The sequence below is a fragment of the Haemorhous mexicanus genome, chromosome Z, assembly GCF_027477595.1.
Source record: "Haemorhous mexicanus isolate bHaeMex1 chromosome Z, bHaeMex1.pri, whole genome shotgun sequence".
NCBI lineage: Eukaryota > Metazoa > Chordata > Aves > Passeriformes > Fringillidae > Haemorhous > Haemorhous mexicanus.
The window spans coordinates 35,170,034-35,242,122 of NC_082381.1; the positions used below are offsets into that span (position 1 = coordinate 35,170,034).

General features: G+C 39.3%; 1 long non-coding RNA gene across 1 annotated transcript; it reads left to right on the top strand.

Moving 5' to 3' along the window:
* Positions 1–4,802: 4,802 nt before the first annotated feature.
* Positions 4,803–14,561, top strand: LOC132341884 (uncharacterized). The gene is made up of 2 exons (XR_009490343.1): positions 4,803–4,958; positions 14,307–14,561. It is a non-coding gene; the product is annotated as an uncharacterized LOC132341884 (long non-coding RNA).
* Positions 14,562–72,089: the final 57,528 nt, after the last annotated feature.

The following is a 72,089-nucleotide window of genomic DNA, read 5'->3' on the forward strand; positions in this document are numbered from 1 at the left end:
CCAGCATATCTATCTTTCTGGCCTGAATTTTCCCAGTTTCCAAAGCAAGTTTAGGTTTCATCTACACATTCATTTACTTTGTGTGTTACTGAGAAGTTCAGTCCAAAACTGGTTGAAGCTCTCATATGGGCTTTGTTCCATAGCTTGCTGAAGCAAGTAATAGATCAGAATAAAACAGATTTAAGCCAAGATACTGAAAAATGAATAAAGGATATGGTTATTAATATTGCAGAAAGATTAGGTAATTTTATAACTTTGTAATACAAGAACCTGCCAATTCTATCTCTCTTTTCTGTAATTAAGTTACCAGAACATTTTTATCTCTCTGCTCTTCCCCTTCTTCTAAAAGATTTAGTCTAAATGCCTTCAAAATACTGTATATGTTGACATAAATAGCAGTAGAAATACTTAATGGATAATTAATGTTAGTTTGCTTCATTTAACAGCTAGAGCTTTCTGTCTTAACAAAGTGCTAAGATTACAAAATTGCAAGTTATCAAACTGTTGAAGAGGAAGAACAATCCTGTTTTACATCTTCATTAACAAGCTCTGATCTGATCCTTGGGTAGTTCATTTGACATAGTTAACATCAACAAGCTTCCAATTATTTAAGTTTTGTGTTAATTTTTTTTCATATTTAATTATTAAAAAACATTGCTGGATTCAACAGAAGAAAGAAAAAAATCCATGTGTGGAGCCTTGACAGTGAAATACCAAATAATCTTTCTCATTTTGAAACACGGCTGTGTTTCAAAAGTAAAGTCTTTACTTAAGAAAGTACTCTATTGAGAAAATACTGACTGATCATTTCCTTTTGCAAAAACTGCTCCACACAGCAAGGCTGTCAAAACCAAAGCCAAGCAAATGGAACAAAAATAGCTTTGAGAAAGTAATTTAAACCTGTCTTGATTGTATTAGTTTCAAGACTTTACCACTGAGCTTTCATAGCTTCATAAATTCCTGAACAGACCCCAGAAGAGGACAAGAACAATGTATTTCATTAAACTCCAAACTAGTTTTCTCCTGGAGAGGTGCAAGAGTGTGCCCACATGAATGTCACAGAATGGTGAAGATGTTAACATCAGACATGAAAGCATGTAATATTAAAAAGAAAACCTAGGTTCTTGCAAGTATATAGTCTTGGGTTTGTTTAAAAAAAAAAAACCAAAAAATCTTTGCTGTTTCCCTTCTCCCTCACCTGCATGTTTTACTTTTCATAGCATGGCTATTTTTACACACAGTTATGACAGGTGGCTGGAGTTTCAACCTCTGAAATCATGTGATCATCTCTGCTTCTACTGAAACACTCAGGTTACATTTTAAATAGGTATTTCTTCAGCCCAAAAGCCTGGCACTGTGCTCTATGCAGTCTTCCAGGTCTGAGAATTAATATAATTTTGTAGTGAGCTTAGTTCCAATAAACTGTTGCCATTAAACCATCTGCATGGTGATCACAGATCCTGTGAACCATTGTGGGTACAGCACAGAGAGAATCCTACTCAAACAGTGCTTTTAGTGAAGTATTTAGTCCCTTACTCTTCAAAACGGTTACATTTTCTTTAAATACTGTAAAGAAATAGGTAGAAGCTGTAAGTTAGTGCCTTTCCCTATTTTTGTAGTGCCCTGCACTTTTCCTAAGGGAAGCAAGCAGCCAAGTCTGCTACAGGAGGACCAGAGTCCATCTTCTGGGCTACTGGCAGGATTGCTGCCCACTGCATGCTGCACATAAAAATTACAGACCTTTTCCTGGCTGGTTTGTCACTACCATTTTTACCACCAGGCTGAAGTTGATATGGGGCAGAGCAGTCCATGGTGTGCAAGAGGGATTATACTGCGTGCCCTCCCAGAGTGTGTATGGAACAGATGCCCAGAATGAATTGTGAGAGATTAGGCAAGAGTATATGGGAAACTCTTCTGCAGCTGTACCAGTGGGGCCCTGCCTGTGTCCTGGCTGTGGCATGGATGGCCAGCAGCTATGGGGCACTGCTGGACTGGGGCCAGTGACCCCTTCTCAAGGGTCACCTGGAGATCCAGAGGAAGGTTGTGGATTTGCGCAGACAAGCAGATGAGGTTTAGATGCGTCTTCTTTCTGCTTGACCGGATGACAGACCATAATGCCACAAAGAGAAATCAGTAAATGCCAAGGAACATGAATTTCTATTTGGAGTGCCATGAAATGGAAGGAAAGTGGGATAAGAAAGGGGAAGTTGGAAATAGGATGCCCATTTAAATGTAAAACTTACAGCTGAAATTAATATACTGCTCAAAGTGAGTTATGGGATTGCTGCAGGTGGTAGAGATATATGTATTAATTTGTGCTGTAGGAATAGAGGAAGCTCTCTGTTAGGGTGTATTTCAATGCAGACAAATATAAATTTGCTGCTATAAAGGCAAAATATTTCTAAATGTCAGTGAGGAAAAAAATAAAAAAGTACTTAGAAGGTCAAAACTGACTATCTAAATAGTCTGTGCCAAAGAATGTCTGGTCTCAAGCACTCACAGTACCATTCAGTTAAAAACTCTGTTGCTTTACAGCAGAAGATATTTGCTTCAACTTCAGTGTGTTTGGCCATCCATTGGGATGAGACGTGGGTTTTAGGGATGTGGCCCTTCCAGTGACCTTGGAAGGAGTCATGTGAACGAAGCTTGTGGCCTCAAACAGCTCTTGCTGAGGAGCACCTGAAATGAAATACTACCATAACAAGAGCCAGCTGTTCCAAGCTGTGACTCAAGAAACCCATCCAAAGACCAGGAACGCCCAGTAGCAGGTATGTTAAGGGTAGCAGGAAGTCCTGTCGAGCAGCAAGGGGTGGCAGCTGTACCCATTGACTCAAAACCCCGTACCCAAAAATCTCCCACCACCCAAACCACAACACGAACCCAACCAAACCAAACCAGAAGAAAAAAAACGAAACCAACGAAACCCCCAAGCATCAAACACCGTCCAAAACACAAACAAGCAAACCAAACTAAAGAAATGAACGGACCCCAAAGCAGCCGCCCCGCCGCGCTGTGGCGCGGCGCTGCCGGCAGAGGGCAGCACTACCTCGAGCCGGCGCCGCCGGGCCCGCGGAGCTCCGCGGCCGCGGGGAGAGCACGGAGCCGGGAACAACTCCGGGCTGGGAACGCGGAGCGCTCCCGGGGCTGTCTGTCACCGCGAAACAGGCTCCCCCACTTCCCAGGGATGCAGCCGGGGCACCCCAGGGGCTGCGTCCGCAGAGCAGCTGCAGGGTGCCAGCGAGCGGCAGCAGAGGCGCTGGCTTGCCAAGTTTCACCTGTGTGCTCACTGGTTGCCTTGGCCGGATGCCCGGCGAGATTCCCAGCCCCATAGGAAGCACTGGGAGTCCTGCAGCCCCTCCAAAACCTGAGAAATAGAGGAGGAATGCTTTGCCAGCAGGTTCCCAGAGCGGAAGAGAGCAAAGGCCAAGTCGATTGCCAAAGAGCTGCCGAGTCTTTCCTTACCCGGGTTCCCCATGCAGAAGTGGGACAGGTGACTCTGTGATCTGTGTCGCTGGCAGAGCTGGGCATGTCGTGGTCTGGCCATTTGTTGGCAGATGTGAGACAGAAGATGCAGGATTACCACCTGTGCACTGTGTCTGCTTTTGTTGCACTGGTGCTAAGAGAACTGCTTCAAAGTGCAAGAACAAGTTGTAGGATGCATGCACTAGGTATGCATTAGGTACTAGGCAGGATATATACATTAGGCATACGTCTTTCAGTGGTAAAAATCTGCTGTGCCCTACTAGTTGATATAAATAGGAGATTTCAAAGGCTAGCCAACTGGCAAAAAACCTAAGACAGACATAGTGAAATAAAACTGAGGAAAAAGCATATGTGTTCACTTGGCAGCACTGAGGATCAGGCCTATGTACACAAAAGGATGTTTCTATCTGCACTTGGTAAATGCATCTACCAAACATGCTTCAGACTTGCAGTTCTCATCTCTTTAGAAATGCCAGAAGCACTCAGCTTCACAGGAACAACTAAAATGGAATTCTGCACTGGGCACTAGGTCTATTTTCTTGACTGCTGGATGAGGGGGTTGCTTGTGTGAGTACAAGTGCCAACCAAAATGATTACACACCTTTTCACTTCCTGAAAGAGTGCTGGGTTCCAGGCATGCTTTTGAAACACCATTTTTTTTCCACTCAGGATTAAATTTGAATAGATGCCAACTACCTTCTCTTCTACATCCTTCCCACACTTGTGGTTGAGTGGCAGTGTCCTGTTCACTGTGCCTAGGCAACACCTACACGATGCTTTTGCTCCCCTGGCCCTGTACAGGGGAGCAATATGGTCTGTGGGCAGCAGGTTGCCCCAGGTGAGATGAAGCAGAGCCTTCCTCTGGCTGAGCTCTGGTTGTCTCAGCTGGAGGCTGTTCTTGGCATATGTTCACTACATTCCCAGAAGGACATACAACTTGTTCTAATACTGAACACTCAATTTGCAGGTACTCTGTGCCCGAGACTATAAATAATTTCAAAACCAAAGGACTTGGAGGAGATCACACTACCATTTCTTAATCTGGTGAATGAATCCATAGGCGGAAAGGAGACACAATGCCCATTTACACAAGAGGCTTCTGAGTCTAGAGGACATTTTTAAAAAATTGTTGTTGGGGGTTAGGTTTCTTTCCTTTTGTCCTTTTTATGTATAGAAGTTTTTCCCATAAACTGCTAGGAAACTCTAACAACCGAGTACTTAAGAAAAGCAAAAGAAGTGGCCAAGCTGAGGGGAGGAGGGTATCTGGTTGCACTTTTCTTATCGGGGAGTTTCTCTCCGCCGGGCAGAGACACCGCAGAACTGGGCAGGTAAAGGAGGGGCTGGGGCAGCTGCTGGCTCTCTGTTCCCCTTTCCTTCTCTCGGCTTCGGAGGAGGACGTTCGGAGCTGCTGCTCGGGGAAGGAAATTCGCTGCTCCCGCCAGAGCCCAGCCCGGAGCTGCTTCTGCTGCCATGGGGTGAGCCTCTGCTGGTGAGAGCAGCCTCTGGACTGGGAGCTCATTAACAGCGACCTCACTAAAGGAGGGACGTGTCCCCATCTGCTCGGAGCCCGGATCCTGAGCTCGGCTCTCCCTGCCCTGCTGGAGCCGGGCTGCCGCTGCTCCACTCCCGCCGCTTCTTCAGCACTGCTCCGAGCTTTCACCGCACTGTAGGTCCCCACCCGCCTGCTGAGATGTCCTGCCATCCCAGCCTGGTGCTCCTGAGAGCCCCCTGGGGCCCCGGGATCGGTGCCATGGGGTTTGTGGAGCGAACCTTCCCTTCCTCCCCCATCCCTTCCCGTCGGGGCCGAGCCGCCATCGCCGCGCTCCCCCAGCCCGCCCCACAGCGCCCCCTGCAGGCGCGGGGGAGTCACCGCACCTGCCCCCCGCCGGGGGCAGCAGCGCCCCTGCCGGCCGGGCCCGGGACTGCAGCAGGGGGAAAGCGCCGCGGCCGAGCGGGCCGGGCCGAGTTCCGGGCTCTGTTTGGGGCCGGTGCCAGCGCTGGTGGTGTTGGTTTGCTTTATTACACACACCAGTAATGAACTGCTGTTCCTATTGTCATCTCCTTGCCTGAGAGCCTCTTAATTTCGAAATCATAATAATATATAATAATTCACAGGGAATGGTGTTACATTCTCCATCCCGAGGGAGGCTCTTGCCTTCCTTAGCAGACACCTGTCTTTCAAACCAAGACAGTTGTCTAGATGGGACTGTAGCCATCTAAAGTGGTTTCTTGTGTATACGAATATCTGGATTTCCTAATATGCAATGCAACCATTCAGCTTTGGTGGAAAAGCTGTCTACCAACAAGTATATCAGAAAGTATCTTTGACTTTTTTGCTTTCTTTTATGCAACACATAGGAGATAATTTTTTTTTTTCCATGATCAGCTCTGTAAATAATTCCTTCATAATAAAAAGCCAAATACCAGAATAATTGATGCAGAAGGGCCTCAGCCATGGTGTGAGCAGGTCGCTGATAACTATGTCCTGACATAGAGTAACCTAACATGTCCTTAACCATTCCCCACATAGGAGTTTCCACAGATATCCAGGATGGTACTGCTAGTGTCCCACTCCTGCAGCAGCATAGCTTACCTGCTTGAATTTTTTGTATGATGGAGTTCAACAAATCACCCTCTTTCCTAGGCAGAAGTTTCTCAAAGTTTTAAAGATCCTTATTACATCACTTCCTTTTTTGTCCTTTCTTTTAAAGTACAAACTCTCTGCCAAATTCTTTAATCTGGCTCTAAAAGTCATGCTTTCTAGCTTGCTGATTGCTTCCTCCACCCTCACCATGCTTCTAGCTCCTCTCAAGTGGGTCCTGTATTTATGGAAAGAGAGGTCTGAAACTGAACACAGAGCCAGGGAGAGCAGGCAAGTGCTTCACATCTCATATTTGCAAGCCTGCCATGTAGAGTCTGAATTACATATATCTGTTTTCTCACACTCTTAATAGCTTCTTGCCTGTAAGTTTCAGCAGATATATATTTTTTCTCAAAGAGGAAAAAAAAATTCAAGAAGAATGCTGCTTCTCTAGGGCAGTCCAGAAATCTTTTAACTAATTAAACATATGAAAGTTATAAAACTATTGTATTTGAGGGTGTCAGCCAGAAGACTGTTCATCTGGCATTACTAAGCTAGTTTCACAACATCTAGAGCTTGATATCTGCTGGTTTTATTAACTGTGCTCGAAGATGGCCCTGGGAGAGGAATGGATTGTTTTGGCACGTTCAGCTACTGCAGTGTCCCTGAGTATTTCCTGGCTCATATTTCCAAGGCATCCAGCATACTGATTCTCTGTTTCTTGTGTATTTTATCTTCTGTTTGCGTCTTTGTGCTTTTTTTTTCATGGCTTGTTACCTCAGTCTCATTTAGTAGCATCAGGAGCTTATTCTATGTTTAGCCCAAAAATTGTAATAATTTTCTCCTCTCTGACACATGGACACTGATTTCTCTGAATTATCAGTGCCCAGCTTAAGGGCACAGTGCCATGCTTATGCCATCAGTGCTGTGTCATAATTAAGTGAAGAAGGGATCTGTTTCAGGCCAAGGCTTCTAAGTCAAATTTTCTGTAAATGCGGTGATGTGATTGTGTATTACAGTTTTAAGCAGCAAAGCTGATTTAAGATGCTTCTGACCACACTGCCACCAGCTGCCTGACTGCTTTTTTCACACCCCCAGCAGACATTTTTTAGAAGAGCAGTGACTGGTACTGCATGGGTGAGCATGGGCAGCATGCCATGGTGAAGGGTGAGCATCTTTGGCAATTAAACCACATTATGAAAATGTAACATGCAATAATGAGCTAGATACTCTGTAACCAAGTATGAGAAGAGGCATGCAGTGATTTTTTCTTTTTATTTTTTTTTTCCTTGAATGATTTATTGTAATTCAGATCTCTTCTGGTTTTCTTTGGTGATAAACAGCGCTATCATGTTTGTGGAGTTCTCTCCATCATTATGCTGTTGTTTAACTAGATATGCAGTTTTCTGATAGTCACACTAGGAAGCCTTGTGGGAGCCTGAACACTAGTGATCAGCGCTGACTTCCAGAGCAGAGCCCCCTCTAAAGTCTGGAAGCCTTATTTCATTAAAAATAGGTATTTCTATACTGCCCTATATTGCTCAATTTATATATTGACTGGGAATAATTTTATTACGAAAACTGATTTGATAGATGCGTTGAAAGTTTCCTCTGGCAGTGATTTTTAGGAGTGTGTTGCTTACTCTTTTGATCTGCTGATGCCGGCCCATCAAACAGTGGAGGGCTTGGTTACAGTTTTGTGCCTGCCTCTGAGTCAGGGTGCAGCCAAGGATTGCCTCCACAGATGGCTGAGTAGTTATTTTGTGTTGGGAAGTACAACTAAAATAATCCTGATAGGGTGGCAAGAGAGTAAACCAGCCTCTGCAGGCTTCTCCATAAGGAATCCTGCCTATCCATGGAAATACTGGTAAACTGAGCCAGTTGGTTCCTGGGAGCAGCAGTAGTGGAGTGGCTGCGTGAGTCCTGGCTGGTCAAGTGTGGCTGCAGAAGGCCACCCTGTCAGGAAGCACAAGGCAGTGACAGTCATGTAGAAGGGCTCTAGGGAGCCTGGCAGTGACAGACAATGTCATGCAGAAGAGGTTTTTCACTTTCCATAGAGGGGAAGGTTCATTTAGTGTGCCTGTATGAGATGGAGGGGTAAACAACAGAAAAACTCAGTCAACTTGACCTCTAACATCCCAGTCTGTGACTTTGCATAGAAATATGGGGTTTGTTTTTCAGGGCAGTTTTGAGATCCACATATTTTCACATGCATGAATCACACAAATGGGACCTTGCAACCCGAAAATAGCAGGAAACAACAAAATGCTGTTCAGGTTCCAAATTTGCTTACACCTTACAGAGGTTGTACATAAATGCAGATGTTCAATATATGCTCTTGTGTGAGGGCAAGAACATATCACTTAATACATCTCATTCTGTGAGATGTGTTTTTTCTTGGATGTTCATAAAGATACCTTCATAATGGTCCTTTTAAAATAAATCTCTCTTTTAGCAGTTAGGGCTGTTTGCTATCATTTACTAACCTTTGGAAAATTCTAATTCCAGACTGATAGGCTAAGGAAACTTGAAAAAAGAAATTACATTATTTCCCTGCTTTGGGAGTTGATATTATCATATTTACTGCTCTGTGTGGTAGCTGGTAAGGGGAATAAAAATGGATATTTTTTAAAAAGTTGTTGCATTGTGGAACTTTGGTCTCTGCTTGAATTGCAATTAACAGCAATTCAGTGTTGTTTCCATAAAAAATGATTGCATGAATCTGTTGCTTTTTTTGAAGGACTAACACACAACTGATTCCAGTCAGTTTCTTAATCGGGATATTCACAGCCCAAATACAAGATGTGGTATTTCAGGTTATGCAAATACTAATTTGTAATCCCGTGATCAAGTACCTATGTGCCAGGCAGCTGCCCAGTTGTGGTCCGAAATAGATTGCTTCAGTGCTTTTCAATCACTGTATCTTAGCCACTTATTGTTTTGCTGATAAACTTAGCAAGGTTGGTACATTTTTAGTAAGGCTTTTTTAATAAATGTATGGATAAAGCAAGATGCATGGGATGGGGACACTTGATTTGCTAAGCTAAGTATTTAGTGTCCTGGGATGATTTTTCTCAGTAAAAAAACTGTTCTGGAGGCTGAAGTGCTTCTCCATCTTGCTATACTTCCAGCTTGGATAATAACTAGATAAGGTTCTCTGTCTGTCATGGTCCTAACTAATGCCTTTTTCATGAGGAGTGATGGAAAAAATTGCTGTACTTTCATGATCAGGCTTGTTCCTTTATTTCCCCACCATGGAGGGTCCTGTGATACCACTCCACAGAAGGGTTCCCCTGGGAGTAGAAGTGATATAAACCTTTCTTCCTTGTTGCTAGTAGTTGTCCATGCAGTGCTTACTCAGGCCATTGTGCAGCTCCACTAAGGATGTCCTGACTTAAGCCTGACCTACAAAGATTTCTGTAATGTTCAGAATATGCCTAAAATTCGGTACCTGCAGTCATACTGGCCAAATTCATCTGATGATGGAGTCTCCAATTCACCTGAGTTTTCACTGCTAACTGTGGAGGAAATTCTCCCATAGAAGTAGAGAGTGCTGTAGTGAGGAAGGGAAGGGCTCCCTATTGCTCTTGATGCAGTCCAGGAGTTCCAGGGAGCTCAGAGCTCAGGTCCAGCAGCAGGCCTGTCAACCAGAAGGGGTTAGTCAAGGCGTCAGACCAAAGGATCTGGTTCCCATTAGAAGAGGCAGAGTCCACTAGTGCACACAAATGAGTCACCCTCTCCCTTTGAGTTAAGACATCCTGATTTGTTTGCTTCGATTACTCTCTGAAAAATAATTTGAATACACAAAGGGTCCTCGGGGCAATGGCAGTTTTGTAAGCTGGGTATTTGTGCTATGACACTGAGAAGTAGTGTTTACTTTGATGGCTAAAATAAAAGTAATTCCATGAGATATAAAGGGCTGTGCCCACTTAAAACAAGTAGCAACTTGTGAGCTTGTCCCTGTTTTGTTGATGACTGTGCACCTCTGCATGGCAGATCTTCAGCTTGGGTGCTGGTGTTCTTTTTAGATTTGTCAGTACTCCAGGGGCTCTTTTCTAAGTGCAGAAAAAAATGAGGTTCCCCATTCTGCCTAATGTGAAATTCCATGCTCATGTCTCCTATTTCCAAATTTAGGGACTAGGCCAATCCATTATCAGCATATGTCATTTCCCTCAAACAATCTTGTCAAAATTCAACTGGCCAAGACAAGCATGTCTGTCTGAACAGCCAACCTGACCAAATTCAATACTTTTGCTCCTTAGCTTGCTTCCTGGCACAGTCTGAGTATGCGAAATTCATTATTCTGGCAGTCCATACCTTCCCTTGATGTTTTAGAACACAGGGTTGATTATTAGCTAGGGAAGGAGACCTCCTGCAACTAGGATTACAGCCATTAAATTAGCAGACAAAACCAGTCACTAGTGTTTTACCTTTCATGTCTCCCTGTATTCTTAGGTTTATATTTAAAAATTGATGGAGGGTGGAAATAGATATTTTTCAAGGCCCAGTCCTACTGTACACTTGTCCACTATGCTACAAACTAGATGAACAACATAGTGGCCTATTAGATAAACTTAAAAGAAGTTAAAAAGCAATGTTCAGCCATTCAGATCACTTGAAGAGAGAACCTCCACAGTTTGAAAGGCTGCCTATACCATGATGTTTAAATAGATGTTTAATGCATTGTAGTCAATACTGTCCATGTCTTTAAACAGAGATTGAAAACTAAATAAAAATAAAACCATCGAACCAGCTGCTGTCTACAAAGGGTGCCATTGACAAAGATGCTGGAGCATGAAGGAGAAAGTGCTGAGCAGGCGGCAAGCAATGATTGACTGTGAAAAATACATTTATTTGCAGTTACCAGAAACTGACAAAATAAACATGAAGTTTGGGCCTTAAAGACTTCAGCACAGAGTTTCAGCTTTGACTTCACTGTGACTGAGATGTTCCTCACTGTTGTCCCTCTGACCTTACTGGGTGAAATGAGACATTGCACACCATGGTCTTGGGACCTTGTTGCAGGGCTTAATTCATATTCCGGCATGTCTTTGCTGGAAATGCTGCATGACTGCGTGTAGTTTTGCTTTCATGTTATGTAACAAAGTGAGTTTGACTTGTGAAATGCCCTCTGAATGTGTCAGTAACATGCTCAGTTTTCTGGACTGTCCTGAAAGTTAGAGATAAGTCTAATATGAGGAATCACTACATAGGGAAGTATAACAGCTAGGTGTACCTGTGTATACTTATGTCTCTTACTTTCAGTCACTTTCATTTAATGGTTGGGATTTTGAAGCCTTCTGACATGCATTTTATCATAAGTGCTAATTATTTAATAGGGATTAGTTGCTACCCCAGTTTGTTTTTCTCTTCCCAATACTCTCCCTGATACACTGATTATTTTACTATTAATGCTGTCATCATTGTTAAATCTGGAGAAAGGGTAGTTTTGGTGGCAGTGGCTGTTGAGGTATTCATGATAAGAAAGGCTCTTTTGAAAGAAATGAGATGGTGTTCAAAATCAAGCTAAGACAAAGCTCAGGGTCCTGAAAGGAAAATTATCTTAGAAGAAGTCAGAAATTTAGCACTACTTCAGCCAGAAGAAAGATGCATGGAGAGGGGTGAATTCAAGAACAAACAGCCTGATAATGCTATACGATGTTAAGATCCAAGTGTTGGTTCAGAAGAGTAATATGATGTAAGCAGTATATAATCCAGAGTCATGGCCAATTAAATTTGAGAGACTCTTGCTTATTTTACTCAGTGGTTGTTACATTTTCCCTAATCCACAGCACATCCTAAGGGACAAATCCTCTTTCCCCAGCAGGGTATGTTGATTCACACTGCTTTTCTGATATTCACACTCTTCTTTACAGGAACAAGAGACAAGCCTGAGGAATTTTGCAGAAGTGCAGGTTGCAAATTCCTTAGTACAGGACTGACTGTATCCTAATATGCATTAAGATTTTGGAGAGAGACTGGCCAAGTGGGATGTATGAGAATGGTAGGGATTAAAGAGATACCACCTCCATCTGCTTCAGACAACACAGGTTGGAGGCCCAAGTTCCACCAGTCTCTTCCATCCAACAAGGGTACCAAGATGACAAGAAAATGCTTGTATTTATAGTAGACATATCTGGGCTGTGTCTGCAATTTTTTTGTAAAGGTATAACTGCATGTGTTCCAGGAGACAAGGGAGAGTATGAAAGCCATGATAATATTTTTAGAAAGGTAAGTGAAATGACCTGTGTAGTTTTAGGTCAATCTTGCATTGATTTGTGGCCAGAAGATGGAATGTTTAAAAGATTGAAGCAGAATTAATGACAGTCAATAGGGCTTGAAATAAAATAGGGTTTGTCAAATGTACTTCATTTAATTGCTTTAGATCATGGATTCAATTGATTATAAGTATACTGGTTTTCTTGGACTTCACTTTTTTGGACACATGACAGTCTGCTGTGTTGCTTCCACAGTCTTGACCATTGTCTGCTTTAGGATTTTGTGGAGATTTCAGGTATTGTCTGTAGTTTGGTAGGCTTTATTTGCAAATGTTTGAGCCTTGGTATGCAGCTGAGAGGACAGCCTTGCCTGTAAGTCACAGATGCCTTCCCTGAGAGCCCCAGCTAGCTGGGCAGCCTTTTGGAGTACAACAAATCACAGCAAATTTTTCTTTTGCAACTATTATTCATGAAATTGTGGTATATTCTTCTGTCGCCTAGTGTGGATGCAGTTACTCATACTGGTTGTTCTGGTGACTCAGGTTACACTGAATTTAGGTGCTATCACAATGAAATGGATGGTGACAATATGTGAGGTTAGGAAAGCACCATGAGAACATTTTGGAGTCTGATCAATGGCCCTAGCAAGGGAGATTTACCAGCTTGGTATCTAGATTACTTTCATGGTGTAAAAATCCTTTCTGGGGTATTGCATCTTGTCACTGTTGAGTAAGAAAATGACACAGACTCACCAGGAGGCTGGTTTGCATAGAGTGCACTTCTTTCTTTCAGATCCTCCTTTTTATACATTTTTCCAATACAGATAGACCTGGTTGGTGAATTAATCAATACATTTCACCTGACTGGCTAATTAACAAGACACCTTTCTTATAAACAATCTTTGAGAAAAGCAAGAAAACATAGAGTAGGTGAAGAGCACCTGCAGGTTTTTTATACTAGTAAGCTATCATTGTTTACCTTCAACTCCCTAAAGTCTCTCAAGCTGATTCTAGGAAAACCTACCTAGTTTTCTCGCTCTCTGACCAGGCTGTCGCATCCACAGTATCTAACTGTTTATTTTCTTATTATCTATTCATGAAAATCATAATGAGAGAGCATGAAAGTCAAAGTGAGAAAATGTATGCTTTGAATAATCCTACCAACGGTTAGGGTTAATAAAAGATCAGTATTTTATGAGGAGTATGCCATTTGGCTGGTGTCCTTCTCCAGGTTGTATGTAGATTGTCCTCAATTTTTAGGTTTCTGGCAGAAGATACTTGTTGTCCTTTCATAGCTTCTGCTATTTTTGACTTGAATCAACTTATAAATTGATCAAACCTACAGCAGTAAGCACCCACCAATAATTACAGAAGAACTCATCTTCTGAGGTGTGATTCTTGACTGAAATGCTTAAGTTCATACTAAGATATGCATTATGTTAGAACCTCAGCTGTTAAGGTTTAATTTAGCACCATTAGCTTATCTGGGGCTGCAGTCATTAACACCAGTTTGATTTTGCTCATGAGATGCCAATTCATGTCATTTCAAGGCAAGAACTTGAAATTCACTTATCTCTGGTATCTATATTGAGCATCAAATGAAAAATTTTTTAAAAGCAGGGGGAAAAAAAAATCCTAGACTTCCCTCTAACTTCAGTAAACTATTCAATTCTTGTTTCATAACATGTCTGACTAGATTTATTTGTCATGTGCCCTGGTAATTCAATGTTCTCCTAGGGTGATGTTAGGATGCTTGTATCCCCATTCGTGTGTGCTGTTTATGCTGGATATTATGGTCTGTGCCTTCAAGACCGGCTCTGAAGAATGAAAGTTTTGTTTTGGTTTCTTATCAGCCACTCCCCCAGGGCCAGCGGGACATACAGACAGTACAGTACATAGTGCTGCTTTTGCTTTTCGCCTGGCTTTTTGCTTTGCTCTTGCTGCTGCTGCTTTGATTCTGCTTGCTCTTGCTTTTTGCTTCTTCTCATTAGTTAGCTTAGCTAAACAGTCCAAATTTCTTCCTAGACTGTTTCTCCTTTCCCTTTTTTGGACCTACTTGAACCTGCTCTGGACTGGGACCTGGGAAACACCGAGAGTTTGCACCCTGTGGTCTGCAGCAGCTGCCCCAGCGCCGGAGGGACTGATAACAGAGACCAGCCCCAAGAGAGACTTTCTGAATTTGTCATCTTTTTCAGAGCGGTGAACGAGTGGTGTCATCTGGTATTGTTCATTTTGTGTGCTGGGGGGCGCCGTGCCTGTTAAATAAACAGGTTCTTTCCACTTCTCTCCAAGGAATCCTTCCAGAACCGGCTGGGGGGAGGGCCCGTGTGGGTTTGCTTTCTGGAGGGGCCCTCTTTGGGGATTCTCTCCAAAATTTGCCCTAAACCAGGACAAATGTTCAAATCCAAACATGATAAAAGGGAAATAAATAACCTTTGTTATGCTCTAATCCTCCAAAGTGTTTTTTAAAACTGATACTTTAACTATAACTAATGCTTTAGTATAGAATAGAAACAAATACCTGTGAGGACAGTCAGATGTTCTGTCAGCTCCACAAGGCCAATATTTGACACAGACAGAGGAATACAAACACACAGAAAATACAGCTATTTGAAAGAATAATCCTTTTGGAAGTGCAACTTGAAGCATCTATCTAGAGCATAAGTGCTATATTCCGGTGAGTTTCCTACAGATACTGATAGAACTGATATATTGACTACAGTTTTTAAGGCAGTAAGAAATAAGCACATGCCTAAAAGTTTTGCTGACTACAAATTTATTTGAAATCATGCCTGAATAGAAATAGCCAACCAAATCAAGGGCCTATAAGATTTTTTGCTGGTATTGCAACTATAGCAAAATATTATGTGGAAAATTGTGTGACTTATCACGACACTGTCCTCTGTTCAGCATCTCTAAATCCTTTCTTATTTTTACTCCCTATCATCTCAAACTGCAGTAACAAAGAGCAGATAGGTGAATCTATTTAATAAATTATAGTCTGAATTTTTTACCTATATTGAGTAGATATGCAAAATGCATAATCATTTCTCTAAACAAAAAGAAAATCAAAAGTAGAAAATTCTGCATAATCACATATCATAAAATTTAGTAATAGTTTCCTTTAAAGATGATAAAATTATACACTTCTAAAACCATCACACCAGTCAATCTTGCAAGTTGCATCTTCATTCATTGTACTCAGGAGAGTGTCTGATTTCATTATGATAATTTTCTAACTCGGAACATATTTTGTATCTGAGCACTTTTTGTGAATAGTTATAATCTCTACTTATTCAGATCAGTGTCTGTGTTTACGGAGAGAAAAGGACACCAGAAACAGCAGAGCTTTGTCATTCAGTACCCCACAGAGTGATTGCACAAGGCTTCTGTCCTCTTTTCTCCTGAAAACACACTTGCCTGTTTGTCATGGCTAGCAGTCATGGTCTTTCAGCCAGTGAGTTAAATGCTTAGTTCAGAGGCATGCTTTATTTCTTCAAAGCTGTGAAAAGAGCTTGCAGTTATCAATGCTCTACATGTGTATCACAGTCAGGTTCCTGATGGACAGCCAAGATGAAAAAATGCCACTGGGAAGAGCTCTGCTGAACCCAGAAGTCTTTGGATTGAATCTTCAGTGAGGGGAATGGCAAGAAAAGAGAAATGGCATACTAGTTTTAACTTTGAGTGAAGAAAGCAGGTTACTAGGTCATGCTAGTCAGCTATCTGATGGGAATTGCTCTTTCATGCTTTCTGGAGTTTCACACAGCTTTTTATCTAGGGTGTATGCACAATTCATGAGCAGCTGAAACAAATAAACACAAAATTTAACACATAATATAAAAAAGACATCCAAATATAAAAGACCATAACACAGTAATAAGTGAAAATAATAGATTAATACTATCATAGCAGAGGCTGTCATTCACTGCTATTATTCATGGCTGTATTTATGAATATTAATAAACTCAAATGGCAGCATCTGTAAGCCAGACTATCTTTTAGAAAGAGATTTCTGTCATCAAAGACTAAATCAATTTTCAGATATTGTAGGGTGGAATCACTGAGACAATAACCAGTGAACCCTCTTCAGGCTTCCTGAATTTTTACCTGGTGATGGTGAAACGTGTATTGATTTGTCAGGTCTTGGCTTATAAAAGTGGTATTAGAGGAGGAAGGAGAAAAATAACAGGCTGTGAAAAAATGAGCTTTCAAAAAACATTCCATTACAGCAGAGGGAGAGAGGGAGGAAGGAGGGGATGCGACAGGGCTGTGGGTTTTGAGATATCCCCGTGTAGATTGTTGCCAAGGTCAGAGTACTCTGGGAGATTTGCCAGCCAAAAAAATTGCTCCACTCTCCTCTGGAGAGGCCGTTGTCAGTGTGTGTCTGTGTGGAACAGTTCGGGCAAGGAGGAGTCTGCCTTAGATTGTGCCTAAACCAGAGACGTTACAAATTTTAGCAGAGTTGTGGGAAATAAAACAGACAGCCCAGTTCTGCAGTCATATCAGGCTTTGAATTTTGACAGATCCAAAACCAGCCCAACTCCATCCCATTGTCTGCTTTAGATTAGTATTGGTGGTTAGAGGCCCATTTAACTTAAAATTTGATGGGCTTCAAATAGGAATGGAACAGAACCCTATCTCTCATTTCAGAGTGTGCCTTTATAGCTGGAGAAAAAGAAAAGACCAGAACTGTAACCTAAAAATGAACATTTCAATCTTTGCAACTGTAAGCCAGCCACTTCAATGAGAGAATCAGTCATCTCCAGGCAAAATTTCCAAGATCCTAGAACCTCTGCTTCTTTTCCTAAACAACTGCTCCATTACAACTGTTATCTATTAGAAGAGATATCTCCAGGGATCTCCCAGTCAAAAATGAGGGTACAGAGCAAAGCAGTGATTGAACAGGAATGGTGTGCTGTGAGCTGAAAACCCCAGGTGATGAACAGTGCCTGATGTCTCTGCCAGCCCAGGACAGGTGGCAGGTGCCTGTTCCTGCCGCAGTTGTCTGAATTTACTTCATGGACTTTGTATACAGCTTTTGATTTTTATCTCACTGTCCTGGTTGTGGCCAGAACAGTCTTAATTTTTGCCGTAGCCACGAGAAGGAACGGCCAGGACCTGGAGGTTATTCTTTACCACCTCACATCATTTTCAGAGGGAGGGGAAAGGGAGTGTGTTTTGAGGAGAAGGGATTCCTGCCAGGAGAGTGAGGTAGGCAGGCTCCAAATTGAGAATTTTGTATGTGAATCACTCTCTCTTTTGTTTAATGCTTTTGTTACTAATATTGTTGCTGTTACAATTTGTGTTGTAATCTCATTGCTGTTTCCAGTAAGTTGTTCTTATCTCAACCTGTGATCTTCACCTTTTGTGCCTCCATTTCTCCTCCCCAGTCACCTGCGGAGGAAGGAGAAGGGAGAGGGGGAGCAAGTGGGTGTCAGCATGGTTTTACTGGGATCATGAAATTGGAGAACACCATTCCTAAACCACAACACTTCTCAACAAGCTGAATGTGTTGGGAATATGCCTAGTAAAAGACGTGAAAGTTTGAGAGTCTACTTTGCAAACTACTATACTCAAACTGTCATTGATTCTTCCGAAGTGAATTAGTTTTTTAGGTATTTTTCTTCTTCACAAATGAATGATAAATTTGTTGTTATCATTCACATTGTTTCTCCCAAGAAAAGGACACTAAAACAGTATATAAACATTAACATATAAAATGCATATCCTACTGTGAAACATAAGCCAACCAGAGAAACATTTCAGGCCTGTCCCTTGGTCTGGATAAAAAGGTCCTATCCCTTCTAAACACAAGTAATCCCCTTCACCTGACAAAAAGGATGCCAGTTTAATACTAAATATTTGCTACTTAAAGTGTTTTTTGGCATAAAACCCTGCTTTATTGCCATTTAAAAATATGCTACTTTAGGAAATGGACTAAAGCAAAAATGTCACATTTTGGACGGTTTTACAAGGGTTTATTTTTGTAACTCTGTTCTGCTGATGCTTTCTTGATTCATGCTGTTACTTAGATATGAATGCAGCAGTGCTGAGGCAGTACAGGACAAAGGATCACCAAAGACTAGAAGTATTTCAGCATCATTTTCATGCTGTGAAATGAGATAGTGCTTGCATGAAAGACTGGGCAAAAAGCATTTTCTGAATATTTCTTTCATGTTTTAAGAGATACATGCTCTTAAATATTTTCTTAAGGATATTTTCTCAGCTTTTTGGTATTCGCTTTTGAAATATTATGTATTTTCTTAAGCCTCTCAAAGCTTTAGGCAGAGAAACACAAGAGGGCACTTGAGTCCATTTATTTATTCAAGCTGGTATCAAGGAGAATCCACTCCACTACTCTAATCCCTTGAAGAGATAAACCAACAAAAACGTATTTTTAGCACTCACCTTTCTTGCCCAACAGAACAAAATTTGTAAAACCACTAGAGGTGGTGAACTAGAAAAGAGAGAGAATTGAAGAAAATGTGGTTTTTGCTTTGGGAATGTGTCGCACGTCCTGGCTGGATGGTGACAGTGTTGGGGGGCGGGGGTGGGTGGGCAACAGTCCCCCTTTTCCAGGGCTCCACAGAATCCAACCTACCAGTGGAAGCACAACGCGGGACAAAAAAACAGCAGCAGCACGGGCCTGGGGTGGCACTGGGTTCCTTTATTTGATGTTAAACTCCCTGAGTCCCGGGGTCCCAGGCAATGAGCTGGTGGCAAACAACAGCTCATAAAAGGGGGGCAGTTCTCAAAAGAGGATACAATGTTCAACTAATCAAGAGCACTGGGGGTGGAACACAAGGGCAAGGGGTACAAGGGAGGAAAACTGCTTGGGACAGGAGGGGTTAACAACTGGATATGGGAGGAAAGGGTTTGAAACTTGGCACAAAAGTAGCTAAGTAGCAAAGAGATAAACCCTCACCTGGCTCAACTGAATAAAAAAGGCAGGTCTGTGTCACTCTAAAATCAGGGGGAGAAAAAACCCCAAAAGGACAAATCAAACAATAACCTGCAAAATGCAAACACACTGCAACAGGAATGGAGTTTGCCTCCTGCTGAACAACTGGTGGTCACCCCTATTTAAACTGAAATACTGGGATTAAGCACAGGTGTAGCCAACTTATAAAAAACATCTTAAAGAAGGTTTTAGAAAACGATGCTGCTGATTAGGTGGCTTGCTTCCCTTTAGGTCTAAATCAGGCTGTGAGTATTAACGTTCTGGAAATGTAAGCACATGAAATACGAGGAATTTTTTTTTTTTCTTAGACCTTTTTAATGAAATTTTTCTTAGGAACACAGTTGAAGCAAAAGGTCCAGTAACAGTTATTCTGCAGTGGAAGTTGTTCTTAACTTCTGAGATGGACCGTCATTATAAAAATGGGTTTATTCCAGTGAGGCTATATTCAGCTGCAGGATGTCTGCTACAGTCATCAGTTGATGCATTAAAAAAAAAAAAAAAAAAAAAAAAAGAAAAGCCCTGGAAGAGGGTGCAAGGATAATGGCAATAACCTATTTTCTCAAGGACCAAAAGTTTCATTATTCTGCTTGTAATGAGGTACTGCCAACAGCACCACACGACCAGAAGATACCTTTAATGCACCAGAAAGCTTTATTATCTTTGCTGGTTTTCAGTGCAGTGGATTTCACATGTATTTTAGTTTTTTTCTCTTTCTCATGCCCATTTTCAGTCTTTATTGTTTTAGAGTGAAGGAGGATATTTCAGGCTCCCTGAGGTTCAACTGTCCTTCATTATGATTCTGTATGGCCAGGGACATTTTACTGGCAGCAATATTATAAGTGTCCATCCTTTCTGTGTCTTCTGTGTCTCACTACAAAAACATGCTTTTCAGGTTAGTAGCTGGGCACACTCGCCTTAAGTATTGCTGTTGTTTTAAGCTCAGCTGGAAAATAAACACCACACACCCACTCCTCAAGTTCCTCCATTTCTTCTGCACCGAGCCAGTGGAATAGGAAGGAGAATCAACATAAAACTTTTATGTTGAGAAAAGAACAGTTTAATAATTAAAATAAAATAATAGGAGATGACAGTAGTAGTAGTAATAGTAATAATAATAATGGAAAAAAACCAAATAATGCACAATGCAATTGCTCACTGCCCACTGACAGATGCCAGATGCCCCTCCTGGACCCAGACTGGACGAGTTTCTGGGTGACTCCCCCCAGTTTATGCACTGGGCAGGACGTTCTGTGGTGTGGAATATCCCTTTGGCCAGTTCAGGTCACCTGTCCAGCTATGCTCCCTCCCAGCTTGTTGGGTTTTTTGCATACCTGCTCACTGGCAGAGCACAAGACAAGGGAAAAAACAGTCCTTGATTTCAGATCAACAAATCAGTGAGTTATCATCACTATTCTCATGCTGAATCCAAAACAAGCGCTGTAAGAGCTACTGAGAGAAATTCTGTAGCTGAAACCAGGACAGGTATTCAGTTGCATAGCTACCTTCCACAATGTGTTGCATGCCTTGTTAGGCCATGCTGCTGAGGGCTTTTCACTGTTGCCAAAATCCCTGGGCTCAGGCCTCCCAGAATTAGGATGCTTTTCTGTCTGTGTAGTAGCACTTACTCCTTGTAGACATGTTACTGTTTCTCAGTTTGATTAGATTTATTGACAAGGAAGCACTGAGTGTTTGTAGAATAGTTTCACCCTTTTCTTTTGGCTCGTCAGAATTACCACACAGTCAAAGGTTATTTATAGGAGCAGAAGGGAAGGCAATTTGACAGGAGCTCAAAGGAGCTAGAGGCTCTGTTGCACAGTATGCAGTGGATTGTCTCTCATCAGTTCTCATTGGTATTGCTAGTTGCTTGGCTATGCATGAACAAATATGAAAGTGATATAACACAAGCTCTTACCAGTTTAAATTTCCTAACATTGTACTTACCCTAGTTTTTTGGACACGTGCTTGATGTATCTTGAATATGAGTCTGCTCATTGAAAAGGTTGTTTCCTTAGTTCAAGCTGTAGAGACACATAAGGGGCGTGTTTGAATGATAAAGGTTGCCACTTCAATTTCTAGTGTCAGCTGTGTTGAAGGTGCATCATATATCACAACAGCAGTACAACATGTACTGTATGTGACTGAAGAATTCCTTGAATATTAAGCAGTGCATAGTAAAGTAAAAGAAAGCTATACACCAAATAAAAAGACAAATTTTTTTGTAATCACACAGGAAATATAAATAACAGGCATACATGCAAGGTACCAAGTATTGTATTTTTCACAGATGAAAGTTTCAGAGAAACTGTCATTTTTTTTTTTCTAATAATTAGCTCTCATATGTAGTAAATCCTCTCTCGTGTATATTTTTAATCATCTGTAGAGAAGAAGCTAAATCTCCTTTCAGATCATTGGTCTGAAAAATTCTTTTTAGCCTGTGAGATTCAATCTAGTTTTATTTCCATTGTTTATAAGCGAGTGGCCAAGACAAAGTTTTAAATGAATCCTCACAAAGATGATAAATGTACACCAAGGGAATAATTTTTAAATCTGTATTATTGAAATTAATTAGAGTGCCCATGGTACATGGGGTGTTTTTTTAAGCATTCTGAACTTGGCTGAGAATTTCCTAGTGAGTTAATTAGGGCTGAGTCGCCAGAATGAGTGCAACCGAAGCATGACCCTTAGCTTTGAAAGGCAAGGGCATGTATGTTACTATGGAATATTTCTTAGTGGTCAGTTAGGTTGAAAACCAGTTAATATACCAAAAGTACTGGATATAATACAAACATATACACTGTATATCACAGACGCACAGAAAATACAGTCGTGCATATATATGTTATATATGATACAATGTTTTAGCTGTAATGTCACTGCGCTATCTTAGTGTCAGACAAGCAAAAAGCAAAAAACAAAAACCATTTTGTAAATGATGCTCTGGATGTTAACAGCTTTTGTAATGCAACACTTTTATTTGGCTCACAGATCATTTCAGTCAACTCTGCGCAGCTACTGGGGATTAAGAGAAGATGCGAATGTAGGAAAATACTGTTGTAGCAGGGTTTATTCACAGATTATATTAACAGCAGACATATGTCTGAATGTGTTCACATTTTCATGCTGGTGTTAAGAATAGCTGGTATGTATTAGTTATTAAAATGTTCTCAATTTGTCTTGCAGAATAAACCATAAAAGATTAATCTTGGTTCCATTACGAAAAGGTATATATGAAGAGTTTATGAGTAGAGGTTTAACTTGAATCACCAATAAAATATTTGCATTTAGATAAAACTGCTTTCCATTTTCCTTTGAAAAGAGGATGGGATTTTTTTTCTCCAAACTTTACTAGAAGATGACTCTTATTAATATAAAATGCTCATGCTTTGAGATCTAACAGAGTAATGGGGTATTTGCAAGTGATGAGGGCATGATGCCTGCCTTACAGTCCATGCAGACCTGTGTTTTGCTGCTCCTCTGCTGTATTATCAGCTGAACTGCTTCTGGCCTTTCCCTGTGGGCTTTTCTCCACCTCCAGGGGCTGTTACAGCTACTCTGCAGGAGAACTTGAGGCCAGCATGGCCAGCAATTGCAAAAAACTAATTTATTTCTCTGACTCCGTCACCAGTGAGCTGTGTAACCTTGAGGAAGTGTTTTTTGTCACATAGCCTCTGAGACAAAGAAAAAGCGAAGGGGGCTGCAGAGCTGCTGGCTCAAGAGATGCGATAGCACAAACCCTCGAGCAGAGCACTGTGATTTCTATCACCATGCTCCTCTGCAGCACGGACACCCCCGCTGATGGCTGCAGTCGGGGGTGGGAAGCGAGGCAGGCTCGCCTTGGCCGAGTGCAGCTTGCAGCAGTGCAGGGCGGGCAGGCAGGTCACCTGCCGTGAGCAGCTTCCCTTGCTGAGGAGTGTTCTGCAGCTGGTGCAATTAATTACGTCCAGGCTCATTGCCACAAAAGCAATAGGTTTAAAAAGGAAACCACTGATGTGTGCTAACATTCCAACAGCTTTGTCACACTGCATCTGAGAGTTGCGTTTAGTTGGCACGAGTGCCAAGGGTAACAAGCTGACAATTATTGCAAACATTTTCTTCCTTTGCCTCGCTGTAACATATGATCCCCCAAAAGCTGCAGTAGCGATGTGTAGCTGCATGCTTTTCACTTTCATTGGGGTGTCTCTGAGCAAGGATGATTGTTAAGACAATTATTGCCCTTTTTCTGTGGCCTCCCTGTGAGACCTGGGGAGCAGGGGGGCTTTCCTCTGCCTGGCCCAGCAGCCATGCTGCACTTTGGGAACCCTCTGGTGCTGACACGGCAGTCAGCAGAGGTTTTCCTCCTCTGGAGAAAAGCCAAAACCTTAGCATCTTGGCACACTCCTTTAGGATTCCCTGGAAGACTGGATTTATATAGATAAGATGACACTGCCATTAGCTTTTAGCTAACAAAATCAAAGTGCTCATAAATTATCTTCTTGGTAGCAAAGACATATGAATGAATTCATGTATCAGAGTATTTGAGCTATACTTTTTTTTAAAACCCAGAGGAGCAATCAAAACCACACTGAAATCTTTCTCTGGGTGCCAGGAAATCCAGCCAGGCTGAGGAGGGCATACCTGGCCCTGGGCCTCCCACGGGTAGAGGGCAGAGGGGACAGCAGAGCCAAGGAGAGAGTCGTGCCATGTTCTGAAGGTCTTTAATGGGGTTCTGGTCCTGTCTCCCAGACTACATTGGTGTGCTTGGGTGGGAGCAGTGAGGTTGGTGCAGAGGAAAATGAGGGGCAGAGGCTGGGGCAGTGTGGTCCTTCACACCTCAGGGGAGGAAGAGGAAAGAAAATGATAGTGCTTCCTCTGTATAGAGAGACAGCTGCTCCAGTCGTTTCCACCAAACAGCCAGGATCTGCCTGAAAAACAGAGAGCAATTTTGCTGGTTAACGACTTAGTAACTAAGTCCTTCAAATGCTGGCTTTTTCTCTAAGGAAGAATAATAAAACAAAACAATGGAAAGAAGTAAATACCTGCTCTGAGAAGGAAGTTCTACAGTCTTAAGGGAGATCACAAAAGGTGAACAAAGGTTCTTGACTGTCTTGCAGCTGTGTTAGCAACTGGGGAAACACTATGAAATCAGCAGGCACCAAGCAGTCAAATGGTCAGAGCGCTGGAATTGTACACTAGACATGAATGTTGTGCCATATTTGTACAGGGAATCAACTTTCCACAGACGTATGTGTGATGACAGCCTGTGGGTCCCAGAAGTGTAGGAAAAATTTCAAGCATTGCTCAGAAATTCTGAATAATAACATATTTTCAGTCTTTGTTTGCAGTTTCTTCCTGCTGTTTGCAGTTTCTCCCACGTAATCTTCCTGATCTCTCTCCTTTTTTCTCTGCCACTGGTGGTAGGCAGGTTATATACAGGAGAGCATTTTACAGTAAGTAAATAGTTTCTTCAGCACACTGCTGAGTCAAAGCAGGCACAGTAGTGTTCATTGAAAAGGCTGGGGACCTTTGCTGGTTATTAAATATATGTGTGTGCCACTCTGGTGCCAATGGGCTGCTGCAGTTGCTGCCCAGACAATACTCTCCCACCACCAGGTCAGCTGGGAGCCTGGAGAGCTTTGTGGGGGCTTTGTTAGTGCTGAGCAGAGCAGTGTGCGGGGAACCCTCACATTTTATTGTTGTGCTAATGGTTATTTTTTTAAAAGAACAGCTTTTGAAAATTAAAATTTGTAAATGGGGGCTTAATTTTGTCAGGACTGCTTATTACCTTCTGCATTAATCCAGTAGCAACCAATTCTGAACAATATGCCTATCAACATTTATCTGCTGAGTGGCAGGGCTAGAAATGCTCTGGGTTTTGGCAGGATAATAGCTGGGTTCTTGTGAGTAAACCAAAGGCTTTCCACCTGCTGGTAGGTGTCTTGTTCCAAAGGGCTGTTTCTCACTGACCTGCCACTGAGCCATGTGGATGGCAGTACTTAAGCACTAAAAAAACTTTAATATGAATCATCAGGATCCCATTCAGCTTGTACCACATGGACAGTGAAGATACAGCAACGCAGCTCACAAAACCTGAATGTGGAAACTCACCACGAAGACAGATATCCCTTCTCACACAGAATTCCTGCTGCATGGCTCATCTGGGGCAAATAAACTTCCAATACACTACCTAGAGCAAAAAATAAGGTGTGGGGTGGAATGGTGCCATACTGCTGCGTCACAAACTTCTGTGCATGCAGATTTCATCTCAGAAATTCAATTTTTCTGGCTAGTTCCCAAGTGATTGTCTTGGCTGATTGTCACAGCATTTCTTTTCTCTAAATAAATGTCATCCATAAGTAAGTTAGGTAAGTCCTCCAGGTCTTACAACTGTCAGGTTCTTGAGCTTGATGTTTTCTCAATCTCACTGAAGTTTAGTTTATGAAGACTATCATTAACTTCTTGTGATTCCTCTATATCACTTATGCTTTCAGGACTGTCTGTGTTGTTCTGGGTCAATTCCATAGGTATTACAGTGAGCTGCTCAGTGACAATACTGAGGGGTATTTAAACTTTCCATTCTAAAATGAGAGAGGTTCACAATAAAAAGCATCTCTGTAACCCTTTGTTTAAACACTGCTTGTTGACATTCTGAGGGACTTTTTTGTCCTCGATTTGCCTCTAGGCCCAATGGGTCATCTTATCTGACCCAAGTTCCTGGCAGCATGTGGGGGTTTTTTATGATACTACTTGCAGAGAAATAATTTCTTTTAAAAGGCTCAACAAAATTATGAAGAGACAAAATCACCTGCTTAAATGAACTATGCCAGTGAGGTTTAAAGGAAGTCTTGTGTGGCGACTGTAGTGTTCACAGTAAGAAGCACTAGGAATACTCTGTTTATGATTTGTAGCTGCATAACTGCTTCTGTTTTTCTCACCATTGAAGGTGATTCAAATACAAGGAACTTGCCTTTAATGCAACCATATACTTTTGATGATGCCCTGAAGTTGTCTTACTGTTGTGGAAAATAATAGACAGATGTACCCATTGCAGCTGATGTAAGATGTAAGATGATGCATCAGTAAAAGAAGAAAACCAACCAAAAACCCCAACCAATCAACCAACCAAAACAAACCACAAAACCCAAAAGAAGCTATTTGACTTTGGATTCATGCAAATATTCAAAAAGTTTTCAGTATAAGGATGTTAAAAAGGTCTTAATAAATACCAAACTTAATTCCTTTGGCTAAACATTAATGTAAGCAACTTGCCTATCATACAACTTTCTGAAATCAGTATTGTTAGGTTATTTTCTGTGGAGCAGCCTAAGAAGCAACAAGTGCAAGATAAAACCAGAACAAGAGAACTGCTTAAAAAGTCAGATTTGCATTGCAGGAAGCTGACTCAATGTATACTTTTAAATTTGGAAATGTAACCTAAAAGTCACAAGACAAAAGTATTGTTCAAACTGAAGGAGTTTCCTTCATGCTTCCAGCTCTGTGCACAGTACAGGAAAGAAGGATGTTTCATTTTCTCTGTTTTTCTCAAAGAAAATCAAACTAAAAGGGGGCAATTCCAACCCTCTACAATCAGCAAGTACTCACATTTGGAGAAAAATGGGGAGCTTATATGATTTACAATCTGCATGCCACTCAGTCATTAGCAACTGCAGAAGATGTTGGGGTATTTATTAATGTCTTCTATTATAGTCATGCCCATTTTATCTGTCTTTCTGTATTTTAAGAACTACTGTGTGATAAAAGCTGATTATCTGTTAGCTCAAAATACGGTTAGATGTGTCATGATATGTGAAGTCCATTAGTAATTTACCACAGTATGAGAAAGAAATGAGGATTGTATATGTGGAAATGAGAGAACATGAAGTTTAAGAAGATGAAGCAAGGGTTTCAGCAGAGCAGTTACTTCAGGATGATGATTTGTAGCAGTTTGGGTGTGTTTTCTCTGTTTCATTTGCCTTGAGTGCAAAAAGGATAAAAAAACCTATTTTTAAAAACCAGTACTGTAGGTATTATTGGTGAAATGCCTTGGCACTGTTTCAGAAACTGTAGAATAAATGCATATATGAAGGCCATTTATTGTAATGAACATCACTGTAATCAAAGTTCATTCTCAAATTAAAATCTGAAAGGATAAATACCAGTTAGTCTTTAAAGGAATACAAACCTACATATGTTGCAAATGGTGTCAATTCTGTGGGTATTTGTAGAAAATAGTTTGAAACTGCAGTAATAGTGATGAGAATGTTTGCATGTCAGTAATAAATTGTGCTGAATGACCTTCCAATAAAAGATTGCTTTACTAAGAACTTAGTCTGCTTAGGTTTCATATAGAATACTGTATATTTTGTGTATCCACCAGTAGTATTCACAACATAATCACAGACTGCAACTGTCAAGAAATGATTTGGGAGATTCTTCTGTGAACCAAGGAAGAATGGAACAGAAGGCATGACACTTCTGGCTCTGCCAGGCCAGCCTTTACAGAGTATGCTTTGCCTTTGCCAAAACTTCACTGTAGCCCATGGTCCTCATGTCAAGAGCAGAGGTCAGGCCTGAAGACTAGTCTCACCTGACCATAGGTCAGGGCACATAGATTTTAAAACACAAATAGGAGCTGCAAGTTGAAGCATAGCATTTCAAGTCATGTTCTGCCAGTGCAGCTGTGTGCTCAAACATGTTTCCTTAGTTACAATTTCCCTTTGAGAATAAAATTTCAGCTGAATTGCTCTGATTCAGATAAATGACACTTGTGCTGGTCCCACAACAGGTGCTGAGTAGTGGGAAGAATGATTTGGCAGATTTAAGAGAAGCCCAGCCTGTGACTTCAGATCGCTGAGACCTTGACCTTTCTCATCAGTTGGTTGAACATTTGCATGATTCCAGGGTTAGAAAGTTTGCTTATCTCTCAGAGGTTTTGCACTGGAGAGCTATCATTTGCTTGAGTGATCTCCTTGGTCTGAGCTCTGTGTTCGTAACATGCTCGTCACAAACAGACACTTGCTGTTTTCCTGGAAAGAATAAACCTCTGCAAACAGAACATAATCCATCTGCCCATAACTCTTCAGCTATCCACTTCAGTAACTACTTTTTCCAGTCTCTGTGTTTGAGTATAACAAGTACTGGATATCCTGTACAGCCTGTCTGCCTCCTGACCCTACAGACCCTGGGCAGCTCTGTCCCATAGTATTACTATATAAATATGCAGACTTTTGAGAAAGTCTGATGATCTGTTCTCTTGTTACAGTCTGCCTGAAAGCTATTCTTTCAGGACTACTTGGGGGTCAGGAAGACTGGCTGATTCATCTATAGTTGTAATTTTCTATTTTTACAGGGCTAGTGCACAGAAGGCGCTGGAAAATTCCAGTTGTCTGTCTCCTGAGCAAAGTCAAAGCCTGACTGGATGTCGCAGACAGCAACCATAATGCAAGCCTAACATACACAGTCCACTGTGAGTCAACTGTGTGCACATCACTGCCTCCAATCAAAATGCTTACGCTCAATAAGTCTAATGATGATAGACTCAAGGCAGCTCATATAATATCTGGAAGTTGCCATTAGTTGCTTTCTTGTCACAAGCTGAGCTGATAGCATCCATTTTAGAAAATATTATCACCAAAGTCTGTATACCTCATTGAAAGCTCAAGCTATTATACAAAGAGCCATGCCCTGCTCTGTCTTTTGGCAATGATGAACAAATCTCACTCTCCAGCTGCATAGTCTTTTGGCAAATTGAGATCTTCTTCTAATTCATCTAAATATTCAGACCTCAGAATAGCACAAAGACAGCACTTCTGAGGATAACTAATGATATCTCACAAAATTCAAATTCTGGCCATCTACCAGCATGCATTTTGCTAAATCAAAGAGCAGTGTTCCTTTGTGAGCTGATCTGATACTAAAATTGAATGCAATTAGAGGCATGCTGAATAGTTTACCAGAAATCAAGACCTCCCTTGACTCTGTAAATATTTCAGACTCATTCTAATAGAGGAAAAATAAAAACTTCTGTTGCCCTGTCCAAACTTACCGTCAACATCACAAATTAAAGTGGGATAAATAGTGTGTGAACTTATGTCCTGTCATACCCTGTGATACAGATTCTTCCTTACTTAATGATAAAAACAAGGAAGTTTTTCTATTTATCACTATGGGGTAAACTATTGGAAACTATCTAGTGCCTGTCACAGTAAAGGATATGTTAAACAACTGCTAAACAGCCATTTATTGGGTGCCTGTACACTGTATTTCTTTCTTTTGGAAATGGAAAAGAATGTATATTGCAGACACATAGCCTGATGGCACTAACACACCATAAACTAGGGGTTCCCAACTTTATTTTCCCTTGGGTAACACATTCAGGAGTCATTCATGGAGCCTGCCATTCACTGAACCTCCAGCCTGGGTGTGTGCCAAGCCTTCATGCACTCTGTATGAAGTGATGCATATACTGCAGTCTGAAAACTCATTTCATTTCCTGCATGTCCTGGTAAGCTTTCTTCATCCCAAAACAAGCAAATAGATAAAAAAATGTCAGGTGGGAGAATTATGCACTATAGAGCATAGTGGTTATTACTAATCAGCTCAGTGTTGATTTACAAATGTGCTCCTTATCATCAGGGGACTTTTGAAAGAAATTTTGGGTGAATTTGGGCGAATTGGAAAGTTTCAGCCAACAGCTACGTGTCGTTTCTCTACATCTGAACCTTTTCTCTCAAATCCAATTGCTTCATAATTACAGTGGCAATGACACTGCCCCATTGCTCTTCCCCTAAATATACACCTTTGAAAAAAAATTTCTTTGTTGACCATAAAAACAAGAAAATTTCCATTGGTAATTTTTGGTTGGAATCTCCTATTAACTTCCTTGGAAGTTAACGAAATTAACAAGATAACCTTAACAAGATTGGCATTTGCTAACCAGTGGCTCCCCATAAACAGCATGGCCTGAGAACCTTAGAATCACTTTTTTGTTTGAATTCTGTTTATTTTTGATAGAATAAATGTGCAAAACCCAGAGTCTCACAAGGTATTCCTAAGAAGTCAAAAATTTAGTAATTTGGTTAGGCTGTTCTCTGTATTTCTGCTCTTCACAAGTGTGCACACAGTCCTGTCTGCTTCAGCATGGGAAGAATCAAACACCCAGAGCTCCAGTGCTGCCTCCAAGATTCTGGCAGCTGTCAGCCTGATTCAGAAGTGTGTTTAGTGCTCTCGCAATAGCAGAGGTTCAAGGGTCTTTTCCTCATTTGTTTTCAAACTCTCTTTCCCAGCATTGTTTTTGTCTCATATATATCTGTAAGAAAAGGGAATCCAGAAAGACTTTTTGCTTATGAAATGTAAATTCAGACTCGGGTATCCATGTTTTGGCCAGGCACATGCACTCTGTGTTTCAGCTGCTAAATAATGGGTAACAGCCATGGCAAAACCCATCCCTTAAAACTGCAGAAATTTAGCAAGGCTATACTTATCCTTGGGAGTGAGGTAATGCAGGATCGAGCTCCGCTGTTGGTACTTTCTAGCATCCTCTTTACATGAATAGCTGCAAGACCTAGGAGGGAAGCATCCAGTGCATGGAAATTCTCAGTGTGGGCAAGAAGTGTGTTAAGTGTAAGCTCTATTTGCCAGTCTTTACCACTTTGTTGCTGCTCTGTTTGCCAGTCTTTACCACTTCATTGCCTGTCTGAGGTGACAACAGAGAATCTCACTAGGGTCTGAAGCTCCACATGATTCTGTATCTGGGAAAACTTTCAGCAGATTTCCTGAGCAGGTATAAAGAAACAATTTTTATTTTTTTAATTTTCCAGAAGACCTTTATCATCCTTTTCAGCCCATTTACCAAGCCAATTCAGGTTCAGTTTTCTAATTGCAATGCACAGGAAAGAATGTCCTAACAGGCTAACAGAAATTTGAGTGCTGAAACTCAGAGTAGGTAAAACACAATATTAATACCTAGGCTGAGAAACAAAGTGGCTTTCTTCACTTCTCATGTCCAGTGAGAAGTGTTCACATGTGAAGTTGTTTTCTTTGTTCAGAACATTAAAAGAGTCTGTATCCTCTGTGCCCAGTTGCCTGATTTCATAAACAATGTAGAAATTTAGGACATTAACAGCCCTCCATGCTTTTGTACAATTCCTTACTACTCATTCAAGACTAGTTGTGCTACTTCAGCTACTGGCAAGGACAGCATGGGGCATTAAACAAGCTCAGGGAACCAGTGCACATTTAAACCATCCCAGCAAGAGGGTCTATCTGGGAGCCAAACCAGCAACATGAGCCACTTTATTGGTCCAGTTAAGGGGCTGTACGGAAGAAAGGAGTTGTGAGTCACCAAAAGAAATGTTTGCCATCCTTATTTGGACAAACTTGGACTGGGATCAGCCGCTCAGCTCAGAAGCTGGCAGGGACATGCGTGCAAGCACACATGCACAGAGGAAGTGAGTGAAAAGGAAGCACTTCAAAGCAAGGCAAACCGAGGAAAACCTTTTCAACCTAACTGCTTATTAGATGCAGTAGGCATCTAGCCAAATCATTAGTGAAAGGTGAGATTAGTGCAGTGGAAGGCCTATGTCAAATCTATGTGTTTCTATAGCTTACACTTGTTCCTTACTAAGATTTTTCTAGACCCATCCTACCAGAATAGTTTTGTAAAAACACTGGGAGGGAATAACTGTCCTATAAAGCTAAATTACAGAATTATCTGATCATATGTCTGCCTGCGAATACCAACCCAATATCTGAAGTTTTGAACTCAAAATTATTATAATCGGGTAAGTGAAATGAATTGAAGGGGGAGACACTCATCAAATTAAAAAAAAAAAAAAAAAAAGCCTTAAAGGAAAAGGAAATATATACCACTTCAGTCACCCCATAGTGTCTAATTTGCTTGTTTTATTGAATTGTCACCAAGAAGGACATTAGTACTCTTACTTGTATATGTCACTGCTGTTTCAACAATTTAGATGACTCATCCTGAGGAAATAGAGTGAGAGACATCTATTTAGCTTTATATTGTGCTGTTGTAGAAGCCATTAAGGTTTTCTAATTTAAAATGCAACAACAAGTAAAACATATTTGCAACTGTCCTTGAAAGGGGTGGGGTGGGGATGGGTGGGTGACTGATCTAACTATAGAGAGCAACTCTGTCATTGAGATAATGAAAAAAGCATGGGGTTTTGAATGTGAGAAGTTCAACAAGGGGCAGAATGTACTCAATTTAACTCAGCTTCAAATGAAAAATACCCAGAGGCTTGTCTCCTAGCTGGGGAAAAGATAGAGAATTTGTCTCAGATCTCTCGGTATCTGACAGGGCAAAACACTAGAACTGCTGAATAATATTATTGGTCTAAATGAAACTTTGTCCTTAGTGATAAAGTTGCAGTTAAAATAGCAAAGTAATTTCTAATTTGCTAATATTTTTCTTAGCACTGTGTTGTAAGTGTAGAGGTTCTTCTAGACTGCCTTATGCACAGTCTATATATATGGTCCCTTAGAATTTTTTTTTTCTTTTTTCTTTTCCATTTGGTTCTGATGGTATCTGATGTCCTTGGTGGTGGGTTTCTGAAAGCATATTTCATGATTACTTTTGTCTTTTTCTCTTGCCCTTTGCAGAGCTATGAACACCTTGTAGGCAGTGGGTGGTTTGGGCAGAACAGTGAGCTGAGGATTGTGCCATTTCCCCATAACCTGCACACATTTCAAACCTCAAGTTCACTGTTGTTAATCTCAGTCTCTTCCACTTTCCGCTTTTTGGGCCATAGTCTGTGTGATCAAGACATGGACAAGTGACAGATAGTCCAACTGAGTAAGAAAGACAAACATCTTCAGCAGCTCAGGAGAGCACCAAAGCAGAAGATGCAGCTTCGACGGCTCATCAAAACCAGAGAAGTGTACTCAGGGAAAGCAGAAATCTTCTTAGATATTGCATACCAGAAGAGTATGTTTTGACTATAGTATTAGCAGATAAAAATATCTTATCAATGTACATGTGCTCAATAGCTGCCTTTTTGTACCAGTGAGGACTGGAGGGGAGCATCTTTATTTTGGAGACAGAAAATAATAAATGTTTTGAAAAGAAACTAACCCTACTTGCTAAAAGCTGCTTTTCAAGAAGAGATCTGTAAAAAGCAGGAAATTATACTATCAAAGCTGAAAAATAATTAAAAAGTAATTCTTTAGGTCCTTTGACCTAATATTCAAATGCATATCATAGCTCTGGATAAAAGAAAATAACTGCCTGAGAAGTGACACAAATCTCACAGATTTCCCACTCCATCTTAATTAGAGTAACTTCCTGCTTTCAGGAGTTTAATGTGAGCTGTTGTAATACTGATAGTAAGATTTCTCATATCTTTTCCTCTTGTTTTTCTCAATCTTGTTCTAAGCATTAGTTAAATTAATCTATGATGCAGTGATGAGATGCAGAAGAAGCCAGAAAGATTTGCATCTGGGTCATAATTTTTTCTTCTTTTTTTTTTCTCCATAAAGTGACATTTTTACCATTTTTGGTGACTGTGACAAATCTGTGGCTGTGAGTACAGACCTAGAGAAGGCTGCTTTGAGGAGTATTTGGTGACAGAAAACAGTTTGTGTGGTAGAGTAGGTCTGCATATTACCCTGTCTTGGCTCTGTCTGTTTAGGCACAGATATGTAACAGTTGTCAGTAGTAAATTACTACCTGAGGTATGTAAAACTGAAAACTAAAAATCTTACAAAACAAACTAAGATGAGAGCAACACAGTAACTGTATCACCATGCCAGATCTCTACCCAAGCCAGCTGACATAAAGAGAGAAGTGTTCGCTGTTGGGCTGTCTTCAGATCTCAATAGTAAAATCTCAATAGAAAAATAAGAAAACTCCAAAATTAAAATGTCTGGATGAAAATCCTACAAAAAATATTCAGAACTCATAGCAAATATTGCCAAAATGTGGGTGTGTGGCATCTGACCTGAAGATGTTAGAGTTCTAAAATTGAAAGTATCCAGTGTTATCTTCCAGTATAACAAGTACAATGTGGCTTGCTCAAAAGTAATCTTGTGCAAAGCAGCCATGTTTCTTTTGCTTCTTAATTATGAAATGTAAGTTATTATTCTTGGCAAGAAGAAATCTAAACAAACTTGTCATAGGTTACAAATAAAGATAAAAATTTAATGTTTGAGCCTATTTGAACATTAAAAATATTATGAGACCTCTGCAGAAATAGTAAAAATCAGGAAAAGGACAGTAGGTGTGGAAGAGGCATAAGGATTTTACCAGCCACCAAAGGTTTCAAAAATATTGCAAAACAAACATTTTTCAAAACCCAGGGCAAATATGTGCTACAAAATAAAACAGCAATTCCTGTGGAAACTTACTGCTCACAGAGATAGAAAGCATTGCTTAGAAATCAGCATTTGTTATCACTTCTTCTGGAGGGGCACATCCCTCTTATTTTAGGGAAGCTATAACCTCTTCACTGTTGTATTGTGAAAACCACACAATCTGACTGAGAGCAAATGTGACCTGCTTAGTTTCCAGACTTGGCCAGGGCCTTTTCATCTGAATAGCAGTTCTGCACATCAGTTTTCAACTGTAACATGCTTCCAGCTTGTTCAAACACTCAATCTTAGTAAAGGTACCCACAGTAAAATGTAGATTTCTGCCCCAGTTACACAGAGATGTATGATGTGGTTTGCTTTAATGAGAATTGGCCCCTTGGGTCATACATTGAAAAGTGTGTTGTCTTCTGTTTCTGTGTAAGCACTTAGCTGGTGACCTACAGGTAAACAAAAGGTTTTTGTGTCCCAGTTCAAATACTGCAGCACGAAGAAGAAAAGAAAACTCTAACTCACCGAGCTCAAGAGGAAACTGTAAACTCTCCATAAAAAAAAGCTTCTTTGAGACATCATTTTCAAGTGTTTAAATTATGTTATAAAGTGGTGAATTTCAATTGATTCCATCAGAGACCTATGAGTCTCAAAATATTAATTTCCTAGAATGAAAACTGGGTAGGGCAAAAGACCATGGCAGTATTTTAATAAAAAGAAAAGGGAACATTAGAGCTTGCCTGTGAGCACAACTGAAGGAATCTAGGAGGGAATAAGTTTTGTCAAAGCTCTGACAATGGGAAGGGTTCCATTTGGGATGTCAGGTTTTTAGTTGCCTCTGTGAGCCATATGCAAAGGGAAACAAAACCACATTAATTTCAATGCATAGGAAAATCCTTCCTTATAGACTACAATGAAATGCAATGCCACTACCAGGAACAAGACAGTATTTTTCAGATATTTAGAGGCTATGTAAGTGATAACTTATGCACCTTTATTTTACAGTCATGTGTTACTTGGATTTCTAAGTATGCATATATGTGTTTGGGGAAGAAGGATTAATATAGATGTTTAAATAGTGTTTAGATTGCCTTGTAATCACAGCAAGCCATTTTTATATATTAGAGTTCACAATGGGAATGGTTGGAAACTAAAACTTTCTAGTGCTTATGCAAAAAAAGTTTAGTAGTAAAAAGTATTAGAAAAGGAGTAGAGAACAAACCAGAAAACTAGGTTATGCTGTAAGCACTCAGTGCAGTTTATAATTAGAGTATTACATGCACGTCTATATTCCCTTCTCTCCACTCCTTGCCTCTAAAGGGCATATTAAAATTTGTTAAGATAAAAGAAAAGCAATACAGAAGGGTAGTCATGCTTCTAAAACAAAAAAGACATTATGTTTACTAAGCATGTGGTCTGGAAAATATGGTTGAGAGAGGAATGTGATAGAGAGTTTGACAGATTGTGAAAAGGATGGGAGTGCTTAAAGGGGAAGAATTTTCAGTGTCAATGAAAGATCTGTGGGTCATCAGATAAAGCTAGGAGGTAGTTAATTTAAACAAACTAAAGAAGAATATTTTGCACGAGCAGTTATCGAGCTATGGAACTTACTGTTAGTGAGGTAGTAACGTGCTAGAGGAGTTCAAAAATTATAGACTTGTTAAGTCCCAAAGGTAAAGACTATGAGAAACTGCATGAGTGTGCTACAGATCTTCCTGGGGAACAGACAGTGCCTGTGCTTTTTCCTACTCTTTGGTGACCACTATCAGGGCATATGGTCTGTTGCTGTACCATATGCTTTTTATAGAGTACTCAAATTCTAGCTGCATCTTAAGTAAGCAAGGGAAGAAAACTGTCAGAAATATTCAAGACAGTGATGTTATTTGCATTATTCCAGTACATTCATCATCACTGTTTTTTGCTCATTTGTTTGGTTTTTAAAATGAAATACTTTTTAAAATTATACTGCAATTCCACAGTTTTTGGAAATATGTACATTACCTCTAAAGCAGATGAATCACCTTAGAATCACAGAAAAGTTTGAGCTGAAAAGAACCTTTAATGATTGCCTAATCTAATCCCCCTGCCATAGGCAGGAACACCTTCCATTAGATGAGGTTATTAAAATCCCATCCAAACTGTCTTTGAACATTTGCAGTAATGGACATCCATCCAAAACTTCTGGATGTATGGACAGCTAATTAGTACAGAATATTTGTCTAACTATTTTGTACAGATTCTGAAATTTGGTTTTATTTGCAAACTAATTATGAATCACAACTTTAAGTAGTATAAACAGTAATAATTTACACACTAAAATTATTTGTGTCTTCTCTTTTTTGTTCAATGGAAAGACTCAAGTGACTAATGCTAATAAGAATTTGTTGCCCAGACACAAAGAGGCTTACCTGATCAAGCGTGGTGCTTGGAAGTTTGGCCAAAAGTTTAAAAACCTCTTGTCATTATGTATGACTATTGACACTCAAAGACAAAAGTAGGGCCTGACTTTTCAAATATTTAGACTGTTTACCAGCCTTCTCAAAATGCAATCCTCAAGGTAAAACTCAATATTGTTCAGAAGTTTAAAGACAAAAACTTAGTGAAAAGGGAATATTTACAAGTTAGCTAGGCAATGGATGCAGTATATTAACAATTTTTTCTTAATATGCTTTTGTTAATATACTTTTTTCAATATACCTTTTCTGTTTGTACACAATCAACAGTACCACTTCTTTTATCCTCTTTAGAGATGTGATGATTAAATAGCAATTTAAAAGAAAAGACCAGGGAGAAATTGATATAAACATTTGATTCTCATCAGCTGTATCTGTTTTCTCTGAAATCTATTAAATATATACCTATAATAAGTGTGTTGTGGCTCATTTATTGTGAAATGGCTTAAAGTCATGTTTGCATAAATGTTCAAAAATATTAATAACTTTCACTTTAATACATGTATCATATTAAATGTTAAAAAATGAATTAATCCACAGCTGTTGTTCCCAATTTCAAATCAAGAATTAGATACTCAAAATTTTCAGAGTAGTTTTTTTTTTGTCACCAGAACATCATTGATGGCAATCAAGAATCTTTATCTACCTACCTCTGTTACATCAATTCTGTCCTGCTGACAATAATTGATTTACTTTGGCAAAGGGGAGGCCTGGTAAGACTAGCTGCCATGATTGCTGTTCAGCTGTAACTTGTGGACAAATCCCAGCTTCTGTTGCTGACCTGAAATGCCCAGGTTGAGTTAACAAAAATCTGTGTGCTTAATACAGTAACTTTGCCCCATTCATTGCAAGTGTTGGGTCTCTTCTTTTAGGACTTATCTGAGCCTCACACTGCCCTAAAGATAAACTATATCAAAATAATTTGAAATTACATGATCAAATATCCTGATTAATTTCACCAGATATACATGGGGTGTCTCAAAAAAAAGATCAATATAAACCTACCTAGTTGAAGTATCTATCAGGTGTTTCTGTTCATAAGGCATTAGACATTATAAAATTTGTGGGATTTGGCAGTAGTGAGTATTTTAGTGTGTGCCACACTGGGAAAGCCACTACTAAATATGACTTATTTATTTTGTTGAAGTCCTTGTAAAAATACAGAATTACTACTGTGCAGTAAAAATTCTATGAAATACCTGGACAAAACCATGGCCAAATACTTTCAGTGAGCCAACAACTCCTATGACGTTTGTGCACAAGCAAGCCCCAAAGCTAAAAAAAAGCAGTGAAAATAATGAGAATTTCTGCTTATTTTTCCTACATCTCCTTTGTAACCTAAAGTTCTAATCTATTGCCCAGTATGAAAACCTTCTGTGTGTTTTATATAGACTTTTGAAGAAGCTTTTCTGTCTGTTTCTCTTGGTACCTAAATATTTTTTCTTCAACAGAGTTCACCTGCTTCAACTATTGCAACCTTTGTCTGGCTAACCTCCAGAGCTGATTTGCCTCCAGTTTCAATGACAGCAAGATTTGCTTTCTTGGGTCACTATTCAGAAAGCTTGGATTTCTGTTTTTCATATCCTAAAATATATTTGTCCTTATTAGTAGTGGTTTATTAATTATGAAGTCAGTGGCAACATTCTGACCTTAGCACATTTGCAATATGGTCAGCTCAGTAGTTCAATTTGAGGTAGAAACTTCCAAGGATGATGACTGAGCATTATTAAATTGCACTGTCAGGAACATTTTGCTCATGAAAAACAGTGCTGTAAAAGTTGTTGTCATAGGATGCTGTGTGTTATTGCCTCCTAGCTAATTCTCATGTCAATTGTGCTCTGATTGATACGTGAAGTTTAAATTTTTTAAAACATTTTTGCTGTCTAATTTCCAAAGGAACTGAAAGTGCAAGAGACCAACAGAAAGACAAAGGTAAAGAGCAAAAAGGCTGACACCACCAAGTAAATGAGAAAGATGAGATTGGTGAGGCTCAATCTGTAAACAATGGCACCTAAAAAGCTCACATTGTCTTCACAACCAAAACAAGTGCAGTTTTGATTGGAATTGGAAGAGAAGAATTCAGTAGAACAGAGAGAGTATTATTGTTTTTTTCTGCTGTTGAAGATTAGCTTCCTTTACTGAAAACCATAAATATTTAGTATTTTTCCTTTAAAGTAGCTGTGAGCTGTAGTGTGTTTTTTAAATGTCTCTAAAATAGTGGCAATGCTTCCAGTGTGTGCACAGATAGATCACATGTATTGTACACACTCTAGGTAAATACAGTTTACTTGGGCAGAGGAAACTTTCTATTTCATGTGATAAAAAGTGTGATAGGCATGCTAATAGGAGTACAGCTACAGCATGGAAAAGGAAATGGAGAAATGAAATTTGTAAAGTTCTCCAGTTTCTGTATGAATTACAGCAAAACTAGAGCTGATTTAGAGTTGAATTCTAATGTGAGGAGAAGTGGGAAGGCGGTGATTAATTTAAAGGAAGGACTGTCCAAGCTCCATTTCAAAATGTAGGTACTCTGTCTGTGACTGTCAAGCATCCCTTTGTATTGCTGATACTTAATTGTGCACTTCAATATTAGATGTACAGTGAAACTGTATACTAATTTTAATACTTTGCAAAGGAGGGCTGCAAAGGATAATATTTTGTTAGAAGAATAATTCTAGTGCTGCCTTGGAGTGGCTGTCTAGAAGAGAGGCTAGATAAGGTTAAGAGAATAAAGTCAGTATTTATTAAAGACCTTTAATAGATATACCTTGGAGAGTCAAAAGCCTCTGAGAGGGGCTAGCCCCAAGATGTGGACGGTGATCATGAGTTTTTCAGACAGATTTAAGTTTGGTCTATCTGCATGTCAGAGGTCAAGTGTCCAATTGCACCTTCAGGTTAGGAAGTCACATACCCCCAGTTTGCTCCCTCCCAATTCACTCTTATTTGCACTTTTCAGGGCCTGAGGCAGTGATGGTGACCTTGGTTCTCAGGCCTGGAAGGATTGTTTGGTCTGAGCAAACAGTGAAGAGAGCCCACTAACACTCTATATGGAGTTTGGAGTTACACACTAATGCAGCACAGGATCTGAGAAATATAAAAGCTAAAATCCTAAAGCATCACTAGTCCATCACTTTGTCATGATTTACTGTAAAAAGACAGTATGTAATGATAAACTATACTGAATCATTCATGTTTCTCATAAGTTGAATCAGAGCAGCTCTCAGGAAAATTAATTTCTTGTTGCAACTGTACACTTCTACATTTACCCTCTTCTGCTGAAGGCTGATCAGGGAAGTAACTTTAATATCTCTCCTTGTATGCCATTTATGCACTTACATTTGAATCCAATCCAGAGCTACAGTCCAGTTACCCATGAAATAGCAGTGGTGAAAACAAAAATCTTTGTACTTTTCTTCCTTCTTAACAGCATAATTCATACTCAGACCGCAGGGTCTGTTTGCCAGAAGTAATTTATATTAATATCATGCATTTGTGAAACTTCTAGTTGTTTGCAACTTTGTAATGACTTTCAGTTTATTTTTGCTATGATATTGCAGCTTTCTTCCCAGTGTGATAGAATTAGGATTAGATTTTGGGGCAGTGTCCCTCACTGAGGTAAGATTCTTTACATATTCCATCCATTTTATGTGATGTAAAACTAAATTAGGGCCAAGAATAGCAGGAATTTTTTCTATGTATGGGCACTCCTCTGTGTAGCGATGGTAGAGAATATAATCTGAGAAGAAGAGAATTTGTCGTTTTAATTCCTGTATAAAGAAACACACAATATGAATGATCTGCCCAGGTATCCAAAGAATAATTTGTAAAAATTTTTAAGGTGGAGCTTAAGAAGCAAATTCTCCCTGATAATATTCTATGGGAGTATTTCTCCGAAACATTTTCTAAGGATGTTTCCCTCAGGTCTCATGAAATGGCTTGATGGATACCATATGGCAGAAATTCCTCATTTACTGGCAATGCTTTTTGCTACAGGTAGCCTACATTTACTGAAACACTCAGTTAGGCCCTGAATGAATAGATGAAAGGAATGCAGTACTTCAAGGCTGGAACCGTTTTGCTCCTTGAAATATCACTTTAAGATCATCAAATACATTACCTTTTTTAATGATGTCAACACAGACAGCTGGGAAAATCTGTGTGGAGTTACACTGACATTGAGGCCCTCAAGATCTGAGCCCCTCAAGACCTGAATCAAACTTTGCAATTATTTTAAAGTTAATCACTAGCTATAGCAAGACACCTATGACTAAGCAATTCCATTGTGAACATTGTATGCTTGGCTAATCCTTTGTTTTAAGTAAAAGGGAAGGCAATCCCAAGATGAATGGACTATCTGGATGAAAGCCACCAGGAGTGAAGTCAGCAGAACTGAGCTGACCAAGGTAATTCAGACACTGGGAGATCACGTCCAGCAAGACACAGACCACCCAAAAGAGACTCAAAAAGAGGGAAGAACTGCTCAAGTGGACTAATTAGCATGAGAAGTCAGAGTTGTAACAAGTAGGGGTTTGAGTACTCACCAGTGAAATAGTTCTGTAGTCTGTAACCAGAGAATGCTCATGACATTGTTAAAATGTAAAAGTAGTGTAAAACTTTGGTGATGAGGGATCCAGACTTTTGTGGGTTACCACCCAGCCCCCTACTTTGCCCATAGGAGAATAAAAATTAGAAATACCCCTTGCTGCAATGTGAAGTGGCACTTTGCACTGGGTAACAAGCCTGTGTTTGGAACAACATTACTGAAAGGATATGATAATCAGATTGCTTTGCTCCAACTTGCTTTGAAGTGCTAAACAATGTGATTTCTTTGTTTTTTTGCAAGGTATTCCACTGGAATCTTTCTAAAAATGCTTTGGGTGGATTGTATTTTTTACATCATAAAATACAGGGTGCCGAGCATTGCTCTAAAACTTGTGACAATGATGAATCCAGCCTATTTCTATAATTAGAAGCCGAGCCTTTACTGTGCAAGTTTTTGATGTAAATGACTCATATAATCTGTGAAGCTACTGCAGAACTGGCAAACAAGGAATTTTAAGACATGTCATTGAAAAAAGCAAAAGTGACTTGATGCTTGCCTCATCATATATAAACATAATTTTCCAAAAAGGTTTTTGAACATATTTGCACACAGTACAACTAAGTACAACATGCCATGACTAATATCTATCCTAGTGTGTCCACAGATGTGCTTTACAGATGTGATGAAACAGACTATGGACAAAATTTGACCAGGATCACACACAGTAAAATAGAGGGAAGCATAAGGAAAAAAAAGTCTTAACATTTTTGCAATTATTCTCCTCATAAGGTCCAATTAATTGTTTTACTAACTTGATATGAAAACAATGATTCAGATCTGTGAGCTGCCATGTGAGGGGTGGGAAAACATGCATTTTTACCCTACTGTCTGATTATCTACTGTGGAGATATTCATCCAAATCTCATTTTAAATCTTTCTGGCTGCCAAATTTGATGGTATGCAAATTATTCCATAATTTGCGCATTTTGTCAGAATGGTGTTGAAAAAACTATTTTATTTCCAAAAAGGGGCCTATGAACATGCTAGGAACATTTGCAGTAGAAATGCTCAAGTCTGTGTTGGGGGAGGGAGGAGAAATGCCTAACTACAACTCAAAACTTCTAATATGTAGTGAACAGTTATTGTAGATTTTTGCAACATTAATAGTGGTAGGGAATAATTTTGACCAGCCTTCCTGTAATCCAGTGGTAAATCTTACAGTATTTCTTCCACAGAGTTTCTTCTACCTTGAAGTAGAGTATATTTTACGTAAGACAGCTTTTTTTCTATGACTTTCTTTCCTCTAGGAAACACATAGGCAGAATACCTTTAGTGTTAATAGTTTTTATACTTGACAACAGTGTATTCTAGTGTACCCTAATGTATTTCCTTCTTGAGGAAAATATCTAGGTGCTCCATAACCAATAATACATCAAATAAATAGCATATTTAAAATACCTGCAAAGGGATTTAGGTTTAACCTAGTTGAAGATACTGTCAGAAGTGTCAGGTGGCTCTAGATGAAGTGCTATTCTCCCTGACAGATGAGTACCTAATGTAAAATTAGGTCCAGTCACTTTTTCCTTGTATGCCTTTACGCTGCCCACTGCTTCCAGGTGAAACCAGTCTATTTTAATCAAATTGCAAAATGAGGAGTAAAAGTAGACAAATTATCTCCAATCCTGGTAAATCCTTTGTGTGTTCCCAAGGGTGTTCAGTGTGACACTGAGTTTGATGATATATTTGCTCCGAGTGATGTACAAAAATGTGATGTGGACAAGTTTCTGTTTCTAATATGTTTTTAAAAATAGACATGAAGTATAATGTTTATGTTTACCTATATTTTGAGTAGTGGCCTTGGCTTTCCAAGATGGCCTCTGTGTGTGTGCATACCTATCACAATATACTTTGTTTTTTCCAGTCTTCAGGCACATTGTAATTAGAGTGGTTCAACAGTAAATCACATATACCCCTTTTTTCAGTAATATGTATGTCTGAAAACATTTATAAAGATCTGAGACCACATGAAAATTCAGAGTCTAATGAACTATAAGTCAGGGGAAAGTATTAGACTATACATTACAGAATATTGTTATAAAGGCTTTATTGCCATAAGGTACCAGGAATTTGTTATCTAATGTTTTGAAGTTTTAGTGCTGTGGGATTCTTGGGCTAAATTTTGTGACCGTGCTAAAAAGATGTAATTGTAAATTGTAAGTGGTCTTATATTTTGAAAAGAGAAAGTAAACATTTCTGTTGCCCTCAGTTTTCCAGTCTGTGTAATTCAGTGATGGATATGAGGTGTCAAATCAAGGCTCTTCATGTTTTATTCTTAACTTATAATTAGAACAAAAATTGTTCTAATATGACCAATTTGAAATCTATTTAAATCAGAGCTTCTTATATTAGGTGTACAAGTGATACACTGTCACACCAAAAATTCCAATTTATTATATGGCCTCAAATCATGAAAACCAATGGCACAAGTCTGCTATGATTTTTTTTGATAATTTCACATCTGTGGAGGCTGACCTAAATCTCAGTCCCCGGTACTTTCAGTCACACAGTGCCCAGCACAACTGCATGTCTTTCTTGCTGGGTTTCTCCCTATCAAATTCCTGATGTTTTTGCCTGGTAAGCTCCGGAGTGCACTGGTAGCTTTAGGTGAAGGGGAGTAATGCACGTGCTTCCCGCAGAAAGGTGTCATACTGCCAGGCATGTTTGGGGCTCTGGGTGTCGGTACTGGTCATTAGGTATGTTAGGCTGAAATCCAGCCTCAGTGCAAGAGATTGGGCTGGTCTCTGTGTGTCTTATTTCACTCACATTGAGAGTAGTGGTGCCAGGATGTGGTAAACACTGGCTGGGAGACAGGTGTCCACCAAAACCCCTCTGTTGCTCTGATCCTCAGCTGGGCAGGGGAGAGAAAATGCAGCAAAGGCTCATGTGTGCACATGTGGACAGGAAGAGATCACTCACCAATTACCTTCACAGTCATAATAAACTTCTTTGGTAAATTAGTTTAACTTATTAAAACTTAAATTGGAGTATAATAATGAGAAATAAAATCTTAACAACATCTTTCAGCCATCTCTCCCTCTTTGCTGATCTTAACTTCACCCCAGATTCAGTCCCTCCTCCCCTCCAGTGGCACAGTGGGGTGGGCTGTGGTTATTTCATCACACTTTGTTTCTGCAGGTCCTTCCTCCACAGAGGGAGGACTTCTCACACTCTTCCGCAGTGCGTGGTCCCTCCCACAGGAGACAGAACTCCATGAACTTGTCCAATACGAGTCCCTCCCACGGGATGCAATTATTCATGCACCACTCCAGTATGAGTCCCTCCCACATGCTGCAGTCCTTCGGGAGCAGTCTGCTGCTGTGTGGTTCCATGCCACAGGGGGCAATACCTCAGGAATGTGCTGCTCCAGGCTGGGACCCCCACAGGGTCATCAGTCCTGCCAGGGGCCCGCTCCAGCACAGGCTTCCCATGGGATCCCATGCTCCTTCAGGCACCCTCACCTCCTCCAGCATGAGGTTCTCCATGGGTTGCAGAGGCTCAGCTGCCTCTCCATGGGCTGCATCTTGGGCTACAAGGGAATCTGCTCTAGCACCTTGAGCATCGCCTCCACTTTCTTCTTCACTGGTTTTGGTGCCTGCATGGCTCTTCCTGTCATATATTCTCACTCCCCTTTTCTCTGGCTACAATTTGCTTCTGTGCAATTACTTCCTTCCCTTCTTAAATCTGTTGTCCTGTAGGCACTACCACTATTGTTGATGGGTTGAGCCTTGGCCAGTGGAAGGTCTGTCTAAGAGCCAGGTGGCATTGGAATCATTAGGCACTTGGGAAACTTCTGGGAGCTCCTTACAGAAGCTACTCCTGTACATCTCTGCTGCCAAAACCCTGCCATGCAAACTGAATACACAGTAACAGCTGTCACCTGTGCAATTCTCACCTGCGCCCCAGGAGTAAATATTGGTTTTGCTATTGACTGCAGAGTTACCCTTGGATTAGGCCATAAATAGAACACAAATCAGCCTAACATATTCCTTTTGATGTATTTTGTGTTTGTGCATCCCCATGTATAAAAGTATGTATGTATTTTGCACCTTGAAATAAAACACATGGTTCTCATTAACTTAAAGTATCCTTCTTTTATTAACTTCCAAAACTTGTACACAATTTATTTCTGTTTTTTGCTTTCTTTTTACACATGCTGTAAGAGTAGAAGTTTGGAGATTTTCTAAGCCTTTGCTCTCTATCACTTGAGTTGGTAGCTCCAAATGTCCATCTAAATGTTTGGATTTCTGTCTGGACTTCTGAAAATCACTTGGAAATGTCATGAACTTGGCTCACACCATGACACCTAAGAACTACTAAGTTAAAGTGAATGAGGAAGCTGAAGTTGCTCCCATCCCAATACCAGGAGGAATTCTGCCCAGAAATCTGCAGCTTTTTCTGAGAGTAGAATCCAGTCATTGTTACCAGTTTATTTGTTTGTGCCTCTTTTATGTTTTACTTTCTGGTCATATTTCTTTGCTGGTGTGTGCTATGATTTTAATTTGATTTTGTTGTGGCCACTTAAGGTAGTCTTTTAACTACACTGGGTGGTTATACTTGTAATATCATCAGGAGCAAAAATTTAGGTTTAATCATTGTGGGATCACTGATTGCATGATAATTTTCCGGTTAGTCATTTCCTAATCCATGAAACTTTTAAATTATTCTGGATTTTGTGAAATGAGGACTGCCATTCTGCTGCTCCTGTGTCTCTGGATATATCCAAAGAGAATGGATTATCCCCGACAGGTCTGTTCTTTAGCATAGCCCACCAGATAATGTGCCATATAAATTATTAATTGCCCATATAAATGGATGCAAATTCTTCCCCATTCCTCTGTATTGAACAATGGGAAAAGGCAGTCAGTGTAAAGTGATCTGTGGAGACTTCACTTGGAAGTAAATTCATCTATTCCACTGTCTAAAATTGGGAAGTTTCTGGTATAGTAAACACCAAAAATCCATTGTGAGAAAGTAGCTTTCCAAATGTATGATCTTTCCCACATGAGGAAAGGCAATGAAAACACAGTGTAAATTATTACCTGGAGGCACATTTTTCTGGGTGGCGACTGCAGGGAGAATCTAGATAAATAGTCTAGATACATCAGTTTTAGAATATGTAATTGAATGAAACAATCTCATTCTCTGTGTAGATGGCTTTTTACTGTACTCATTCCCCACAGGTTGAGGCAATGAATCTTGCAGCTGCCACAGCTCCAAAGAGCTAATGGCAAAATACATTTAAAGAAACAGATTCAAGCGATGACACTTCTTGCCTTCTAATAATGATGTTCCAAACACAACCTCTGGCTCAGAAAGTTAACAAGTTGTAGGTGCCAGAAGAGAGGAGAGTATCAGATAATTTACGCATTTTTACATTATGTGTTCTTAGTTAATATCTCCAAATATTTACACCCCCCCCCAAAAAAAAAAAAAAAAAAAAAAAAAAAAAAAAAAAAGTTTTCAAATCCTATCAAGTTACCCAGCCCCAAGAACACCACAGAAGAGGATACTATGGACAAAGTACTGCCATCTTTGCTTATTTCTTAAAAGCATCTGAATATTTACCGGTCATGGATCCTCTGTACCCATTTTTTAATTTCTTGCAAACTTATTGCATATCACCATAAATATAAATGTAAAATATCACCCAACTTATTCTTTAGTGCTTTACGTATGCTTGGATGAGGATAAGTGAAAACTACAAAAAAGCAGCTGACATTTATATCCAGGAAAAAAATATTAATTGTGGCAAGAATGAAGAATGAATTTTAACACAGCACTGTGGGAATAAAAAGTAGGAAGTGTAAGTATTTTAGGGAGGACAAAAGAGAAGTCACAGAGACAGAATTAGTAGGTAATACTTGAGACTTAGATCAGCAAGTGAGCTAAAGCTAAAGCTAAATAAAAAAATATTTCCTGCAGTGGAGGCAGATGTTTGACCATTTCAGAATATTTTCACTGGATCATAACAAACCCTCAGAGAATAGCATGAATCCTGTCCACAAACAGAGCAAAATATGAGGCTGAAAGAAGACTGGATGCTCAGAGGCACCAGTAATGGTAGTGGATCACCTGAAGAAAATGAGTAAAATACTTTGGTTTCTGTAATCAGTTTTAAAGTCCAGTTGTTGGGAGGTTTTTTGCTGATTTTTTTTTTCTCTTAATAAATTGTGGGCAGAACTTCATTGATGGACAGCACTGCTCCATCAGGCTGATGAAGAGACCTCCCTGTTTAGTATAGATCAATTTTTTATTGGCCATGCAATAATAATTTAAATGAGAAATATTTCCCTGAGATGAACGGCCTTGTAGGTGGGCTGGTGACCTGAGTCACAGGCAGAGCCCATTTTCCTTAACAGATCATTACACTCAGTTATGCCCTGTGCTTCAGTTATCACTCTGATTATAAGCAGAGTATGGAAACAAAGATCCACTGGGGCCATCCATTGTTAGTGGCCACAGGCTGAGCTTATTGACCATGTAAAAATACACCTACATTAGAATAACTGATATCCTTATGGAGACAGAATGTATTTTCACTGCCAATTCAGTATTCTTCTGTGGATTTTATGATGCAAGCATGAGTCACTTCACAATGTTTGAACTGTCTCTCAGTGTATTATTGAAAGAATATATTTTGGCATATATCTCTCACTATAGTGGTACGATTTTTAAAAGAATTCAAGATTTTAAAACATCTGTTTTTTTACTAGCTCTTATGCAGTATTTGTCCTACTTGCTCTACACAAATATTTTTTTTTACAGAAACATTTAATTTTATCTCTACTTCAATTTTTATAGTAGGGGAGGAGACAGATGAAATCTCGTAAATTGAAGAATTGTCTTTAACTCTTTATATTATCACATACAATAATAATTCAATGATTCATTATGTCTCTAGTGCAAGTAGTTATACAGTCAAAATCCTTTACTGAATTTTTATTTTGATGTACTAGAAATGGCCCTGTACCAAAATCCCAGAAAAGAGCTGGATATACATACAGGAAAACTGAACAAGAGCTATATTTAAAGTCCAAATATTACCTATTTTATGGCTCGAACCACGATTGTGATCTGAAGCACATTTCCTTTGGAATTTTTAGAACTAAAATTATTGTATAGGTATCATCCTTTACAACAGTAGCAGCAAAATGCTTTGGAAATTAAACAACGTGTTGGAAATTAAAAATGTCAACACTTTGAATCTGTTTTTCTGAGGTTATTTTACATTTGCATTGTGCCAGTTGCTTTGACTTTTTCACTATAATCTGAGCAGCAGGAATTTTTCTTGTTGACCCTTTGATGGGTTCTGGTGAATATTTTTAAAGACATTGGTACTTTCAGACAGAGGATGCAAAAGAAACCGCTGTCCTACCAGAGCTGTCATATGATGAACAGTGGGTCTGTAAAGATTACTTACTTCCATAAGATGTAAAATGTATTGTGGATACAAATAGTTGATTAGGGCTGTTATTTTTCCTAAGGGAAAACTGAGAATATTCATCTGTGGGTTTTATGGAGCATAGAATCATAGAATGGTTTGGGTTGGAAGGGACCTTCAAGATCATCCTGTATCAACCTGCCTGCCATGGAAGTTTTGCACTAGACCAAGTTGCTCAGAGCTCCATCCAGGCTGGCCTGGACACTTCCAGGGATGGGGCAGCCTCAGCTCCTCTAGACAATGTGTTCCAGTGTCTCACTACCCTCACAGTAAAGAATTGCTTCCTAATATCTAATCTAAACCCACCCTCTTCCAGTTTAGAGTCATTCCCACTTGACCTATCACACCATGCCCTTGTAAAGAGTCTCTCTTCAGCCGTCTTGTAGCCTCCCCTCAGCATCTTACTGAAAGGTGCTCTAAGGTATCCCTGGAGCCTTTGCCTCTCCAGGCTGAACACCTCTTTCAGCCTGCCTTTGAGGGGAGAGGTACTCCAGCCCTTTGATAATTTTCATATTCCTAGTCGGACGTGCTCAAACAGATCCACGTCTTTCTTCTCTTGGAGCCTGCAAAGCTGGGCATAGTAGTCCAGGTCTCATGAGGGTGGAGTAGATGGGGACAAGATAGCCTTGTGTGTGTGCATTTTTGTGTGTAGGCATGCAGGTGTGCAAAAGAGAAGGGAAGACATGATCAAAGGCAGACAATGTGTAAAATGGAAATATTTCACAACCTAACCTTATAGAAGCTGAAAGGTGGTGTTTTATGAGGTTTACTTAGCTTATCTACAGACCTGACAGATCTAGAAAACTATTTTATATAGAAAATTATTTATTCTTCAGTCTTATTCCTAACTTCAATAGAACAAATCTGTTTGATATGCTCTGGCTAAAAATATTACTGAGGGAAAAAAGTCTTTATAACATTAAGGCTTATCTGCTTTCGTTTGCACCCTGTTTTATATTGCCTGTATCTTTCTTTGTGGTAACATCACAGAAATACAGTTATGATGATTTTCACCTGAGGGATAGGTGACAGAAAGCTAATGTTCTTGTAGCAAAAATATGAGGAGAAAATAACTCAGATACAGATGCAATATCTGCAGAGGTGTTTCTAAATTGACACCATCTAGAGGTTTATATGGTGGCTTTGTTATTTTTTGAGGATAGGTAATTACAAAGAACTAGACAGTACATATACAGAGAAACTGTCTAGGATTTAAAAGTGCAATGGACAGATCTCAAAGACCAAAATGCCATCCAGTGTCCTTTTATTAAGAAATATAATAAGGATATAGTTTCTGATAAACAATTTTTAGACATAAAAGAGGTTGTATTCAGCAAAGATTTGGAAGCAACCTCTGGAACATCACATTTTAAAGGAAGAGAAAAATGGAAGCTAGGAGCATGACAGAAACAAAAAAATATTCCACAGAATTAATCTGCCTTAATCAGGGATACTGTTGTAGTTTGCAAGAATAATTCTCATTGCTAAAGTGTGTTCATGTCTAGAATTGCCTCTGTCTGAAGCTCAAAATATTATTTGAGGTCCAGACTGATTTCTGGTGATTTTGTTTTGCTTTTCCCTTGGTTTTAAATTCCTTTGAAATTCAGTGGATTTTCAGGTGTGACTTGTCCCATGTTGAGTCCTCTTAATACTCCTTTTGAGAGCTGAGAAGAAGCTCTACCTGGTTACTAGGTAGGAGACACATCTTTTACTTAACTGTGTTTCTGGCCAGTAAAGGCTCTCTAAAAAGTGCCAGATGGTTGAACCCACATGTACATGCCACCCCATTTCCTCCTCAAGAAAGGTTAGAGTTTAAATGGCTGCAACAAACAAGTTCACAGTTAACATTGAGTAGGTTTTCACACATTCTGGTTTGTGGAAGCCTACCCAGCACCACTAGGAGATCATCGCTGCCTGATGTGCTGCACTCTTCACAAGGAAAACTGCTGGTGCTGTAGGACCATTGATAACTTTTCCAACATTCAATACAAGGATTAAGTGTAAGGAGGGTATGTTTAGGTTAGATATATATTTTTACATAAGGGTAGTGAAGCATGGGCAGAGATTGCTCAGAGAGCTGGTAGGTACCCCATCCCTGGAAACATTCATGGTCAGGCTAGATGGGTCTTTAGGCAATGTGATCTAGTTGAAGATATGTCAGCTTGTAGAAGTGAGCTAGGCTAGATGACCTTTAAAAGTTCCTTTCCAACTCAACTCTACCATGATTCTTTGTCTCATGTGACTATGATTTTAAACATAGTTTCTGTAGCATCAAATAACAATGGAATGACTCTTGTTTAATCAACGATTCTATTTTTGTGTTAGTAGGGTCTATCATAAAATGAGAGCAAGCTTTACCAACTTCACGACTAAGCAGTTTTACCTACATCTGTCCTTTATACATTGTAGATGCTGGTGCTTTAAAAATGCTGTGAAAGAAGAGCAAACTGAGACTGAAGTTTCCATTCTTCATTTATATTATTATTGAAATGCCTGCATCTACACTGTAATAAGCATAGAGGAAGATAACATCCCCGGCTTATTTAGTATGTTGTCCAAACAAATGGGCAAAATGGTACATCCTGGATGACCAAACATTAAGGTATGAGGAATTCAGCTGCTGAGATGGGTGCATTGCTGAGGTGCTTGTTGGAAGGCCCAGTCAGCACACCTGAACTGCGGAGTGCTTCTGCTCTTTGAGAGCAGGTTTCATTCACTGTGTATGCTGGTCTAACTCCATTCATGGAGCTCACTCATTTCAGTAAGACATGCAGAACTGGGGCAGAATATGCAATAAGGATTCACACTGCAGATGTTAAGGGGCTCCAGTCTGGTGCCTGAAGTGTGTTGCCATTAGTCTGGTGCTTCTTAAAACAATGCAGAAGAATCTGTTTTTACTCAGGTAGCAGGCATATCTGGTAATACTTTACTGATGTCACAGTAACTTCTGTGGATTAAAAAAAATGCATATGTGTATAATCTGCATAATATATGACAAGCCATGTCATATATTATGAGATGAAACCACACCTGTGGCATTTTCACATAAGGCACCTCTCATAAGAATGTAATGAGTTAGCTTTGCCATTTGCTGATTGAGTACAGTAAGTATACTGGGCCCTAAAATGTCTCTGTTGGAATACCTTACTGAGAGCTGTAAAGTGATCCATCTTCTCTGAAAGATCTGGTGACAAAGCAAAGAGCACAGTCTCAGAATCTGCTTCTACCATCATTTCTATAAGATAATTCCCAGTCACAACTGAGGTGTCTCGGGTACTTTCATATTATACTGTGTGTTGCTTACCCATTTCTCTGATTCTTCCAAGACTGCTTGATCTGGAATTGTGATTTCATTGTTTAGAAAATGCTTCTTCTGCCTGAAATTACTAACTTCACTACACACTGAACTTGGACTAATATATTATCATTTCTCGCATGTGGGTCTTATCCTTTCTGTAGCAGATTGAAATGTTTAGATGCCTTTTTTTGTCCATTTTGTTAGTAATGAGACTTTTTTATTTCTAAGTTTTATTTATATATGTGTGTGCGTTCTAGGCCTGTTTGGCAAAAACTGCAATAATTTTTTTCCATCTGAAAACTACATTTTGACACAAGCTATAACAAAAATGATGCGCTGTTTGCATATTTCCCTTTTATAGTTTAAAACTGTACGTCTTATGCTGATGAAGCTTCAAGAATTCCATGCCCCTACAGATAAGGCTGTCTTTATTTAGTAAATTTAGTGTAAACTGAGAAGCACTCAGCACTAGGAATTATGACCTTCACTCAATTACTCAAAATGCTACAAAATATTAACTTTTATTTAAGAATTTTGATGTATGAGAGATTTAAGTATTACTGTATCTAAAATGACAGACAGCAAGATAGACTCATTTAAGTTATCTGGGTGAATGGTATCCTCGGGTCAAGTAGTTATGTTATTCTGTGAGCGACAGAGTTAGCTGTCCCTCTGCAAGAAGTTAAAAACAGCATTTTTATGATATTTTGGGTCTATGTTTTTTGGTTAGAGGTCTGATGCTCTGGTTTGCCAGGTGAGACAAGCTGACATGATATCAGAAGTCTTTACAGTACATTTGTCTGCTGTTGTAGTTTATTGTAACACTGAAATTTCATTTTTGTGGTGGTTACAACTTTACATTCAAATTTCACATTCTCCTGCAAAAACACGTGCTTCCTGTTTGGTTTCAGACTTTTTGTTTTAAATCCTTTATGTCCCCTTTTCAATACTAAAAAGATGATTTTTTTCTCTGCTGCAAGAGTTTATGTTTAGAATCTGGTTTAGGTTTAGATTCTCTGTGGCAGAGGCATAAAAACAGTTATGAAAACACTGTTATAGGTAGAACATTTCTATGTTTCTCATTCATGTAGCACAATATTTTGACAATATCTCTTGCTCCCTTCAGCTGATAGAGTCTCTCAAAACAACAGAAACAATAGTCACAACACTAGTGGGTGCAAATGGTAGGCAAAAGTCACTGTTGTGAAATTTGTTCAGCTTTGCTTCTTCTGTGGGAAAAACAAAGCCCCAAAGAGACAGAAAATAAATGGAAGGGTTTACAGGATCAGTAAATGATCTTTGTGATCATGGCAGGTCTTGAGAACTATAACTGGCAGTAGCAAGCAGAAGCTAATTATTCTGGGCTTCTAGGAGATTGTAAAGAAAAATGGCTGGGAAATTGAGAAAATATCTTAAAGTGTATGTGATATTCCTACTAAGAAATTACAAAGGTTTAACAATTCCCACTTGTTAATATTAAGATTTATTGATATTGATTAGTGTGTATTTATGTTTATTTTTATTTATTTAAAATAAAACTTTACACAATTATTTATCTACTAATAATTTATTTTTAGTATATTTATCAATAACACTAAATATATATTAGTATTTATTTTACATATTTATTAATATTTTTAAATTACTTGTGGCTAATTTATTCCCACAATAAATTGCAAAGAAATCTAAGGCATAGCCACTTTGGAGATGGGCAGAGGATTGCAAAAGAAGGATAGTGAGAGTCTGGGATTTTGTTTTACATGAAAGCATTTACCTTTGGAAAACAAATTTAAAACCACTTTTTTTTTTTTGTATTTGGTGTGGGAAGCAGTGAAGTGCCTCTTACTTTAAATATAATGTTTTATTAATAGATTGGAAATACTGTTCAGAAGGAAGGCTGGCACTTTTCAGGTGGCTTTGAATACACAGTGAACAAGCACTTGGACAGTGTTTGAATACTGCAGTGATTGAAAGCCTCTTGTAAAACCTCTCAGAGTAGAAGGACACTTTAAGAGAAGTTTCTTCTTCTGATATAGCTAATCTCACACGTCATCTGATAGCAGCAACCTGTTCTGACCGAAAACTCTTTGAATGCAATTTAAACTGCAGTGTGCCCTGAAACTTCAATTAACCTAGAAGAAGTATAAGTATACAGCAGTAGGCTGTTGTGGAAGTTACAGAAATTTCAGAAAACCCTTATGAAGCAAATATTCATTTTCCAGCCCTTGCCTATTTCTTTGCTCATATAACAGTTGTGCACACTGGCTACCCACCAGCCTGTTTCAGAGTACCCAAGAGCTCCTTTTGAGTTGCTGAGCCCTTTCCATTCCTGTTTTCAGCACGGGTAAAGCTTTGCCATTTCAGTAAAGTTTTTAAGTTTTCTTCTAATTGTAACACCTAAAATGAGCTGACAGCTGATCTTAGAACAGCAGTGACAGAGGCTATGCCAGTAAAAATTACCTGGCTTTGTGCTGCTCGTAGGGAAGCTGCACAATGTATTGGTGGAAGACAAAAGAACAAAATCCATAATGAAAATGCCTGATGCATTTGGAAGAATGTATCAGACAAGTGTCCTAATGCTGTTTTGTCCCCTTCACATTGTTGCAGTAACTGCTCACTTTGTCTCCGCTGTGTTGAGCAATGCTCTCTTCTTCATCCATCGTCAGTCTGCACCTGAGAGAATTTTTCTTTGCATGGCCAAGCTGGGTAAAATGTTATTCTTTTGATGTCAGGGTAGAAGCTCCAATACAATGCAACCTGTGAGCAATATCTGGGAATGAACTGGCATATTTCATGACAGTACAAGTATTTTATTTTGTTTTAAAAGTAGATGGTAAAAAAGCATAACAATCCAGACTTAGTCCAGAATAAATCTTGAATAGTTTAGTATAAAATGCCTTTGAAGGAAGGATGAAAATTAATTTAGAGGAGTAGTGCTTCTTTGCTAATTTTCAATTTTTCTGTGTTTTTTTGTCAATGGCACACATATAAAAAAGGCTTGAAATTCTGTACGTCATGGTATAGAAATATCGAAACACATATCTAAATGACTCTGCAAAGTGCATGTGGTTAAAGTAAAATAGTTTTTAACTGGCAGTGTTTGTTTTTTGGTACAAACGTTTTCTCTTTCTTTCATTGAGTGAGCAGCATTTTGTTGCTGACACTGGCGGAATTTTCATCCCTGGTAAAGCACTTCTGTTGTGTGAAATGGCCATGAGATGAGACTGAAGTGTTAACCTGACCAGGTTATAAGCATCACAGCTGAGAAAGTATGCACAGAACAGGTGCAAAGCCTTTGACAAAGATCCAGGTAGAGATCTGGATCTTTGAGGAAAAAGAGTTTTGCTTATGCAATGAAGTCTGTTTGTTTCACAAGTAGAAGTCTTTCTTCTAGTCTCCTGTCCTGGATGCATCTTTCAGCCTCAGGAATAAATCCTTCGTACTGGTTGGCTACTTTTGCTGTTAATTCAGTTTTAGTTTTCATTGATATTTTTCAAGCTTAAGCCCCATGTGTTTTTGGTTTTGTTGCTTGGTTTTTTAAGCTTAAAGCAGCTTTTTGTGTGGTAGATTTCACTGAGCTTAAAAATAGGCAAGACCTATGCTTATTAATAGTGAAAGGATAATGATAAAAATGGTGTTTTATTAATTAAAAAACACTGGTTAATTAATAATTAATAATTAATAATTAATGCTATGAAAGTTAGTTTGTTTCTGTTTAGCTAGTAATTAGAAAAATGCCATAAGCAGCATAAAACAATATCTTTCCAGGTTTTTGGTCAGAAGAGCCACAGAAATCCAAGGGCTTATTGATCACCTCCCAACAGCATAAAAACCCCTTAAATTTAGCAACGTTGGCAAGCCCAGCACCTTTCCCACGTGGGATCTCTGCAGCTGACAGGGAGTGGGTACATTCAGCTGCCGCTAGAGGAGATGAGGGTTGAGGGGCCAGCTGAGGAGAAACAGTGGCCAGCCTAAAGAATTGGCAACTTCTTGACCAGTGGTCCCCAAATACTAATCCTCTTTCCACTGCTGCAAAGACAGAGTCCCTCTAAACACACCATCACTGCAAGAAGGGGAGTCTTCCTGGTGATTCATTTTGGGGTTCACATTCAGTTTTGGCTTTTAGCAGTATGTAGCCAGAGTAACTCCAATTACATCAATCTGGATTGTATAGCTCGACACACACAATTTTGAAATTGGGCTCTGTAATTTTCATTTGAGGAAGTGTTAGTAAGGCCAAGAAATTATTGATGAACTTGGCTAATCTTCAAGTGTCTTTCTGAGGCTACCACTCCTCTGATCCCTCAAAAATACAATAAAGGAAGATATGAACTCTAAAATGCAAGAATGATAGCACCTGCAAATTTCAATGAAAACTCAGCTGTAAGACAAAAAAGGCTACAATGAATATTGGATTTGTATTACACTATAATTTGTAATCTCTGCAGAGTTGCTCTGAAGTCAGAGGACAGTCATGGAAGTTGACATTATATGTGTGTGTGTGTCTGTGTGTGTGTGTATGTATATGAATATATTATATATTAATGATTTGTGTTTGCTGTCAAATCAAAATGACACTTGGAGACAATAAAAGAAACTAACAAGTGGATATACTTGTAGGAAGTTCACATTTGTACAAAACTAAACCAAAACCTGTGAGCGTAGCCCCAGACTTCTTATGACTTGCCTTCTATCTTATTGTCACACATATGTGATTACCTTTCAGTTTTTGATTAAATCTCTTAGGAGTTGAAACTGGATGATGCTTCAGGACTCTTACAATGAAAAAAAAATCCCTGATTTTTCTCTGGAGAGCAATGACATGACACCAGAACACAGTGGAATTTGAAAGAAAAGAGTACTCAAGTTTCTCACGCAGATCTCAGTACCTACTTGCATTAAGCAAAGTATCAGCATTCAAAACTTCCATGAGTTGAATCCTAATTCAAATTGAATTCCAATTGAACCCTAACTTTCAAAACACTGTCTTGTTTGAGCAAGTTGCAGGAAAGTACTTTTAGCAGTTGTCAGAATTGTTTTTTTTTTAACCATATTTTTAATTCCTTGGGTAGATGAAGAATATTTATGAAACTGCCTTGACTTACACCAGTTGCCAATAATTTGTCAATATTTAACATTTCAAAGGATGATATGATAACTCAGTAGAAGGGTAGCTGGGGTAGCTAAGATATCATTGTGCTGGTGAGTATTGGACATTTTATTTCCTTAAACTTCTTGCTTTCCCATCCTGGCATTATGAGTCATTGCTGTGGTGGTGCTGTCTCCAATGTATAATTTAAAGCATCTTCACTTGCAAACATTCCAGCTTCGTATCTGACAACACAGCAGTCATATATCTGCTAAAACTTCAAGTACATGCCCATTAATTTTAATGCTATATTTTTTCCCTGAGATTTCTTACATCATAACTCCTGAACTCCTGAAGAATTGCCGTGAAGAAAGCAGGAAGTTTGATTTCCGTATTTCAACAATATTATCATGGAAATTTAAACATCAATTAAGTAACATGAGAATAAACAATTCTTCTAACTATAGAGGGAATCATTACTGACTTATGACTTTCGTGACTTTTATTAATACATGTTTAGTTCAGACTGAGAAATAGGAAAATCCCTCTTCATTCTTTGAAAGAGACATGGAAGTTAAAAGAAACTAATAAACTGATAAATCTGGATAGGTTTGTACTATCATGTGTAATGAAGATTATACAACAGAGAGCAGCAGTAAAAGCTCTACCACTAAGTTTTTTGTCACTGCAATAATTGTGAATATATTTACACTCATTCACAAATGAGACACTCCATTATTGACAGCAAGTCCAATAAACTATGACTTTAAAATCTGATTCTATAACATAGAGGTTTTACTGAAGTTTATACTGGAAAACACAGATTTATCTTGATGGACTTACAGGCTAATCTGCTGACATCATCCAATCAGTGTGATTAGCAGGAAAAAATGTGTCTTTCTTTTGGTTTAAAAGAGATGCCCAGTTACTACCTACAGCCTAAAATATGAATCATTCTTCTGTGAATTTTTTGAGTCTCTTTTCAGGAAAATGCTGAACATCACCCTTTTTTAAGACAAATGGTCCTGAGGCTTATCTTGCTGAGTCTTTTTTTTTTTAATATTCTGCTAGGGAACTGGTAGCAAATGTCTACATTTAGGCCTTGAGACCCTGATGGGAGAATGAGTTAGACCAAATCTACTTTTTTCTCTATTATAGGTACTGCTTTTTTTAAAGTAGCAGTAAGTTTAGGACAGACAAAATACGTTGTCTTGATTTTGCTAGTAATTCACCATCCGTCAGCACCAGCAAAGACCAGAGGTATGGAATGGGAGGTCAGTGGAGCCAGCCACCCTAGATCATACTGTTGAGTCAGTATCCCTGGTATCTCAATTTGTGGTGACACGTTATTCAATAAATCTATCTGTTCTACATCCACAGAGCTAGAAAAACAATCGTAATAACGCATATCTCATTCACAAGTACTGCAACTCCTCCTGGCAGAGCAGTCCATTACTCTACATGTCAAGTATAAGTCCTGGCTGTGCCATGAACTGCCTTGTCTCCACTGATTCCCATCTGGGTGTAGGGAGAGCCTCATCTATGTTGCATGAGAAACCTCAGAGGAGCAACATTACTGAAAAAGGAATGCTCATCCAAAGTATATTTGTGCTGTAGCAACTTGTGGTTTAAAAATCAAGATGAAGTTCAAGCTGATTAACTTGACAGCTCTTCTGTTTCTAAATGATCCCACATAACTGCTGTAAAGTTCTCACAGTTTGCTGCTGAACAACCAACAGGCTTTCTTTTTGAGCCATTATTTCAAGTAGGTGGAAAAATACAACAAGGCAGCCTTGTGATTGCAAAAGCCTTTCTTTCTTTTGTAAACAAGTCACAAAGAGCCTCCTACTACAGTTACAAAGGGAAATATATAAATGGAAATTTTTAGATGCAGGAAAGGTCTCCTGTTGTTCCTGAATACTTATCTTACAGCTCAGAGGTGGGTAACAACTGGTTCTGCCCCCATTTATGCTACCTCTCTAAGGAAATCCATTTTTGTCCATCCAGTTTGTAAGTAGGTAGCAGCTTAATTGGACTCTCCTTACAACCCCAGGAACCTGAGCTGTGGACTAAGTGGCAGGAATGTGTGCATGAAAACTGCCTGCTTTCCTGCCCTTACCCCTCTGCTTCTGTTGCTGGGAATTCTGGGTGGTCCAGCTGTGCCACCACTCAGGTTTCTCAAACCTCCCATTCACCCACAATCAGACCTATTGAGAAACTGACAGTCATCCTTGGAAGAAGAATAATGAAGCCAATCTTCAGCACAATATGTGTGAGATTCACTGAACAACTGGTGCTTTTGAACGGCGAGTGGTGCAGCTGCTGAAGGTACCCCAGCATGCTCTCCAGATGTGCTGCCAGGTTCAAAGTTCAGGTTCAAAAAGAAAGATGGGGGAAGAACTTTTGTGACAAGCAAGTTCATTTATGCAGGGCTTGGAAAACCCCTGTTAAGAAGCAGCATAATTAGAAAGTGCCTGTGAAATAAAAGAACTGCAAGACAAGAATATACACTGACTGAGGAAGGCTCTGTGAGATATCTTGGCCATGAAATAAAAGGCTTAACTCATGTGGGGATAGGAAGTTCCACCTGGAGCTATCGGACTTTCCTTCTCCTGGGAAGAAGTAAAGAAGTTTGCAGATGTTTTTGGATTACGTGGCAGAAATCCTCCCACTGTAGCATTTGCTATGTTTTGTTCTAGTTGTGGTACTGAAGGCATCATGTTGTCCACATTACATTCGATTCAGCCTTGCTCACCCAGCTATTTTAAGGGTGTATAGCCTGGCAAACGACCCCAAGATTTCAATATAGAGATATATTCCACTAGATACTGGCTGGGTTTTGTTTTGATTTAAGAATTCTGTGAGTACAATCTTAGATTATTCTTTAATCACCTGATTCAAAGAGCAAGCTCTAAACAAAAACCAGCGGTATCAACCAAATCACAAGGGCATTCACCATTAGAGTTTGGATGTTGATGCTTTGTAAGGAAACTTTTCATGTGCAGAGAAAGAAAAAAAAAAAAAAGAAAGAACACTACTATTAGAGAAACTCTGTTTAGTAATAAAGATCCAGTGAGCTCCTCATTTCACCAAATGAGAAACTCAGTTCACAGCTTTAAGAGTCAGGGCTCTGCATAAGAACAAACAGCCAAAGGGAGAATCAAGTGGGAAGAAAATGTTTTGAGTCTAGGTGGAAAAAGAGAAGAAAAAGTAGACGACTTATCTGTGTAGTCATTAGTCAAAAGGGATAGAGAAATCAAATAACATTAGCAGAAGTGTATTAAAAGAACTGTACATTGAAGCAAAGCACAAGGCAGACTAAGCCTAGTAAACCTTTAAGTCTAAATGTGAGATTCAATATAAAAATTAGGTGAATACTGAAAAGTGCAGAGGTGACCTAAATCATCTTCATTCTGCTCTTGTGTTACCTATTTATATTGATAATAATCAACATTGATAACATATAAGGCAACTCTGGGAAAGGACTGGCCTGAATAAAAAATGTCTGTCTAACCACTAGTAGTGGTCACCACTGACCCCTGATTGGAGCACTCAGGCATTATGAAAATACATGTAATAATTACATCAGTATTTTATAGAACACTAGGAACTAATTACTTTATAACTTTGCACATCAGGATGCAGCAAATACTCTCATTCTGTGAATGCATACATGTGCTCTACAATGCCAGAGGAGCACAAATATTTTGCTGGTTGAAGCCTCTGTAACATTACAGTGTTTCTTCAAAGGCACAGTTACTGGAGGAGTGACAGAAGTACTTGTGTACTGTTCTCTGTACTGTTAGTGGCACAGCCAGCGTGCAGGTAAAAGCTCCCTGACTTTGCTGTTCTTTTGCTACTGATAGGAGAACTCCTCCAGACAATTCACAACTTGTCACGGCATGTCAATGGTCCTATTTAACTGACTGTAAACAACCATGGAATGAAAAAAAATAGGTGGTTTCCAGAAACTACAGAAGTAAAACTGTCTCATAAATTAAATGCTCTGTCAGGATGGTTTTAAGGCAACTTTGAAGCTAAAGGTTCATTCATATCTGAAATCAGAGATACTACATTTTAAAAACTCAAAACTAGTAAGACTGAAATTGTATTTCTGTGCCACAGAAATGCTATTTTTCTTCCTACGATCAAATTTTTCACGTTTCAGTGATTAGATAGAGGAGGCTAACTTTCTGTCTACTGTACCACAGAATTATTTGGTAACATAGTATGTAAAAAACTATCAAAAATTAAACTTTCTTTTCTCCCCCCTCAGAGAAGATGTAGTAAATCCACTAAGAGGTCTGTATTTCCAGAAATAAAAGATTTAAAGATGGGGTTTGCCAAATTCCTTTTAAATTCTATCACTCTTCTGTTGGTTCACACACACTATTTAATGTTTTGAAGTTCATCTAGAAACAGGTAAGACATCTGCTGTTAGGTGACCTGGCCAGTTCGTGTTTTTATATGACCATGAATCATACAGCAAAAAACTGTAATGTCCACTGACACTATTCTTTATCGAAAAATTTTAAGTAAATTATTTCACCAATTTTATTTTGTTGCCCTTATTGTCATTTGATGCTAATTGGGAAAAATAACAGTTGCAAAGGGTACTCTGATGCATTAAATACCCTTCAAATTCTGCCAAGGGTAAAGAAGAGGTGAGAAATCACAGATGTCAGTGTATGCCATTTAAAATACTATTCGGCTTTGCAGTAGACTTGACTAAATAGGTCTTGGGAAGAAACACTTGTTCTGCTGAAATATTTAGACTCAGATTCTGGTTTGTTTTTTTTTTATTTTCTTTTTTTTTTTTTTTTAAAGAAAAGATCTTTTTTTAGAAAACTCCCATTTCAAATTACTTCACTGCTTTTTAATTTGTGTGAAATACAGACTTAATGAGTAAGGGGAATTTCTTGTAAGAGATATAGGCTTGGGCTATAAAATTAATTCAAGCAAAGTACAAAGAAATAAAATGTGTATATCTGAATAACTTGCACCATGGGACCCATTAACACTTCTCTACAGAATTGTTTTAGATAGATGGCTTGGAATTTCTGTTGACCTATGCACTATTTTGTATTATCTTCAGGAGAGCTATGGCTGGTGTTCTGTCCTCCGGGGCTTTCAAATGAATCAGAAGAGCGTTCAAAAAATAGGGCAATAAAATTCATAAATTATTTCAAAAGGATCAAGGGGATTAATTGAGAGAATAGAACTTTTTATTCACTTTTTTAAGAAGTTGGGAAGAATTTTAGTTTATATATTTCCCTGTCACATCAAGCATAAAGTTGAGCAGTATAATAGAAACATCTCAAAATTATCAAGAAACCTTAATAAGAAAACTTATTTTGGGGAAATAGTTGAGATTGGTGCAGTCATTAGAGCAATATGGTTGCTGTAATTTTCAAATGTTGATGCTTTTCATGAAAATTGTTATGTTGGGATAGTACCTCTCTTTGTATCCAGGTTTTCTGCTTCACAAGGGATCACAAGAGATACAGACTATCCATTAACTTGCATCATCACTTTTAGGTATTGTATATGTCTCAGATTACTTTCTCATACAAATTCAGTGATGGCATATTTACTGGCAGAGAATTCATATCCATTCTACCACTGCTTGCACCTCCCATCACACTCAGGTACCCAGTCACATCATAAGACACAGGACATGCTGCACAAATGCTCAGCCTTGGGGTTTTGAGCATTTTTGCATGGTCTCCTGCAGTGGATGACAAAGCTTGAGGGACTTTTTGCAAAGGCATGCACTGACAAGACAAGGGGGAATGGATTTAAACTGAAAGAGGTTAGACTTAGATTAGATACTAGGAAGAAATTCTTGACTGTGAACATGGTGAGGCATGGAACAAGTTGCCCAGAGACTCTGTGGATGCCTCATCTCTGGAAATGTTCTAGGCCAGGGTGGACAGGTCTCAGAGCAACCTGGTCTAGCGGGAGTTGTCCCTGCCGGTGACAAGGCAGTTGGAATGCAGGAAGTTTTAAGGTCCCTTCAAACTGCAGCCATTCTGTGATTATATGTGATTCTATTATATGCAATGGACAAAGACTGATTGACTTTCAAATTTCTTAATATGGGTTACAGAAGGAATCTCAAACAACATTCTCCACAGACAGTCAACTTCTGCAGAACAATTCCCTTTACATAACATTTATGATACAGTACATTGTTTTCCTTAGTTGTAGACATAGGGATTATGGTTGTAGATATTATATGTATAAATATCTCTATGAGAAGTTAAGACTTGGATTAAATATTTGATGGAGTAAAGCATTTGGTATCTTGCATTTTTCAAATGCCAATGTTTGCAGACAGCAAGTGGCTGGTTTGGACCCTTCTTGCACACCTTCATTATCTTGCAACTGACACAGATTATTTTGGAATGATCCAATGGAATTCTGCATGATTTAGGACAGTTTTAGGACATTTTTTTTTTTACTGACTAATACAGGGAGCATCTGAGACATCCAATTTTGTAGAGATATTATGACAGGAAATGTCGATTCAGAAATCTGTATCTAATTTTCAGGTTAGAAAAATGTATCTACAGTAGATTTATGTCCATCCTTAACTGCTTCTGTCTTATAGAAACCATCTATATATTATAGTTTTAATATTTATATATAAAATATTTTTTAATATTTTACATTTATTTCCCTAATTTCAGAAAGGACTGCAATTACAGGATGGAAATATACAAGCCCATTTGTTTGAATTAGCCTTGTCACAGGGAACCTAAAACACTCAGGAATATGCAAAGTGCAAGTGAGCTGATAATTCCATTATAACTTCAGTCTGTAGGAAACCAGCAGGACCAGCATTAGCACCTGACATGCCACCACTGACTTGACACTAAGCAAATATAATCCCTTTACAAAATAGTTTGTGCTTACTGCAGACTTGACCCTCCTGCAATGAACTTTCTGACACAGACCAGTTTGTGCTACAGATAGATTTATTCTGACATTTATGTCATGCATACACACACATGGAGTAATGGCAATAATCAAAAACAGGACTGTAAATTTTGTTCAGTCACATTTTTTTCATGTACTGACTATACCCTTTTTCCTTGCTCTATGACCTGGGAGATACCAAAATCACTCGATTTAATTAAGGACTGTATAAACCGGGTGGGTTGTTTTTCTTGCTTATACCTTCCTTTCTTAATTCACAAAAATGCACAAACCCACATCCAGAGGAAACTATCAGTGTGCCAGCCTGGCCAGTGTCCTGCAGGCTGCCTGCCAGTCCTTATTACTGCAGGACATTGCCTGCTCTGTGAAGGGCAGGATAAGACTGCACCAGAAGTATGTAAAAGCACTTTTGCCCCTTGTAAATAAGGGGACAAAGGAAGCAGACACCACTTTATTGGTCACAGCCAATGGGGGGAAAGTCCTGCTTGCCAAACCTGATTCCCTTTTATGACAAGGTAACCCACTCAGCTGACCATGGGAAGCCAGTGGAGGCAATCTTTCTGGATTTCATCAGAGCTTTTGATACTGTTTCTCTCAGAGTATCTTTCTGGATAAGATATCCAGTGCTCAGGTGGATAAACGTAGCATGCAACAGATTAGCAATGGGTTCAGGGGTCAGGCACAAAGGGTTAATGTGAATGGGGTGACACCACCCCCCTGTCACTGGGGGGTTCCACAGGGCTCCATGCTCAGCCCTGTGCTCTTCATCTTCATCAATGGCTTGGACACAGGACTGGAAGGGTTACTAAGTAAGGTCACAGGTGATACAAAATTGGGAGGAGCAGCTGACTCCCTCAAAGGCAGGGAGGCCCTGCAGAGACACCTTGCCGAATGAGAGGATGAGGCAGGCACCAAATGTATGAAATTCAGCAAGAGCAAGTGCTGGGGTCTGCACCTGGGATGGGGCAACCCTGGATGTACAGAGAAACTGGGAAAGGAGAGGCTGGAGAGCAGTGTTCTAGAAGGGGCCCTGGGTGTCCTGGTTGATGGGAAATTGAACATGAGCCTGCAGTGCCCTGGCAGCCAGGAGGGTCCCCGTGTCCTGGGGGGCATCAGGCACAGCATCACAGCCGGGCAAGGGAGGGCATTGTTCTGCTCTGCTCTTCTCTGGGGCAGCCTCACCTCCAGTGCAGGGGGCAGTTCTGGGTGCCACAACACAAAAAAGACAATGAGCTGTGAGAGAGTGTCCAAAGGAGGCCCCGAGGAAGGTGAAGGACCTTGGGGTGAAGCTGTGTGAGGAGTGGCTGAGGTCACTTGGTCTGTTCAGGCTGGAGGAGACTGAGGGCAGACCTCACTGCAGGTACAACTTCTTGTGAGGGAAGAGGAGGGGCAGGCACTGATCTCTTCTCTCTGGTGACAGTGACAGGACCAGAGGGAATGGGCTGAAGTTGTTTCAGGGGAGGTTTAGGTTCAGTATTAGAAAAGGCTCTTCACCCAGAGGGTGGCTGGGCACTGGAAGAGGCTCCCCAGGGAAGCTGTCACAGCACCAGCCCTGACAGATCTCAAGAGGTTTTTGGACAATGTTCTCAGGCAAATGGTTTGACTTTGGGGAAGGGGCTGTGCAGGGCCAGGAGTGGGCTTTGGTAATTGGTGTGGATTCTTTCCAGCTCAGTGCATTCTGTGATTCTATAATTCAGTCTGGGCTTATCAAGGTTATTTAGGAGAATAACCTTCCAGCTAAATCCACATGTAGGACCTCTTTGGAGGCAATGGATGCATTGCTCATCTTGTATCTGAAAGCAAACTGGGAGGCACCTTCATAGCCAGCTCTGATGGATAGGAAAAGCTGTCTTTGGCACCTTGGAAGCCTTGGGCACTGGAGACCCATGATAGCCTCAGGGGCAGAGTGGGAATAGATCTCGTCCACCCCTTGGGGGACTCCTCACCATGACTCCCACCCTGATGGTTCCCCTGAAGTGTCATGAGGTGGCAGTATTTAGTTTCCACTCTCTGGCTGCAGATACATGTGACATCAAGTTCTCTTTTCCCAGATTATTTTGCCTTGCAGCAGACACCTCCACAGCATGGTTATGAACAGTTCACTCTGTGTACTATGGATGTGATCCTTAGCACTTGGACCTAAGCTGTCTGATTTGTGGGGCTGCTTCAAAGTGACAGATGGGGATCACATGGTGAGCTTATTATTTGATTTCATTGCATTAGTATTTGTCACTGCAGATATAGGCATGATCTGAGATGTGCCAGGAGAGTTTGACCGTAATCTGGGGTCACTGATTTACTCCTTGGTCTATTTAGTCTTTCCAAGGATATCCCTTATTCAAGAGGGTCTGAACTAGGAGAATGCAGCCCCAGGACATGTAAGCCAGGGGAGGTCCCATTTGCACTGGATGTGGACTTTGCATGACAGAAGACTCTTGACAGCCTTTGAGGGTTCAAGATATGAAAAGTATTTAATATGTTTAAGATTGAATCTGCTTAATAACTGGAATGACAGAATGTGGGCTTGAAATGCAAGTATCCAAAATGCAAAATTGCCTGTAATCAGGGGTCAATAGTGAGAGTACAAATGAGTTTTATTCATTGAGAGCAAAAGAAAATGTGCTGACCTCAGTGAATTCAATCACAATGGAATAACCGTGATTGACTTTACTCTGAGAAAAATAAGTAAAGTGTTAGGTAAATAACTTTCAACAGAAAAAGACAACATGAACTTTCTTGCACAATACCATGGTGATATATTTCACTGGGAACCTCAGAGACACTTCTTGGCTCAGAATGAAATAAATGCAGCAGGTATATGCAGATGATCTATGGAAAAACTCAAAAAGTGTGAAGTTTGTATTCTTTTCCGTTAAGGCAGAGAGGAAGTCTGATTTCTGTACAGTCTGATTTCTATATATGCCCTGCTAGAGGTGAAGCAGAAACCAGATCAGATCAAAGCTTTTGGGCTTTCCAAAATAAGCAGAAAAATGGCATACTTACTACCTTAGGTAGAGGTGATCTTTTAGTCTTTCAATTTAGGAAAAGGTATTATGGTGGAAATAGTTCTTTATGACTTTTAGGAAGGTCCCACCCTGTCCTACTGCTCCTAGGAACACATTTCCCTAGGAATCACAGCCGTATTGCAGGCACTTCAGGCTGTCTATCTGACATATTGATGAACTAGCTAAGCATGAATGCTTTTTTCTTTTTCAGCTGATGCTCAAAAGTTAGGTTTTAAAATATGCCCCATTTAGATAGAAAAATAAGTGATCAAATTAAAGAAATAGTTTTAAATGAAGCTTTGAATGTTGACACTTTACAAGCAGAGACCAATCACTTTGTGGAGGCATTTTCACAGTTCAGCACCATTTCTCTTGAATTTCACTAATCCATAAAACAGCATATAGGAAATTGTGTAATCCTCACACAGAAAAACAGCACGTCACTGTCATTCACAAGCTTCTGAAACTTATGTTTGTTCTGAGGGGTTGCTACAGTCATGGCTTATTGAACAAATATATATAAGGAATATACAAGGCAACAGTAATAGTGACATTTGTACGAGTTTTAAATGTTTTTTGCATTTATTGCTGAAACTAGTTTTATAAAAACCGCAATACTGGCCATGTATTACAGAAGGTGTTAGAAGTAGTTTTTCTTTCAGCAATAGTAATTACTTAGGAGGACGTCCTAAATGAACCAGAACAGGAAGAGGAAAAAGAAGATATATGGTGTAGGTAAGGCAGATAGGTGGGAGAGAACTAACATAGGCACAAAATATCTTAGAATTTTTAGGGTTGGGGGAACCTAAAATTCTATTTCCAGACATCATGCTATGGGCAGGGATTCCTTCCACTAAATAAGGTTACTCAGAGCCCCATCCAGCCTGGCCTTGGACATTTCCAGGGATGGAGCATTGAAAGCTTCTCTAGGCAACCTTTGCCAGGCCCTGATCAACCTCACTGTGAAGAATTTCTTCCTAATATCTTCATTCCAGCCTGTGTACATACATTTTTATTGCACATTGGAATACTCGTAATGTAGCTATACATTCTAGACTAAAAGCATTCTAATAAACAATGCTTCTAGTATAATTGAATTTAAATAAAGCACTATCTACTCAGTAGATTAAAAAAAATTTTTTCTAGACCTCAGACTATTTTGCTGTTCTGACCAGCATGTCATTGACAGACACAATGATTTTAATATTTGCAAGTAGATATCAATCTTTCATCTCTATCAGTCAGTCTAAGTGTAGGAAAACATACTGCTTGCCCAGCAGCCTAAAGGATTTTTCTTTAACTATAAAACAGTATAGAAATACAGATCCTCTCTTTATGCATTTATGTGGTATTCATTTTGTAAAATGGTAAAAAATTAAGAATAGCAACTGCCCTGAGAAATGTGTTAAGAATAGAAGCCTAGAGCTGTAGGCCTGGATCTGGGTAAAATAATATACATGATAATTTGATTTCCTTTGTCCTGTAGGGTTTTATAATTTTTTGTTTCTGTTTAGAAAAACTTTAAAACAGCAATGAAGTCTTTACCTGAAAGGGAATGTTTGAAATAATATACAAATAAAGTTACAAAATAATTGTCCCTGTGGTCTTGCTGGAAGAATTGCAATAGCTAATGAATGAAAGGAAGGGTCAGAATATGACAAATATCTCAAAAGACTGAACATAATTTTTCTCCAGACTGGCTGATGTTGGTTTAATATTATATCATTCCAGACAAGTCCATCATAGCATTAGTCATGGATTCAATAAATCCATTTTTACACAATTTTCTAGACAATTTAGTGGTGTCAAATGATGAAAAATTTAACCTTCATGGATTTTTTGAGTTCTCTCCCAAACACAGAGCTATAGTGTCAAAAGTTTCCTGACTTAGTTAAGTCTTAGAGTGAGCTGTCTTTTGGGATAGTAGTTGGTGTAAAGATTTTCAACTATTTTGCAATGAGATATACTGTTTTCCCCCTTAGTTAGCTTTGGTACAAAAACTTGCTATTCTCTAACATCAGCCAATGCTCTCTAAAAAAAACCCAGGAAGCAGCACTAGCAGAAAAAGCTCATGAGACGCAACCTCAATATTTTTCTACTTTAATACATGCTTTTTTTCACTGACATAAATTCTTGTAATGTTATGTTTCTTGTAAACAAGAATTAGAAGAAAAATACATATTATCTGACACGTGATTTTCAGGGAAGGTGTCTTTAATGCCTCCTCCTCACTAAATAGGAATTTTATTCGCTGTATACCAGTGTAAAGAAAAAGCCAGAAAGGGGAGAGAATCATAGGCTTTGTTAAACAAAGATTGAATTAATAAAAATATCTGAATCATTAGGTGCTCAAGTGTTTAATTTCATTTAACATCAACCACAAGTCACTTTCCAAATTGCATACATCCAAATCGTGAACAGAGAATTCTATGGCCACATTGGATAATTTGGGCTTGTTTATAATAGTTTTCATATTAAATCTACCACATAGTGGACATCAAAAAAAAAGTGCTTGAGCCTCCTATTAAGTAAAGGCATGAGGATTTTTGTTTTAAATTTGTCTTCCTATACATTTAACACCTTCATTTAGGCTATTTTATAACCTTTGATTTTTTATCTTGTTGCTAAACTGTAGATGAACACTTAAGATGCCCAGTAAAAATTAGCTATTCAGCCTGTGGCAGGAAAGCAACAAATCCTTGTTAAGTTCATCACTCAGTTTTTGGGGCTCCAGGGCCAAAAATCTTTTCTCTCGATCATGTCAGCTGCAGAATGAAGTCGAACAAAACTGACCTCAACTACAAAATGTTGGTGTCATTTCCATCAATTTGCTCCCAATGAATCACAGTCAAAACAAAAAGGTTTTCTTAACATTGCTGGCCTATATTCCTCTGAAATAGAGGAAAAACATGTGCCTTTCCCACTGACGTAAAGGTCTGGTTGGTATTTTGGGCACGATATAGCTTTGTGCCTTGTGTCCTCAGGGGACTATAGAAAAATCAATGAAGAAATCCAGAATGTCCATATGCTTTCATGATCTGAAAAAATAAGGTCAATAGAAGGTGGAAATAAAAAAAAAAAGTGAGTACCATATCATTCTTGTGTACATCCTCTTTGGATACCAAAGCTTTTAACTTTTTCTCAAATTGACAACATACTTTCTACTATGAAATGGAGTGTCTGGGAAGAGTTATTGAGTGATAGGTGTACCTGCAGAAGCAATGTCAAAGAAAGGTTTTACTGCAGAGATCCTGCTCAGAAGGATGGTTTGACTGGCTGTTGTGACTCCACAGAGTTTCTTCATGAGCGGTGGGATTCTCAGCTGGGAGCTAACAACCCAGCCCTTTCCTTCTTTGTATTTCACAACCAAGTTAAGTTTTAAGCCTAAGGATTTTTTAAGCAGTCTTAGAGCTTTCATACATTTTGAGGGATTTGGGAGGACTCCTCCCCCTCAACACACACCCATACAAATACCCCATATTAGATTATTTATAAAAAATGAAAACATATCTTTTAGAGACCCTCCAGTTGACACTAGAATTTTATTGCCCGTTGTCACCCTCTAGCAGATAAAGAATGGCAAATCTTCTGTGTCACTGGTTAATGCTCCTCTTTGGAAGAGCATTGTCTTATTTTCTAAAGTGAGGAAATTTCTCCATCTTTGCCAGCAATCTTTTTTTTTTCCGTGTCTCCAGAAGCTGTTTTTTTTCATGTCTCCTGTTGCCTGTTTTTTTACCCTGTATTTCTTCCATGCTCCAGTAACACACTGCCTCAAACAGCTTCTCCCCTGAAAGATCTGCAGTGTTTTCAGATTCCAAGGCACTGTAGGAACTGTCATTGTAAGAAGAGTGTGTAAGCTGGATGAAATGCTACGAGCTCCACCGCTGTTCTGCAGTAAATTCCCTATGAAGCTGGTGAATCTGATCTCCATTACACCAACAATGATCACTGGAAGAAAAGCTTGCTTCCAAGTTTTCATTCCTAACCTCCTCCACACTCACCCCCACAGTGTGCAAAGTCGCTGTATGTTTAATTTGAGATATAGTTTCAAGAAATAGAAAAATTCCAGACCAGCTTTGAGTAATTTTTGATTTTGGACCATAGACATTTAACAGATGAAAATTTATGGCTTCATTTTTATAACAACAAATAGTGGCAGGTGTAGGAAGATGACACATTGCTAAGCATTAAAAATTTACTGTTTAAATGTAAAAACACCCACTTTGGGTAAGATAGTAGTGCTCTGTATTGTCACTCTGTGAGTGCTGTTTGTTGTAAAAATAAGTAACAACTACAGACTTGAAATCTTAAACCACACATAGTAATGCTTTTATTAGTTCACCATGCATGAGTCATTACCCAGAGCTGTCAATAGAAATTCTTAGGAATCTTAATACCAGTGTCTCTCCGTTTTTGCTTCAAGTGCTCTTTTGAAATTACCTGTGTCCTGATTAACAAAACTCTACATGATCAAAATAAATGCATTATTGAGTACCTCGACTCAGTTTTGCTGCCCAGTTTTACTGGCATTTCAGTATGCCAGTAATCTGTTTTCTTTTTTGCTTAACCTCTTCATCCTTCAATACATTTTCAGACCACAGATTTGGATTTCAGTCTATCATTACTGAGAGACATTTATTCAACTATTTCCAAATGCATTACATTTTCTGAAAAAGATTGGTATCAATATTCTTTGCTATAATGAAATGTGAAGGAAGGAAA